Below are 72,089 nucleotides of genomic sequence, written 5' to 3' on the forward strand. Positions count from 1 at the left end.
ATAAATGTACCTTCTGCTCTTTTTTTCCTCTTTTGATAATGTTCTGCCTCCATAGCAAATTATATAAGTAGTAAACAAAGAGCAACATCATTATGAGCAGAACATAATGTAATGTCAACGTTTAATGCTCTGGTAAAAGCCTCTAATATGAATAGCAGCACCTTACAGTAAAAACTGTATAACTGATCTAAAGAAATCTTTCATTCTGCACACTAACCCATTAAAAACAAACAAACAAACAAAAAAACACTCCACCCTCACCACCTTCAAACAATGAATTGTATTGAAATAGAAAAATAGATGAGGCAGGACTGCCAAATTATTTATCTTTCATTAAAAGAGAAAATCACACATAATTATCTCTGCCATATGAGTACATTTGCTGAAAGTTGGCAAGGAAATGAGCAATAATAATCATAAAACTATACTACCCACAACCAAGTTGAATCTAACTAGCTGTTTTTAAGTAAATGTTAGAATAAGAATACAGAACAAGGAAAATATTCCACTAAAAGTAGTCATTCTGTATGTCCTTTTCTATAGTCTGAGTATAGTCAAAAAAGGGTTAGCAACTTTCTTCATAGCCGGAAAGAGCTACCCATAGTTTTGAAGTAAACTTTATATATATATATATATATATATATATATATCTATATATATATATATATATATATATGTATATATGCTAATCAGTGAACAGTTATAATATGTCTTTGTAGTGTGCCCATAAACAAATAACAATTGAGCTGCTTTTTAAATGAAAGGAATCTGATGTCTTGAAATTAAGCAGGAATGTGATGACTTGTGGTTTTATTCATACATTTTTGAAAGATTAAATAGTGTGTACAGGAGAAAAATACCAGATAAGGATTTGCATTTCAAAACACCCCATGCTTTCTGTTCTCAGTTTAAAAAAAATCTAGTCTATAGTTAGTCATAAATTAGAGCAGCATGGGGTGACATTCAGTGTCTTCCCCAAGCCTACAAATCTGTAATTTGGAGTATAGTCACCTTAAGAATTAGCCATTATATATAGTTAGTATATGGGGTTTCATTTTCTTCCCCATTATCACTCCATTGACATTTGTTGTAAGGCTATAAATATCTAAAAAGCTAGAGATGCTTTGCATAGTTTAAATAAATGAACAGTTGCTTCTTTCTCGCCTCTTTCAATGTGCTGGGCATGCTGTTGTGTGCTATTTCCCTATGCTGATGTGTGCTACTGGTGGCTTAACAGCTCAGTTTGGAAACTTTGTTGCACAATCCTTCCAAAACAGCAAATTATTAAGTTTTCCCTCTTCCCCCGCAAGATTTTTCTCCTCATTCATTTCAAAGTGAGGCCAAGGAAGCCATTAAAATCACATGACTATCCATCTACATATCAAGTAATAACAATAGCAAAATTCACTATTGTCCTGACATAAATTATGGAAAACTATTTCTGTTCCTGTTAGAACTCTAGGAATTGCCATAGCAAAAAAAACAGAACACTTCAATGATCCATTTAGCCCAAACACCTCTCTGCCAGTGACCTATCTTTGCCCTTGTCTCAACTACAAAATTAAGTCGACCTAAGTTAGGTCGACATACAACCACCACAGTAATTATTGTTTTTTCATGTCCACTCTAGGTCTTTCTGTCAGCAGTGCATTTCCTCACCAGGTGCACTTCCACCTATGTAACTGACAGTGTGGGGTACTGACACCTCGGAGACCCACCGACTGGGCCAGCAAGTGATGTAGGTAATGCAGAGTCTACACAGACACTGAATTGTCCTAACTACATTGCCCTGAGCGCTATGCCACTCACGGAGGAGGAGTTGTTAAGTCAATGGAGTGGGTGACTTACATCAGCGGAATCACCATTTTAGTGTAGTTACTTGCAGAGTTAGTTTGACGTTAGCTGCCTGATGTCAACCAACTCTGTAGCATAGATGAGGCCTTAGATTCTTCAGAGGAAGGTGTAAAACTTTCACAGAAGCAAAATTCATCATGAGCCAGGCTGGTGATCAGTTCTGCCTTAAGTCAATGGTTCTGCATCTTTTTAATGTAATTTCCTTACCACATTTATAATCAACGTTTATTTTTTTCCTTATTCAGGAAATCTCCCATTGAGGTAATTGGGTTTGACTTACAGTGTGTAAGAAACCAACGAAAAGCTATATATTATAGATATAATGTATATATTTCTAAAATGAGCTTTGAAGAGGAATTCCTTTATTTTTTCACAGGGTTTTGGTAATTTTTATTTCTTTGTTTATTATTTCTCTATGGCATTAGGTTAGAATTATAGTTGTTTGTGAATTTTTTGATGAAACTTTTTTTTGTCAAAAAATGCTGATTCAGCAAAAAGAAAATTTTTTACTGGAAAAGGTCAGTTTAGATTAATTGGTTGACTTGAAATTTTTTGAGGGAAAAAAAAATTCCAAATTGTTGAAATGTTTCAAATTTGACATTTTCTACATGGAAAAATTCTCATTTTCCAGTTTGAAATTATTTTTCGTGTAGAAATCTAAACAAATTATAGTAAAAAAAAACACAAATAAACAAAATTGAAATTGGAACTAAATATTTCCAAAATTATCAAAATGAAAGCTTTCAACTGACCTGAACCAAAATGTTTTTCAGATTTTCAGTCTGTGAAAATTTTCAGATTTCAACTTTTCGTCCTGATTCAGGATGGGAAAAGTTTTTGAAATCTCTGAATTTTTTGTGAAATGGGAGAACTGTTTCCCACCCAATTATGTGGCTTGGTTTTTTATTCTGATATATGTAACCCTCTTACATAGCGAAGTCATAATGATAAATTTATGACCTATTCATTTCCATGGCAACTGTGATGCCACGATTTTCAGAAGTGACTAGTGATTTTGGGTTCCTGAGTTTTTAAGATTCAGAATTGATCTTCAGAGAGTGCTCCAAAAAATCCTGCCCCTTTAAAGTGTCTCAAGTTGGACACTCAACATTTGAAATAGACAAAGTCACTTCTGAAAAAATTTCTGCAATAAAGGCAAAAAAAACCATGACTGGCCTGGTCATTTGTTTCTTGTATACATTTTTCTCTTTTTATCCTTATACGGGAGTTAGATTTTCTTTCATGTCCTTTTCTGTGTTCTCTACATCTCCAACCACATTATTAGGGTTCATTTATAGATAAATGAGTAAAATAACATAAATAATGTGGGGAGTTTAAAATGATCTTAGTGTATGGGAGTCATATATGGCAATGGCAATAAGCTCTTGAGGGTATGGATCATGTCTTCCTTTGTGCTTGTATAGTGGTTAATACAATGGATCCCTGGTCTTGATTGGGCTGTGGGTGCTAGCACAATTCAAATAAATAATATGTAAGCCTTGTCTGATCTCAGATCCACAAGTTAATAGCAACAAAGAGTAGAACATGCACATAGTGTATTTTATTCGTCCTCGTTGGTGCACAGGTTGAAATCTGCACTCCCAGCACCAAAAAAGCAACTGCATTGCAGGGGCAATAAGTCCCAGGAGAGGAATAGAACTACAGTTGTCCTCCATTGGGTTTCTTCTGAGCTTGGTTCTTCTTTAGGTTGTGGCTGGAGCTCCAGAGGAGCTCTCTGCAGAAGATTTGCTGAATCAGCCAGTCTCCTGAGGGTCTTTGCCATGATGACCCCTTTCCTAGGCCAGCCACAAATATTTTGGGAGCTGACCATTGGCAGAGTGAGGAATGTGGGTAGCTTGTGCCATTGCAGCTATTTTCCAGGAGAACGTTCCCCTGCTGATGGACAGCCTGGGTTCCTGTTGGCAGCAATTTTGGCATAGTATGTGTCTGAAAGAGAAGCAGCTGCCTCTGCTAACAAACATGGGTGCACCACTCCCTGAAGTCCTGGTAATTATTGCATTTTCCTGTTTACTTACATGTTGTGTGGATCAAATCCTGGAGCCAGTTAGTCACAGTGGAGTTTGCTGGTGCAGGGAGGTGCAATTTGCAGCTCCATATCTTCACCATCAGTGTGGTTGATTGTGGCCTTTCTATAGTGATCTCAGTTATCCTCAAGGTATACATGAGGTGGCATGTAATTCGGGTTGAAATCTTGTTCTCCGACACACCAAGGTGTTCCTGCAATGCTACCAGTTTCATTAACATGACTGTATATTTAAACCTGGCTACCTATACTTTAAATATCCAGTTCAAGAGCAAAGTCCTTGTTTTCATTTGGTATGAGACATTACCAAATTTCCTTTGAATTTATAGAACAATACAAGCCATTATCAGAAAATGAAATGAAATCTGTTAATCTTGACCTCTGCCACATATATTAAACATCAAAGGTAACTTTTATAGACCTTCTACAGAAGCAGCTGGAAGTCTTGCAGACATTTTTCATAAAATGTTGTGTACAGGCCAGATTTAGGGCAGATTTTTCATTACTCAACTGAATTTAGATGCAACTTATGTTTGAAAAGAGCTGCATAGATTTGTATAAGTTGAAATAGCATGTTACATTATTTTGGTTCTGAAGAGCTTGTCTTTTGATAAACTGTATTGTTTTAAAAAGAATGAATGGACAAATATCTAGCTATATTCATGTTTTGTACAACAGCTCCTTTGGAGAAGAAGAATAAACTTTAACGGATTAAAATGTTTCTCTAGTTATTGATGCTGTACATCATCTATACAAGAATAAGATTTCTATAGCAAAAGAAAGAAGCAAACAGAAATGTCATTTTTGCAAAGCAACTACCTCATTCTGATAACCTACAGTATATAATCAATATCCATCTGAACCAGTGGGATAACAGCAACAGCAGACTACAAGGTGTAAATTGTGTTCTCAACAACCTCTTTTTTTACTGTAAAAGATAAAGGTCCTATCCTGAAACCCTCACTCCCATGAGGAGTTTTTCTTGTGAGGGGTCCCATAAAAGTCAGTGGAAGTAATTTTAATGCAAGCAGAAAAATAATAGGTTCTCTCTTCTGTGCATGTGACTGTGTGGCACCAGTTCTGCCTCTAATGCTGTCTTGTTAAAATACAATAGCCATCTTTCAGCCAGTCTTTTCAGTGAACAAATTAAATTGGGCTCATACAAATAAACAAGCTGAGTTCACAGCAGTTTTGATTTTTAATATGAACCATTTGGAGCAGCTCTTATCAAAACAGAGTTGAAAAATATCTGTTTCCAGCAACCGCTGACTCGCGTAGAACGAGACCCCCTTCATAGTTATTTATCTTCTTAGGGCAAAATATCAAAGACTTACTGCAAGGATTTAGTTAATTTGAATCTGAATATACTTTAGGCTCAGAAAGTTTTAAAATGTGTATCACAGTGCAGTCAAATATAGCTTAGTTTGAACTGTTTGTATTTCATATGAAGACAGTTGTAAATTATTTTTTAAACTTCTTTAATATTTGATTTTACATGACATAGCTCTGGTTAATGTTTATCACAGAAATAAAGTCTCTTCTGAACAGTAACCACAATATCCTGTTTTTTTCTAAAATAAAATAAAATAAAATAAAATTGTAATGTAAAGCACATTTCTGGTACAGCTTACAGACAGCCATAAATTACACAGGACCAATCTACCTGAATGACCATCTGCTGCCTTATGTCCTACTGACACAATAGAGATTGACAGGACTGGAACTGCTAACTGTTGCATGATGTAACCTCAAGAGAATGAGAGGTAAGATATATTCTGCAGAGGGCCTGTGGTTTTGGAATGCTCCTTCCTCAGACAGCATATTCTAGTTACAGCCAAATCCCATTTGCCTTACTCACAAAAGTAGGCCATTAACTTCCCTGAGGCTCCTCAAATGAGTAAAAAGAGTTGTTTTTTTAAAAAATGCCTTTAGCAAGCAACATTCGTCTGGGAAAGGCTAGAGACACTTTTGTGTGTGTGTGTGTGTGTAGGCATGTGCTAGAATTTGTCTGAGTATTGGGGCACATTGCCATTTGGTTAATGATAGTTTTTAGATACCTCGTTATTTAGAAAGATAGTGATGTTTTGAGCAAGAAAGTCTAATAAATAAAAACATATTATTTTAGCGTATATAAAGGTAAAAAAGTACCTTTTAAAGTGTTACTACATTTGTGAGTTACAGCAACCCTGTTATTATTAAAATTATATTGTACCACTGGGTTACTCTGGAAGGGAGTGGATGGACATCTGTATTACTGCTATACAGGGTCCTCTAGCAAAATTGCAAAGGTACAATATTTTCTGCAATTTTATCTGTCACAAAAAGCATAGCTCTCAACAATCTGCTATTTCACTGTACTTTCCATGAGTCGCAGAGAAGACTAACTCACATGTGTCTGACGAAGTGGGTATTCACCCATGAAAGCTTACGCTCCAATACGTCTGTTAGTCTATAAGGTGCCACAGGACTCTTTCTCGCTTTTACAGATCCAGACTAGCACGGCTACCGCTCTGATACTTGAGAGAAGACTAAGAAAGACAGGCAATTTATTTTGTACAGATTTAACCAGAACAGTATATTACGATTACTTTATCAGTGGCTTGTTGTTGAGAAAGCATGAGGAGGCATGTGGTAGACAGAGTATGTGTGTAAAGGAGCTATGTTTGGTAGACTGATCAATTGACTGGTCAAATGTCAATTGATTGGTCAACTGACCACCTATTATTTGATCAAGGTCAAATATCAAATATTCCAGAAAGAATGCCCTGATGTAGGCAGTGGCCTACCTTTTTTATTTCATCATGTGTCATCTGTTAATAAACCCACTTAAAGGTCTTTATCACTCCCTTTACTTCATTCTAATGCTGTTGGGGGTAGAGGTGGAGGGGGGGAGAAAGGAGAACTAATTGATAGCTGAGGATCTTGATTGCCTGGAATTTTCTAGAAAAAACATTATATGTATATTTTTGTGTATATCAGTGTATATATGTTTGTGTATATTCCTTCAGTCTACATGGTGGTTTAGAAAGCTCAGTAAACAAATTAAGACATGGTTCCTGCCCCAAAGAGCTTACAACTAAACTGACTAGACAAACATACAGAAATTAACTCAGAAGTGAGTGGAGGAGGGTTTAAGGTCATTAAATCTAACACCGAAAGAAAAGATTCACAGCCAATAAGCTGCATGAAAAATTGGCCTGCTGCCTACTTAGCGTAAGAGTATTTACAAATGGCTTTTTTATTTTATAGTTGCTATGTTTATTTTATTTCTGTTCAATTTTATTTTTTCTTTTCTTTTGTAACTATTCAGACTTGAATAATGTTCATATTTGAATGCTAACTTAATACTGCTAAAAAGGTGGTGGTAATTATTCCATTTTTATAACATCATTATGTTTCACTTTTTTTAGTTAAAATAACTCAGTTAAGTAACTTGTTTATTGTAATTAGGTATAAATATCTATCTAAGGCTAAGCCTTCTGGAGACCATAAAGTCTTACTCTTTTGTTGTTACTGTTCTATTAAATTGTTGCTATAAAATATTGAACCATTTTTGACATTATTTGATAGGTCAATTGACTAACTATTTTTGGACTGGTCAAATACCCAGCCCTAAAAGGGGCCAACTTGCTTGTATCAAGTGAATACTACCATACATTCAGACATCAGTTGTTTAGGATGTGCAAAAGGAAGTCAAATCTGAATCAAAATGAAAGAATTTCAAAAGCACTCCAGCAGTCTCTTGGTCTGTTGGCATCTAATTGTGTAAGACTGAACTTCCTCAAAATCTCATATGAGGTCTATTGGTCTCTCTCTGCTCCAGTAAAGTGTAAATTACAAATCTGCTAAAGATTCTCTGGGAAAGTTACATGACCGAACAGAATATCAGTGTATTTTGTCTTTTCACAAATCTTTTTTCCCCCTTCCTCAGTCTTTCCTCACATTAACCACAAAAAGTGTTTCTAATCGGCACATGCTTTTCTTATAGATCTTCTTAAAATGTGGCTACAGGCAGACAAATGACTATGAAAAGGCACCTTGTTACTGCACAAATCTGCTCCCTATATGTGTCTTCTGAGTCACAATTTCTTAGATTATTGACAAAATCAAGTTTTTACTCATCTCAGCAGGGCAGAGGCTACAAAAGAGCATGTTTTGTTCTTTCCTGCCTCATGCAACATCAGCAAAATGGCTAAGTTCTGATTTCAGAAGCTTTTCTTATTAGTGATTATTGTGTGTATGAAGACAACCCTCTACCCTAATTATCAAGTATGATGTGCCAACATTGCTGGCAGTTAGAAAAATATCATTTTGATGGAAACTGAACCGATTTAATATGAAAGCCACTGAAAGTGGAAAACAAACAAAAACTAATTGCTCTAACCTGAAATTCGGAGACATATATTAGGTACACATGGGACCATTTTAACAAACTAAATCCCCACAGTTGCTACAACTAGTGTGTCTCCAGTGGTGTGAACAATAGTGAGAGAGTTGGTGTTTTAACCTCTGTGTTTTCTGTTCAAGACGATTGGTCTTATGGTGAACGCAGTTGAGTGCCACCATGCAGAACTGGAGTCTATCCATACCTCTGCACAGAGTTCCTGTGTGATGCTGGGGAAGTCACTTAAATCAAACTTTTCACAGATGGTCATTTAATTATGTCTATTTTATTTTCAACCTGAAGCACCTTGCGTCTGATTTGAAGAAGTTCTGAGCATTCACAATTAGAACTGAAGTCACTTGGAGCTATGCTTTGAGCATACAAATTGATAAAAAATGCTAGGGACTCTGAAAAATTGTCCCTAGACATCTTAAGTTGGGCACCCATATTTAGTTGACTCATGAGAATGTCCTCAATAGTATATGCCTGAGCTTCCCTTCAGTAAAATGGGGATAATACTATCATACCTCATGAGGTGTTGCAAAGATAAATTTATAAATATTTGTGAATCACTCTGATACTTTAGTGCTGCACAGCAGAAACAAAAATTCGGCTATGTTGAGTACAGCTGGTTGAAATTTTTTGCACAAAACTAATATTTCCTTAGACACTGTGGTTCTGCTCCTGTTTCTCCTGATTCTATCACCCCAACCTTTCCCGCTCCCCCAATGATCCCAGGATCTTGCTGATCTGCCTCCGCCTGCCTACTTTTCCTCCCACAGCCTGCACCTGTTCCCCCTCTGTTCCTCACCATTCAAGACAGGCTGCTTCCTGGGTGAAAGCAGGAAAAGCATTGATTGTACAGGGGAATCAGTCTACCTGCTCTGTCTGGTGCCAAGCACCACAGGGGCCCAAAGCAGCAAGAAAAGCAATTACAGGGAAAGTCTGGCTCAACTTTGCTCAGTATAGACAAACTTGTAAGAGAATTTTGTACCCAAATTCTAAGCCTCTACTGAGCATGCGAAAATGGTAATTCCAGACCATAGGCGCGGGAATTAGGGGTGCAGGGTGTGCAGCAGCACCTCTGGGCACCCAGCTTCCAGGCCCATGCGCCCAGGGGTTTGCTCCTGGCCTCAGCTCTGGGGGCGGGGCAATAAACAGGGGTAAAGGGGCTGGCTTTCAGCACCCCCACTATTAAAAATGTTCCAATGCCACGGTTCCAGACCCTAATAACTTGGCCAAATGTGGGTGGATTTGCACTGGGATGGTAAAAAGCAGGTCTCTGACCTGATGGTGACCCCTTCTGCCAAATTTGAAGTCCCTGCTCCAAAGCATGGGTGTGTTAAATCTTCCCAATGGCATAGATGTAAGAATTTTAACATTGTTTTAACATATTTTCCCCTAAGCCTCTTCTTGGAAAAAACTGAACTGCTTTTTGGCAAACTTTTCCAAAAAATTCAGCTTCAGGCAGGCACCTGTCATGGATATTTTCAGATTCATCAGTTACCTTTTGGCAATGTTATAAGCAATTGAAAACATGGCCTTTGGAAAGCAGTGGAAAATGTTAGGCTCCTTTAATATAAGCAGCATTGCCAGCTCCATCTATAATAAGGATTTGATTCAGGGAAGCATACTTATTAAGTAAAATGCTTAAGCAAGTGCTTAATATTAAATATGTGCATTAGTCTCACTAAAGTCAATGAGTCTTAAATACACTTAAGTATGTGCTTGAATGCTGTCATGAATAGGATAGTCTTAGACACATACTTAAGTGCTTTCCTCAATCAGGGCCATAAGCATGTAGCATTAGACAGACAATTACATATTAAGTGCACACAATGCTATTACAATGTTAGATCATCTGCCAACCATAATATTTTATAACTAACACATGTATATTTAACATAATGCTGCAGTTATATTTAATGTAAGAGAGAGCTGTGTCAAATTATTCATTAGCAAAAAGAAAATGCTAGAAATTTGCTTCTTTTCAAGGGTAGCATGTCTCTGAAAATGCAGTGTTTTTGCATGTAATAGGAAAAAAGACATAAAATTAATGTTATAAAAGAGCTTTTAAAAAATGTGAATAACATTATTAGTTCTCAGAGTAGCAGCCGTGTTAGTCTGTATCTGCAAAAAGAACAGGAGTACTTGTGGCACCTTAGAGACTAACAAATTTATTAGAGCATAAGCTTTCGTGGACTACAGCCCACTTCTTCGATGCATATAGAGTGAAACATATATTGAGGATATATATATACACACACATACAGAGAGCATGAACAGGTGGGAGTTGTCTTACCAACTCTGAGAAGCTAATTAAGTAAGAGAAAAAAACGTTTGAAGTGATAATCAAGCTAGCCCAGTACAGACACTTTGATAAGAAGTGTGAGAATACTTACAAGGGGAGATAGATTCAATGTTTGTAATGGCTCAGCCATTCCCAGTCCTTATTCAATCCTAAGTTGATTGTATCTAGTTTGCATATCAATTCCAGCTCAGCAGTCTCTCGTTGGAGTCTGTTTTTGAAGTTTTTCTGTTGTAAAATAGCCATCCGCAGGTCTGTCATTGAATGACCAGACAGGTTAAAGTGTTCTCCCACTGGTTTTTGAGTATTATGATTCCTGATGTCAGATTTGTGTCCATTAATTCTTTTGCGGAGAGACTGTCCGGTTTGGCCAATGTACATGGCAGAGGGACATTGCTGGCACATGATGGCATATATCACATTGGTAGATGTGCAGGTGAACGAGCCCCTGATGGTATGGCTGATGTGATTAGATCCTATGATGATGTCACTTGAATAGATATGTGGACAGAGTTGGCATCGGGCTTTGTTACAAGGATAGGTTCCTGGGTCAGTTCAGTTTTTGTTCAGTGATGTGTTGTTGCTGGTGAGTATTTGCTTTAGGTTGGGGGGTTGTCTGTAAGCAAGGACAGGTCTGTCTCCCAAGATCTGTGAGAGTAAAGGATCATCTTTGAGGATAGGTTGTAGATCTCTGATGATGCGCTGGAGAGGTTTTAGTTGGGGGCTGAAGTTAACAGTTAGTGGTGTTCTCGCTTATAGACAACCCCCCAACCTAAAGCAAATACTCACCTGCAACCACACATCACTGAACAAAACCACTGACACTGACCCAGGAACCTATCCTTGTAACAAATCCCGATGCCAACTCTGTCCACATATCTATTCAAGTGACATCATCATAGGACCTAATCAAATCAGCCATACCATCAGGGGCTCGTTCACCTGCACATCTACCAATGTGATATATGCCATCATGTGCCAGCAATGTCCCTCTGCCATGTACATTGGCCAAACCGGACAGTCTCTCCGCAAAAGAATTAATGGACACAAATCTGACATCAGGAATCATAATACTCAAAAGCGAGTGGGAGAACACTTTAACCTGTCTGGTCATTCTATGACAGACCTGCGGGTGGCTATTTTACAACAGAAAAACTTCAAAAACAGACTCCAACGAGAGACTGCTGAGCTGGAATTGATATGCAAACTAGATACAATCAACTCAGGATTGAATAAGGACTGGGAATGGCTGAGCCATTACAAACATTGAATCTATCTCCCCTTGTAAGTATTCTCACACTTCTTATCACACTGTCTGTACTGGGCTAGCTTGATTATCACTTCAAAAGTTTTTTTTTTCTCTTACTTAATTGGCCTCTCAGAGTTGGTAAGACAACTCCCACCTGTTTATGCTCTCTGTATGTGTGTGTGTATATATATCTCCTCAATATGTTTCACTCTATATGCATCCGAAGAAGTGGGCTGTAGTCCACAAAAGCTTATGCTTTAATAAATTTGTTAGTCTCTAAGGTGCCACAAGTATTCCTATTATTAGTTCTAAGGACCAATAAAAAATGTAAAGAAAATGAGGATTGAGAACATTTTGTTAACAAATTATATACAATAGACATTGGATTAGGGATAATGATGATAACTCAGTTAAGCAGAGAATATGTAATGTAAAAGGGAGGAATGTGGCAGAGAATTGATGTTTTTCTGTAGAATTAAGGAAATAATTCAAAACAAATACTTGATATGATTAATCTAGCTTTTGTCTGCTTTCACAACATAATTTAAATTTCCTCAAATGTATTTATTTTTCAAATAATTCAGGAAATGTGTTTTTTAGCCTATGGATTGATCACAAATCTTTGAAATTTTACTTGTTTTTCCTGGAAAGTGATTGTTCATTTAAGGCACATGTTAATAATTCTGTTCCCTAACTGGCCATGCATGCAACCCACTTCCAAATGAATAATATAACTAGGTGTACATTTAAAAAATTTGTTTCCCAGAATACTTGAATGACTTGAATACATGAATGACTTTGAAAGTTGCCTTCTGTGAACATTTATAGCAGTAAAGTTTGTTGAATGTTCATAGAAAACAAACAAAAAAGGAGTGAACACATGGCCAAAGCAAATTATATAGAGATTTTAAAGAATATTTAGGAAATTTTAAAAGTTATTTACCCTGTTTTTGTCTGTGTTTGAAGTCCAGACAACCTGGAATCTGATCCAAGCTTTACCACAGATATCCTGTGTGACCTTGGACCAGTCAAATTAGGCTATAGAAATAGTGCTGTGAAAATACAGTGCTTTATTATTAAACAGGGAAAGAAATAAAAAGGAAAATTTTAAATTGAAAAGATTGGGAATGGGAATTTTATAGTAGATAATGGTGTACTTAATGTATCAATCTTAGTTGTACTGAGTCCAATGGGGATCATATTTCCTTTCTTAGCAGCAGACAAACTCAAGAAATTGTTTTACTATTAGTTTGACACCACACGACTCTCCAGCTTTACAATAAAAATGTTTTCCCAATGTAAAAATTATAATGCAGTCTCCATGGATTTACATTAAAATCATTGGGGCATCTTCTTGACATCGTAAAATTGTCATCTTGGATGCGGATTGATATCATTTTCTCATCATAATTGGACTGTAAAATGGTCTCAAGACCCACATTAAGTTTTCAGTGTGTTTCCTTGGCGTTATATAATATCTATTCTTTGCCTTTGAATAGACAGCAGCATATAACAACGACAAGTCCTATGAGAGTGAATGGGGAATTGTCTCACAAAAGGTTCCAAGCAGGAACAGCTATAAATGCTCAGGCTACTAATTCTTTTTTGCCATTTATATCTTGTAGCCATTTCAAAAGGCAGTACTTCCAAATAAAAAGGAAACAGCTAGAGCCCTGAATCAGGACTCGGATTCCGCAGTTCCACAGGATCTGCTCCCACAATAGCAGGAGCGGGTAAAATATATTTTATTGCAGCTGGCATTGGGCAAAATAACAAACAGCGGTAAGTTGCAGGAAAACACTAAATCTCTCACAATTTTTACATGGTAAACTGATGAATGATTTCCATTTCTATAATATATTTAATCAACAGGGTTTTTTTTTGTTATTTTTTAGTAGCATGGGGAAATCTGTCTCTCTTGCAGGATCTAAGGTTTTTGTGGGTGGGAGCAGGATAAAAATGCATGAAAAAATGTGGGAGTGGGTACTGGGGGGCAGGATGGGAGCAGGATTAAAAAAATAGTCTGACACAGGGCTCTAGAAGCAACTGGTGTTAAGAATTAACTCACTTCCACATTGTATGTGTGATAGTTTTGCACTTTGCACCCAATTTTATGTAGTGTTTGAAATTGCATCCAAATTACATTATGTGCTTTGTTAAATGAAAAAGGCAGAACCTTTCCAAAAGCTTTTCCAAACTTCAACCCCCAAAACAAAAAACACCCGAGGCATCTGGCTGGCACACTGCTGTGATGTGATTAGAAATAGTTTAAGAAGTTAAGTGCTGAAGACAGAAGTATTTAGAACAGAAACACAAACTCAGCTTTACTAATGTATACATTCTACTACCATCTATAATAGTAGGGACATTTCTTCATTTATTATATCTGCGTGCCACCTTTAATTGAGAAAAAGAGAGAGATGGATATAGGTTTGGGCCCAATGAGAATAAACAGTGTGAAATTAGAGACCAGTTGAAATCCTGCCCAGCCATTCTGTTTATACAATATTTATTTAAATTGACTTTGTAGTCAAAGCACTTTTATTTTTAATCAAGCAGGGGTTGATTGTGGCAATAAGGCTGCTAGTTTCCAGTAATACTTCAACCCTTTGGAGGGCTGTTGAAGCTCTTGGGGAGGAAGAACACAGTAGGTTTGGAATCGAGTGCTCCTGTTAAAAATGTAACATTTCTTCTGTCTCAAGGCACAATCACAAAAGAGAAAGTTTACACAGCCCTTGTATTTCAGATGTGCACATGCCAGTCTCCCTTTCCTAGTAAAATACCAGTGCTCATGACAGTACCCTGAAAATGTTTTTTCCTGGGGGAGGAATAGCTCAGTGGTTTGAGCATTGGCCTCCTAAACCTAGGATTGTGAGTTCAGTCCTTGAGGGGGCCACTTAGAGATCTAGAGCAAAATCAGTACTTGGTCCTGCTAGTGAAGGCAGGGGGCTGGACTCCATGACCTTTCAAGGTCCCTTCCAGTTCTAGGAGATAGGTTATCTCCTGTTCTAACAGATCAAAAGTGAATGTGTTTGGTCTGAAAACCCCCCCCACATATTTTCCTCATTTGGAACTGATAATCCATCAGCGTTTTAGGTGTATTTTAAGGGAATAATAAGGAAGCCATGATGATTTGAGGGTGTTCCAGGGGTTAGGTCACTATCCTTGGACTTAGGAGTCCCAAGTTCAAATCCCTGCTCTAATACAGACATCCAGCATGACCCACTTAGCTTTTCTGTGCCTCAGTTCCTGAACTTGAAAAATGGGTATAATACTTCCTTATCTCACAGGAATGTTCTGTAGATAAATACATTAAAGACTGTGATGTTCTTTGAGATCCACTGATGAAAAGTGCTATATAAGAGCCAGATATTATTATTTAACTGACCATATGTTAGAGGGCTTTCCCTTCACCCTTTTTCCTGGTTCTTGTCATGCAGACAGAAAGCAGAAGTCCGAAGTGCAGGCAATGTGATGTTTATTGGAGTTAGTTTCTATGTATACCGTATAAACATGTATACCATAACTCTGATGCTGCAGAGCCTTGTTTCCCAGCGTCCCATTCCCACCTCTGATGCCTCAGAGCGTTTACCCCGTGTCTGCCCTTTCCAGCTCTGATGCTGCAGAGCCTTGCCTGTGTCCCCATTCCTATTTCCTACCTCCTCCTTCTTAGCAGGCCCAAATATACCTGCAATGCACGCCCTTGGTCCCACACCTTACAATTTATGGTCATGTTCCATTTTGGAGGGTTGTGAGTTTAGGGTCTTTGTTCTACCTTTTTTGTATTCCATGGGAGGGGTGAGGAGTGAGGTTGTGCTATGGTCAGGGACAGGCATTTTTTTGGCCATTTAGTGTTTTATATCTTCCCCCCGAGTCCCCCTTGCCCCTTCCAACTGGTTGCTTGACCTTGCCTTGAGAGAAGAGCCAGGCAGCCGTTCAGTGTATGCTCATGTATTACACTTTTACCATACCCTATAACACTTTAGTTTTATTTATTTTTTACCCCACATGCTTGTGGGCAGATGTAAAATGCAGTGTCTTTGTTTACACATACACCTCTACCTCAATATAACGCTGTCCTTGGGAGCCAAAAAATCTTACCGCATCATAGGTGAAACCGCATTATATCGAACTTGCTTTAATCCACCGGAGTGCGCAGGCCCACCCCCCCAGAGCACTGCTTTACCGTGTTATATCCAAATTTGTGTTATATCAGGTCGCGTTATATCGGGGTAGAGGTGTATTAGTATAAGATATAAGAGTATCAAATTGTTAAACCCAAAATTTTATTTTACGCTGAAAAACAGGCTTATATGCTAACGCCATATTTTATTTTTGTTTATTTCTAGGGGACAGTAGTTTTGCTTATAAGTCATAGTGCAGAAGCTGAATAAACTCAAAGAAAGTTAGACTCATATTCCTATGTGAACAGCAGAGGTATTAGAACTCAAAGCTTCAAGTCAAGCTTCTCTAGGAATGTATTGCTGAGTGTTTAACAAGATAATGCATCACAATATGGAATGATTGTCCATTGCACAAATACAGTCTAGTTTCCCAATGGAAAGTTTGGGTCAGGTACAGATAATCTGAAATAACAGTGGGTATGCATGTGTGACCATTAGATTATAAATTCTACTTGTATTGTATTTAATATAGATAATATAATTTAGTAAACCAGACGATTGTACCAGTTTCAAACCTGGAACTCTTCATCTACAGAAAATTTACAGGTATCAGAGTAGCAGCCGTGTTAGTCTGTATCCGCAAAAAGAAGTGGGCTGTAGTCCACGAAAGCTTATGCTCTAATAAATTTGTTAGTCTCTAAGGTGCCACAAGTACTCCTGTTCTTTTTGAGAAAATTTACACTGGCATTAAAAAAAACCCACTGGACACTTTTTTATTTTGGTCCCCACTTGGGATCTCATACTTTGCCAAATTTGATGTATGATTTGTGCTGATACTGCTCTTTGTGTTCGTAACAGCTGCACAACCAATGCAAATGTTTTTGTGTCAAATCTTCGGCACCTGTCAGGATTTTGAATTCCCAAAGCCCATTGAAGCCAATAGGAATCTTTCTTCTGACTTCAGCCTTTGGCCCTTTCAATATATGAGCTCTCTTACTTTGTGCCTGGGCCGATTCACACACACAGAAACAAACAACAACAATCCCTCCCCCCCACTTAAATGGATGTTGCTGGTTGAAACTACACAAATGAGCTAAATAAGAAAAGAAAGAGAAAGCTATATGTCTACAATATTTGACCCATCACTTCTGTTATTTCTTGCAATATGTCATATTAAACATGTGTACAAAATTTTAAATGTCTAAACTTGAACTAGGAACATTATGTGAAAGTTGAAATGGACAAAACAGGTTGAAAGAACCTAGTGCTCCCTGAAATTACCCATGACCCAGTTTTGTCAAATACATTTTGTTAATCTTTAATTTTTAAAGCACTAATAATATATGCAAATGTGTGGCAGAAAGCCCTTTCTCTCTCACTGCTTCACACATTGCCAGGCATTAAACAAATTAAAAAAAAAATACAGAACATACATTATTTATGTAGCATAAACATGAACATTTCAAGGAGCTGGGCTGAGAGCTGCAATCCTAGCTCAGTCAAAACTCTGATATTTGCTGTTATCGCTACACACGTTTACAAAGGTTGACATATGAAAAAGCCTGGAAATAATTTGAAGTTGCAGGCTATGAAACAAGCCTGCTTTGGAACTGAATCTGCCTGTCAATTCCCTTCATTGGGTTCATCTGACATTAAATAAAAGCACATAAAATAGGAAGTTTTTGCAAGCACTAAACGATGGGCACATCTGCAGGGCAAATGATTAGCTTAGTAGTGTTCCTTCAAGTCCAAAACTAGTCTTTTTTGTTCTTCAAATGTTTGTTTATGGGATTATATTAATTTTTTTTGGTTTGGGACTTTGAAGATACAGTAAATCTGTACATCCCAAAGGTGGTGAAGGAGATAAGTATTATAATGTAGGATTACAGGGCATAACCAGAATGTATTTCAATTGGGCACAAAATTTCAGTCTGAGATTTCCCTGTGGCTGTCATGAGGGAAGATTTAGCTAACACAATATACAAAGGACAAAATCAAGAGAGATAAGACAGCTTTCCTCAGTCCATGACTGCTCTGGGAAAATGAGGAGGAAATCCTGTACCAGGAATGTATCTTCCATGGACAGGATTTTAGTTCTATGTCTCACAAGAATAGTGTGTTCTCATATCGTGCAATATAGTTTACTTTATATGGTGTCCTTCAAATGAAGTTTCTTAAAAGTGTGTGTGTGTGTGTGTATTTTTGAGAGAAAGAGACCATCTGAACCTTACAGAGTTGGGTGTAGAGTCTTAGAAAAGGAAAAACGACATACAGAGATGGAATCTAGTAAAAGAAAACAAAGTTGGATCCTGATTTTCTGAATCTGCACAAAAAGTGAGCATGTTGGCTGAGGTAGCACCCAAAAATGTCCACAACTGGAAGGCACAGCCTGCTGTACATCCTTCTCCCTTGTTCTGGAAAAGCAGAATGAACAGAAGGTAGGAGGAGACATGATGACAGCGAGAAGCACACCTTATAAGGTCTCTCGGAGGCCAAGACACCACAAAACAGAAATACTAAGAAGATCACCACAGTAACTATGGTTATTATCAAGGGACAATGCTTTTTTTCTTAGCAGTGTTTTCCACTGGTCATTAATTGTACCTACCAAACTAATGCAGAGAGCGTGAATAGTATGGATTCATGTATCCACAATGTACTATAGAAATGGTTAGTGCTTCCTGTTTTCTCAGAACAAAACAAGGTTCCTATCCTAGACACTGGGCATCAATCTCATTGGAATATTATGCTCCTGTGGCATCTCTTGTATCAAGCTACCAGAACTATGTACAAATCTAAGAGCAGGATTCACAAACAAAATCATATCCAACAACACGGATTATTAAGTATTATCTTTGACAATGTTTAAAAGGAATAAACACACTCACAAATATATCCACTCTTCATTGTGTGCCCTCCAATTTTCAGTGCCTGTAAAAGGAAGAGGACATGTAGAATAAAATGACAGTTAATGGACTTACATTGGCAGCTTGTAGTTGTAGTTATCTTGCCCTTGCTTATGCTTGTTTATGGTCTGGCCAGCTGACTTTAGCTTGAGACGTAGCACACATGTCCTGATAGAGTGGAAAAGCAAGGTAGCAATTTAAGCTAGAGCCAGATGTCTGAGAACCAGGGCTATAGGAATAACTGATTTTTTGGTTCACTGTGTATGGGACTGTGGGCCTTGAACCCTGACCCACAGGCAGTGCTTAGGCCATGACCTCCATTCAGCAGCTCATCTGAGTAACAAGAGAAGGGAATCAGTGACGTGCTAGCTCATAGCTTTGTTTCCCCCAAAGCTCCCAATTGCAGGAAACATCCAGCACCCCCAATTTGCCTGAGGAGCGCTATATAAACCAGGAAGTAATGCTCACTGCTACTATGTACCTCTGCTGCTTATGTGACTTCTGAACCCTGCATTCCTGCCTGCTCCTGGTTCCTGTCCTCCTAACGCAGACTCCTGTCTGCTCCCCATTCCTGCCTTACGTTACTCCAGGTCTCTGCTCCTGTGCCTGGCACCTGATGCTGTCTCTGGCTCTGACTACTAGGCCTGACTCAGGCTCTGACCAATAGGCCTGACCACCCACTCCTAGTCATTGCACACTGGCCACAATGAAAAATCTAATAATTTCATTTTGGTGAACTGAAAAAGTCCAACAAATAGTTTTGAGTGGAACAAAACATTCTGTATGGCCTGAAATGTTTTGTTTCCTTGTTTTAACCTTTTTGAAAAATAAAATAGAAGTAAAATTCAAAATGAAACATTGGTCTGAATTGAGAAATCAAAACATTTCATTATGAAAAAAATCAAAATGAAATATTTCAATTTTTCTGGTTTTTGTGTGTGTGAGTGAGGATGGTACCGATAAGAATTTGCAAAATATTTTGGAGAACCTGAATCTGCATTTTTTGATGAAAAAAATTTTGTCCAAAAAATGTTGCCCAGCTCTCCTGTCAATCCTTGTCTAATGCAAAGAGAAATACAGCACTTTGAGGTCCTCTTCCAAGGCCTGTGTTTCCATATGCCCTGTCTACTAAGTCCCCAGGGCGAATACAGTGTGCACCACAGGCACTTCTCAACATCAGGGCTTAATGCTGTACAACATCCATTTGCTTAAAGATGTCACATTGTTACTTCAAATTCACTTAACTCTGACCTTGTGCATTGTGCAGCTGAGAGGAGGAGCTGAGTTAAAATAGAGTGCACCAGATAGTATGGTGATGAGCATGGTAAAAAATCTTACTTAAAACTGAAGCTGGATATATACTGTACAGACCTACACATTCATCCTATATAACACCTGTTGTTGGACCAGTGAAACAGACACCTACGGATTTTAGCAGAGTTGTTGAGTGCTTTGTATCAACTCTTCCTCTGGATGCTTCTCCCTCTTCTTTTCTTTGTTCTCTTCATCAGTTGTTTTGCTTACTCCACCTCTTCTTTCATTCAGCTTGGTTTTGGATGGTGGCAAAATTAGGAAGACAGAAGGAGGATAAAACAAACTTTTCCCTTGAGCGTTCATTTGTGTACAATATTGACAGGGGGTCTCTGCTCAGTGCTGCTTCTCAGGGAGGCAAGGGTTTTGTGTATCTATTACAATGCACTATACAGGGAAAGCAACATTTAGAAACAAATGTTTCCTCATCAGCTTTTACAACTGTTCAATTTGCTATTAAATGTCCTGCATGTAACTTTATTGGGGAGCGCCAGTAGCATTTTGGGGAAACATATGCTCAGATGGGGGGACTAATGGGGGATTTAAGTCTTAACATGATTATATTAGTGTCTCAAACAAGATTGCTACCTATGGAGAGAATTATGTTGTATATAGGATGCTTAGTAGATCAACTATTTGGCATGTCTACAAACACTTAATTTAGAGAGAGAAAGGAAGGCCATTAACATGCAAAATAAGTCTCCAAAGATAATAGGTAACTGGTCATGCGGAAGGGACAGGCAGCCAAGATACACTGGCTACCATTCTATTATAATACTTCTGTTTAAAATAGTCAGTGAGAATGACTAGCCTTGAGATCAACCTTTCATTACCATTCAATGTTTTTTTTTAAATAAAAAAGTATACATAAAATATGTCCATACATCTGTTTTTGACATGAATAATGTGATTGTACTTTATGGTCAGGGATGATCTACTAATCTGCATATTTTACAGTATGTGTTTTATTACATTATTCTGGAGGATTCTAGTCAGTTTAGATAATTGTGGGGGGACATTTTTCAAAAGCCCCTATAGGATTTAAGAGACAGGTCCCATTGAAAGACAAATCTCCCCCTATACCAAAAAGTGATTCTTGAGATTATCTAATTTAAACAATGTTTAGCAAGGAAACAGAATTCAGTTAAGGCCTGACTTCTTATTGGTCTTGGAGCAAGAGTGTACAAATCATCAGGTCCATGAGGCTGGACCCCATTCTGCACTGATCAGAGGGTGCTTTGTGATCCATGGTATGTAAACTGAACATTTAAGTGGATGGCTCTGTGCCAAGATTCAGTCACACTGAAAATACTGTGCTTTCAGTTCTCAACTGGAGAAAGCACCAAGAAAGAAAAGCAGTTTTTCATGTACACGGTACATATAATTTAGTTCACTAGAGCATACCTTTGAAAACTATACAATAAATAGGGGCCCTTATTGAGGAAAAAGAGGAAACATCTTTTAGTACTATTGGAATATCATAGAATTATAGAAGATTAGGGTTGGGAGAGACCTCAGGAGGTCATCTAGTCCAATCCCCTGCTCAAAGCAGGACCAACCCCAACTAAATCGTCCAAGCCAGGGCTTTGTCAAGCTGGGCCTTAAAAACCTTTAAGGATGGAGATTCCACCACCTCCCAAAGTAACCCATTCCAGTGCTTTGCCACCCTCCTAGTGAAATAGTTTTTCCTAATATCCCCCACTGCAACTTGAGACCATTGCTTCTTGTTCTGTCATCTGCCACAACTGAGAACAGCCTCGCATCCACTCCTTGTTTTGTTTTTATCCCCAGACAAAAATTCTGAACTTGAGATTGACAGTATACATCAACTATTTGAAAGTAAAACCAAAAACTCACAGGAAAATTATAAATACAAAACCCCAAACTCCATCACCACCACCACATACCATTCGAAATTCAGGATATTAAGGAGTTATGGTTGAAGGTGTGGAAGCAGAGAAAGAACTGTCATGCATTGCAATCCCCTTCCTGTTAGTTCTTTCTCTGCTTCCACAAAGGTAAAATAAACCCCAATATTTGAAATTATGAACAAGTAAGGCACTCAAATAATAATTTTGGCCCTGTAGTTGTGCCATCTTCCTATCATTTCTTCTTTTTTCCTTTCTTATTGACTTCACAAGGTGTGCATGTCAGGGAGCTTATATCACAGAGCTTTTAAAGACATTTTGAATTTAGAAAAGACACTGTATCAATAAAGTAACCCTGCCACCATCATCCTCCCATCTCCCCTTCAACAGTTTTTTTCATAACATGTGTGCAGTCAATGGTTGTGCTCATCGTAAATTCAGAAAGGACACTGTACTTGTACAGTATGTAGATGGAGTATTAAAAATGAGTATTGGGTGTTATATTTGGTTTTATGCATACATAGCTGATAGCAAGTGTGACTGTCACCACACTCAGCCGTGCTCATTTTAGGAAAGTGCTACAATATTATGAACTGTGCAAAGGATGCAAAGGAGGTTGTCATATGTACATGCACTTGGCATGTGCTCATACTGATGGCACATGGATTCAAAGGGTAGAATGGCTCCAGTCTTTAGCGCTGGCACCAGGCTCTTCTTCACACCATTAAATCACTATATTGGGGCGTGGGAGGGTTATGCCTGCTAAATAGTTGCACAGGGAGTGCTTCCCATTCTCCTGTGTGCCAGTGCAAAAGGCCACATTGGGGATGTGTTGGAAGGATGCTAAAAAGGAGCTGTGGTTTCACATTTACATGGATCCAGTGGCCTCAATAGCCATGCAACTTGTGCAGAGGGCTACAGCCACTATTCTAATTCACAGGCTGAAATATTATCAGTAGAGGGAAAAAGAGAGAAGCAGAGGGAGAGGGGGTTATATAGTATTCCAGAACCTTAGTTCTCAGTCAACGAAAATGGATTTTACTGCTTCAACCATCCCACACTCTACCAGAAGTGAACATGAATACTCTGGATTTCATCCTTAATGAAGAGTGGGGAAAAGCTGTTCTCTGAATGCTCTTTGTCTAATCAGGAATTTATAAAGTACATTTTTTATATGGATGGTGTAAACACAGCTGGAATCAGCACCGTAATTGTATCATGAGGAGTTAGACATTCTAAGTTCTCTGGTCACTTCCAAGATTAAGTTGTTTGTTAAGGATGGTTATGGTTGTCTCAGAGTTTCTGTGTTTTCTCAGTACATTACTACAAGGAAAAGTTAAGGTTATTAGGATGCTTTAACTGAATGTCCTATTACTGCCTGGATTTCCCCTTCAGGTGAATGCCTCCTGAGACTCAGCTTCCCTTTGTGCTATGAGGGCAGAGCAAGCTTAATTTTTTCAGGATTGAGATTCAAGGGCACCAATGTTTTATGGGCATAATGTTTTATTTAATGCTTTACTGGGCTCTATAAGGTAGTGCTTCTCAGAAGCCAAACTAACAGGTGCCATTTATAGTGTGCCATTTACTGCAGACCTGTATTGAAGTTAACATGATAGGGGTGGGAAGGGATGGGGTGGGGACGGGGAAAGGGGTGTAATGTGGGCGGGGCCTGGGGCTGAGTGGGGGTTGAGCATTCCCATGGAAAGTTGGAAGCCAGCGTGTAGTGGGGTGGTTACCCTGTTCCGGTTTGAAAGGGGTTAAAGCCAGTTCTGGGAAAGGGCTGTCCCAAGGAGCCAATCAGGGGAAGGCAGGTAGCAGCCAATCTGGGCCTGGTATAAAGAGGGCTGTAAGCTAGGAAGCAGGCAGTATCACTCCAGCCTTGGGGTGGGAAGGACTGGGCTGCCTGGGAGCACAGGGTAACTTCAACAGTGCAGTGCTGGGGAAGGGACAAGCTGAGCTGGGGAGCTCAGGCTTGGTGACCTCCCAGGCTGAGGCCTGACAGGAAAGACTAAGGAGGTACTGTAGCTGCAGGGAAAGGCAGCAGGTTCAACCCCCTAGCCAATGATGAGTGGCCATTGCAGACTGCGGTTTGCCCCTGAGTAAAGGGGCTAGATGAGGACTGGCAGTGGGTCACTGAGGTGAGGTGGACTCAGGGGAGTGGGGTTCCCTGGGTGAGGGGCAGCACCCCAAGGTAAGGGGCACTGTGGTCCGGGAGGGATGTGGGGCCTATACATGGTGGAGATAAAGGGAGTGTAGAGGGGTAGGTAACAGAGGGCAAGACACCGGCACATAGAGGGCACTCCAGGGCTGAGAGAGCTAATTCCCCAATGACCAGCAGGAGTTGCCGGTGAGTCAGCAGATCTGCTACACAGTGCCTGTGTTCAGTATTGCTCAGTGTTGTGAACTCTAGTAACTGTGTACTTGTTATTGTTTGTAAATTACAATGGAAATCGACTTATACTATAACTACATATGTTATAGACATTACTTTGTGGTAATTGCTCAATTAAATTGTGCTAACTCATGGTACAACCCACAATAGGAAGTAACTGGGGAGGAAATCTCCTTGACAGTCTCCTCATTTTGTTTCCCTTCACATTGTCCTGTAGGGGAGCAGGGTCTGTTCCCTACAAAAGAGAATCTGTGTGATTTATTGGATAAGGGCACTGTAGTTAGGAGCTCTATTCCTGGCTTTGCCAGTGACCTGCTGTGGGACCTTGGGCTAGTAATTTCACCCTTCTGTGTTTGTTTCCCCTCCCACACACATGCTTTTTATCAGTCTTGTCTATTCAGATTGTAAACTCTTCAGTACAAGGATTGACTCTTTGGACAAGTTACTGTGCGGCAAGAGAGTGTATGAATCTACAGCATGCTAGTGCACTGTAGCTTGACACCCTAGCTAGCTGCACGGTATCTTGCCATTTAGACATGTCCCTAAATATGTGTTTGAGCAGTGCCTAGCACAATAGGGCTCTAGTCTTGTTTGAGGACTATAGGTGCTAATGCAATACAATAAAAAAATAAATAATGCAAGGCTTCCAAACTAGCACATTCTCAAGAATGCACAGAAAGCCAGGAGCATCTGCATGGAAGCACAGTGCCTACATACTGGCAGCTCCCCTTCACAGAATAGCTCCAACACAGCCATGGTAGCAGGTCATCTGACTTCAAGATGCCCTTGGGTAGATGCCTGGGGTTGTATTACTTTTTCCTGGGAATGTCTTTAGGAGAGGTGGGGAGAGGACGTGTTCTTCTAGGCACCTACCGCCTACTCCCCTCCCTAAATTCAGACACTATAGCCACTGAGAGATCTCTGCGCAGGGCCTGGAGAAAAGAAAATGGTGCTATCAAAGGACTGGTAGATGAGAAATCTGTGCAGGTAGGGTCATCTCTGTGTATGGCTTTGTTGGGGTATGATCTGAGTCACTGCATTTTTGCAAACTAAGATGTTATTGTCGGTTACCCTTTACATCATGCAGTATCAAGTGCCCACAGACTATTAATTAATCCCTTCATAAAAACAACAGTACTTTTAAGTTATAGGATCTTAAAAGTTCAATCTCTTTTAACCAATTATACTTTATGAAAAGAGATTTGTATCCAGACAGAAATCTTCAATACAGAGGTTTGTATGGAGAAAATTTGCAACCAGGAGTTACAATACTGTAGTTTCAAAATAAAGCTTTATAACAGTCAGCCTGACAAGCCCTTAACTACAGCACAGTGGTGCTGCCAAGTGCAGCTAAGATGCATTGTTACTTTCCTGTGGCAATAAAACTGAAGCTTTAAATGAGTGCTGCAACAGGATTTCTCCGCTAATTGCAGAAATAGATAACATGTGGCTTGAGTAGCTATTATTCATTCTACAGTAATTTTTTCTTAAATTGTAAGTGGCATTCTGTTTCAACAGAGCTACAGAGTCTGACATTCCCACAAGAAATGTTAAAATGGTTCCATCAATAAAACCTCTGCCTTGTTGATTCTAGCTTCCACAAGTGGAATTACCTGAGGGCTTTTTTAAAAACAATGTGTTGCATTTGCAGAGGCAAATGTGTGAGTTTACAGTCTCATCTGATCTTCCGATTCTTAAGATGCTACAGACAAAACCAATTCTCATGTACAATAATTAATATAATTAACATAAATGAGAATTCATTAAACTGTCTTCAGAACAACTCGAGGGAGATTTAAAACTGTTTAGAGATAACTTTAAATAGTGATGCCCTGAAATGATGCATTTTAGCTCTTAAAAGAAAATCCCACTAATAGGAAAATGTAATCCCAGATTTTCCATAGTAATATCTCCAGGATTAAAATAAGATGAATTAAGTGATGATTAATTACTTACGAGAGCCACAGGTAATAGAAATAATCAAATGTGTTCATAGTGTCAGATAAAATGAATAGTTCAAGTTATAGTGTATGTTGGAACAAATAAAGTCAGTTAATTTGTAATGTTTAATTAAGAAGATGGAAAATGCTACATGAAGTAGAAAAACATCTGAAACAAGCTTAATTTGAAATAGCATGTTATAAAAGAAAACTAGCTGATTAAAGATCTAGTCATATTTGTGCTGCATGCTTGAGAATGCACAGACAAAATAATCCAAGGTAATAAATTTGAGAGACAATGTGGGTGAGGTAATATATTTTATTGGACCAACTTCTGCAGGTAAGAAAGACAAGCTTTTGAGCCACATAAATCTCTTCTTCAGGTCTGAGAAAAGGTACTCCGAGCATCATACCTAAATGCAAGGTGGAACAGATTGTTTAGCATAGTTAGCACATATGATAAGGAACTATTCAAGGTAGAGTGGCCCGTTTACATCTCTGCAGTCATAGGCAGGGCCGACTCCAGGCACCAGCGCAGCAAGGAGGTGCTTGGGGTGGCCAACAGGAAGGGGCGGCATGTTCAGCTCTTCAGCAGCAATTCGGCGGAAAGGACCTGCTGCCAAAGTGCTGCCGAAGAAAGCGGCGCGGTGGGGAGGTTGTTGGAAGCCCAGAAATGGGGATTCAGGAAAGATTTCTTTCAGGATAGGGTCCCCATCAAATATGGGGTGTAGTTGTTTGATGATACCCCATATGGGTTACAGTGTGGGGTGCTAGATGACAATTAGGGGTGTGTGGTCAGAAAGGGTTTTATTTCTTTATTGAATCTGGTTCTCTTGGGGTATTTGAGTGGCCCGTTCCATGATGTGAAAACAGTTTTGAGTGTGTTAAGGTGTATATCTCTGACTTTCTCCTCGGAGTATATTCTGTGGTATCTGAGTGCCTGGTGGTAGATAACAGATTTCTTGGTGTGTTTGGATTAGTTACTGGATCTGTGAAGGTAGGTGTGGTGGTCTGTCAGTTTTTTTGTATATGGTTGTCTGTAGGGTTACATTGTTGAAGCTGATTGTGATGTCTAGGAAGTTGATGCTCATGTGGGAGTGTTCCAGAGAGAGATTAATGGACAGGTAGTGGTGGTTGAATTTGTGGTGGAAATCTGAGAGAGTTTAAGATGTCTGTCCAGAGGATGAAAATATCATTGATGTATCTCAGGTATATCTTTGGTTTTGTGGTGCATTTGTCCAGAATTTCTTTTTCAAGAAAAAGGTTGGCATATTGGGGAGCCGTACTAGTACCCATGGCTGTTCCCACGGTTTGGACAAAGTGTTTGTTGTTGAATATAAAATTGTTATGGGTGAGGGAAGCAGGCAGGCACGAACAGCTCTGGTCCCACTTCTGACAGCTGAAGTAAAAGTCATGGAGGTCTGGTAAAGTGATGGAATCTGTGACCTCGATGACTAAATTGTATCTTTAATTATATGGTATACTGCATTACATAAGAAAGGCGATACTGGGTCAGACCAATGGTCCATCTAGTCCAGTATCCTGTCTTCTGACAGTGGCCAATGCCAGATGCTGCCGAGGGAATGAACAGAACCAGTAAACATCAAGTGATCCGTTTCCAGCTTCTGGCAAACAGAGGCTAGGGACTTCAGAGCATGGTTTTGCATCCCAGCTCATCCTGGCTAATAGCCAGATAGACCTATCCTCCATGAATTTATCTTGTTCTTTCTTGAACCCTTATATAGACTTGGCCTTCTGATCCATGAGAGGACCTTCATTACATAGAATCATAGAAATGTAGGGCTGGAAGGGACCTCAAGGGGTTTTCCAGGTCATTCCCCTGTGCTTAGGCAGGATTAAGTATACCTAGACTATCCCTGATGGGTGTTTGTCTAACTCAGTGGTGGGCATTCTGCGGCCCATGGGCCGCATGCAGCCTGTCAGGGTAATCCGCTGGTAGGCCATTAGACTGTTTGTTTACATTGACCATCTACAGGCACTGCCACCTGCAGCTCCCAGTGGCCACGGTTTGCCATTCCCAGCCAATGGGAGCTGTGGGAAGTGGTGACCAGCACGTCCCTGCAGCCTGTGCCACTTCCTGCAGCTCCCATGGGCCGGGAACGATGAACCGTGGCCACTGGGAGCTGCCGGTGGCCGTGCCTGCAGCTGGTCAATGTAAACAAACTGTCTTGTGGCCTGCCAGCAGATTACCCTGATGGGCTGCAGGTTGCCCACCAGTGGTCTAACCTGTTCTTAAAAACCTCCACAATCTCTCTAGGTAACTTGTTCCAGTGTTTAACTACCATTATAGTTAGAAATATTTTCCTAATATCCAACATAAATCTCCCTTGCTGCAGACTAAGCTGATTATTTCATATACTACTCTCAATGGACACTGAGAACAATCCGTCACTGTTCTCTTTATGAAGTATTGGGAGCATAAGCTTTTGTGGGTAAGAACCTCACTTCTTCAGATGCAAGTAATGGAAATTTCCAGAGGCAGGTATAAATCAGTATGGAGATAACGAGGTTAATTCAATCAGGGAGGGTGAGGTGCTCTGCTAGCAGTTGAGGTGTGAACACCAAGGGAGGAGAAACTGCTTCTGTAGTTGGATAGCCATTCATAGTCTTTGTTTAATCCTGATCTGATGGTGTCAAATTTGCAAATGAACTGGAACTCAGCAGGTTCTCTTTGGAGTCTGGTCCTGAAGTTTTTTTTGCTGTAAGATGGCTACCTTTACTTCTGCTATTGTGTGGCCAGGGAGGTTGAAGTGTTCTCCTACAGGTTTTTGTATATTGCCATTCCTGATATCTGACTTGTGTCCATTTATCCTCTTGCGTAGTGACTGTCCAGTTTGGCCAATGTACATAGCAGAGGGGCACTGCTGGCACATGATGACATATATAACATTGGTGGACATGCAGGTGAATGAGCCGGTGATGTTGTAGCTGATCTGGTTAGGTCCTGTGATGGTGTTGCTGGTGTAGATATGTGGGCAGAGTTGGCATCGAGGTTTGTTGCATGGGTTGGTTCCTGAGTTAGAGTTGTTATGGTGCGGTGCGTGGTTGCTGGTGAGAATATGCTTAAGGTTGGCGGGTTGTCTGTGGGCGAGGACTGGCCTGCCTCCCAAGGTCTGTGAAAGTGAGGGATCATTGTCCAGGATGGGTTGTAGATCACTGAGGATGCGTTGGAGAGGTTTAAGCTGAGGACTGTAGGTGATGGCCAGTGGAGTTCTGTTGGTTTCTTTTTTGGGCCTGTCTTGTAGCAGGTTTCTGGGTACATGTCTGGCTTTGTTGATTTTGTTTCTTTATTTCCTTGTGTGGGTATCGTAGTTTTGAGAATGCTTGGTGAAGATCTTGTAGGTGTTGGTCTCTGTCTGAGGGGTTGGAGCAGATGCGGTTGTACCTCAGTGCTTGGCTGTAGACGATGGATCGTGTGGTGTGTCCGGGGTGGAAGCTGGAGGCATGAAGGTAGGCGTAGCAGTCGGTGGGTTTTCGGTATAGGGTGATGTTAACGTGTCCATCGCTTATTTGTACTGTGGTGTCTAGGAAGTGGACCTCCCGTGTAGATTGGTCCAGGCTGAGGTTGATGGTGGGGTGGAAGCTGTTGAAATCATGGTGGAATTCTTCCAGGGTCTCCTTCCCATGGGTCCAGATGATGAAGATGTCATCAATGTAGCATAGGTAGAGAAGGGGCGTGAGTGGACGAGAGCTGAGGAAGCGTTGTTCCAGGTCAGCCATAAAAATGTTGGCATATTGTGGGGCCATCCAGGTAGCCCATAGCGGTGCCACTGGTCTGGAGGTATATATTGTCACCAAATTTGAAATAATTGTGCGTGAGATAAAGTCACAGAGCTCAGCAATAAGTTGTGCTGTGTCATCATCAGGGATACTGTTCCTGACAGCTTGTATTCCATCTGTGTGTGGGATGTTTGTGTAGAGAGCTTCTACATCCATGGTGGCTAGGATGGTGTTTTCTGGGAGGTCACCAATACATTGTAGTTTTCTCAGGAAATCAGTGGTATCATGGAGATAGCTGGGAGTGCTGGTGGTGTAGGGTCTGAGTAGGTAGTCCACATATCCAGACAGTCCTTCAGTGAGAGTGCCAATGCCTGAGATGATGGGATGTCCAGGATTTCCAGGTTTGTGGATCTTGGGTAGTAGATAGAATAATCCCGGTCGGGGCTCTAAGGGTGTGTTGATTTGTTCCTGTGTTAGTGTAGGGAGTGTCCTGAGTAGATGGTGCAGTTTCTTAGTGTATTCCTCAGTGGGATCTGAGGAAAGCGGCCTGTAGAATTGGGTATTGGAGAGTTGTCTGGCAGCCTCCTTCTGGTAGTCAGACCTGTTCATGATGACAACAGCACCTCCTTTATCAGCCTCTTTGATGATAATGTCAGGGTGGTTTCTGAGGCTTTGAATAGCATTGCGTTCTGCACGACTTAGGTTATGAGGCAAGCGATGTTGTTTTTCCACAATTTCTGCCTGTGCACGTTGGCGGAAGCATTCTATGTATAGGTCCAGACTGTCATTTCGACCCTCAGGAGGAGTCCATGTGGAGTTCTTCTTCCTGTGTTGTTGGTGGGAGGGTATCTGTGTATCAGTGCGCTGTTCAGTGTTATCCTGAAAGTATTCTTTGAGTTGGAGGCGGCGAAAGTAGGCTTCCAGATCACCGCAGAACTGTATCATGTTCGTGGGGGTGCTGGGGCAAAAAGAGAGTCCCCGGGATAGGACAGACTCTTCTGCTGGGTTGAGTGTGTAGCTGGATAAACTTACGATATTGCTGGGTGAGTTAGGGGTACCCCTGTTGGGGCCCCATGTGGCAGGTAGGATTTTAGACAGCTTACGGTCCTTTTTCCTTTGTAGAGAGGTGAAGTGTGTAATGTAGATCTCCTGTCTTATTTTAGTAAAGTCCATTTGTGTGGAGGGTTGGTTATTTATGAAAGTCTCCAGGTTGGAGAGCTCTTTCTTGATGTTTTTCTGTTTGCTGTATAGGATGCTGATCAGGTGGTTCCTCAGTTTCTTTGATAGTGTATGGCATAATCTCTCACTGTGGTCTGTGCAGTATGTAGATAGCAATGGATTTTTCACCTTCAGTCCATTTGGTATGATGTCCATCCGTTTGCATTTGGAAAGGAAGATGATATCTGTCTGTATTTGTGCAAGTTTCTTCATGAGGTTGATCAGATCAGGATTAAACAAAGACTGGGAATGGCTATCCAACTACAGAAGCAGTTTCTCCTCCCTTGGTGTTCACACCTCAACTGCTAGCAGAGCACCTCACCCTCCCTGATTGAACTAACCTCGTTATCTCCATACTGATTTATACCTGCCTCTGGAAATTTCCATTACTTGCATCTGAATAAGTGTGGTTCTTACCCACGAAAGCTTATGCTCCCAATACTTCTGTTAGTCTTAAGGGTGCCACAGGACCCTCTGTTGCTTTTTACAGATTCAGACTAACACGGCTACCCCTCTGATACTTGTTCTCTTTATAATAACCTTTGATATATTTGACGACTGTTATCGGGTCCTCCCTCAGTCTTCATCCTCAAGACTAAATATATCCAGTTTTTTTTTTACCTTTCCTCATAGGTCTGATTTTATGAACCTTTTATCATTTTTGGTGCTCTCCTCTGGATTTTTCTCCAATTTGTTCACATCTTTCCTAAAGTGTGGCACCCACAATTGGCCTCATCAGTGCCATGTAGTCTGGGACAATTGCCTCCTGTGTCTTACATGTAACACTCCTATCAATATACCCCACTTTAGCCTTTTTGGCAGCTGCGTCACATTGTTGACCCATATTCAATTTGTGATCCACTAAAATTCTCTGATCCTTTTCAGCAGTATGACTACCTTGCCAATTATTCCCCAATCTGTAGTTGTGCATTTGATTTTTCTTTCCTAATTAAGTTCTTTGAACTTGTCTTTATTAAATTTCATCTTGTTTCATCAGACCCGTTCTCCAATTTATCGAGATCATTATGTCCTCTAAAGTGCTTGTAACCCCTCCCAGCTTTGTGTAATCTGCAAATATTATAAGTATTCACTCCACACCATCACTGAGTCATTAATGAAAATAGTGAATAGTATTGGACCGAGGACAGATCTTTGGGGGTCACCATTAAATACATCCTCCCAGTTTGACAGTGACCCATTGATAAATCTTCTTTGAGAATGCTCTTCCAACAAGATTTGCATCACCTTATAGTAATTTTGTCTAGACCATGTTTCCCTAGCTTATGAGAATCTCATGTGATACTATCAAAAGCCTTACTAAATTCCAGATATATCACATCTAATGCTTTCCCCATCCACTCCTCTGGTTACCCTGTTAAAGAAGGAAATTATATTGAGTTGACATGATGAGAAGGAAAATGGTCCAGTGGCTAGGACACTAGACAAAGACCTGGATTCAGTTCCCAGCTCTACTACAGACTACCTGTGTGACTTTGGGCAAGACCAGAGGTGAAAGTAATCCGGTACGCCATGCTGGACTGGACCGGCTTCCACGGCGGTGATTTAAAGGGCCCAGGGCTCCAGCCCTTGTGGGGAGACCTGGGCCTTTTAAATCCCTGCTGGAGCACCAGCAGCCGGGTTCGGGCGGGGATTTAAAGGACCCGGTGCTCCGGCCGCTGCAGGGAGCCCCGGGCCCTTTAAATTCCCACCGGAGCTCCAGCAGCTGGGCTCCCACAGTGATTTAAAGGGCCTGGAGCTCCGCCCTTTAATTCGCCATGAGCTCCCAGCCGCCTCTGCAGCTGGTAGCTCCGGGGTGATTTAAAGACCCTGGGGCTCCCAGCCATAGCCAGAGCCCCAGAGCCTTTAAATCTTGAAAGGCCCCGCTTCTTCCGGTTGAGGCCATGCCCCCGCTTAGGACTCCGGCATACCGGTAAGTCCTTTAAGTTGCTTTCACCCCTGGGCAAGACACTCAATCTCTCTGTGTTTTAGTTCCCTGTTTGTAAAATGGGGAAAATACTTCTCCTCCTCACAAGTGGGTTGTGAGGATAAATATATTAAATCATTAGGCACTGAGATATTATAGTAATTGGGGTCATATAATTAATTAACCAAGATAGACATTTAAAACTACAAGACAAAATCACCTTAGATTTATAGAAGTCTAGTCATTATTTAAAATAATTCAAAAAGGTAAATTTTAAAATACAGTTATTTTAGTATAAACCACTTTCTCTATAAAAATTACTGGATAGACTAAATGTAACAATAAGAGGACCAATTATCTATGACTATTTCCAAACTACTGTATATTGCAGTCATTCAGTAATATACATTCTTTTTTCTTTTATTGACATTTATGACTAATTATACATAATTTCATTCAATTACATAAAATAGCATTTGTCATAATTAAAACTATATGCTACTCTTGTTATTCTGTGCACATGCTTTCCATCGAGTCCTTTTTTGTTTTATATTTATTAAAGCCAATACATTAAAAACTGTTAAAAATGAGGAAGTTTTATATTCTAATCAACTGGTGGTTTTATCATCATATACAGCTACATTTGGTATGCTCATTTCCATAGATCTCTCATGGACTCTGTCTTTTGAAGACACCAGCATGAGGTTAACATGTTCATGGTTGGTGTCTGTTGGATAGATCATTCTAATGCATAATACTGTTTTTGTTATGCTTAATGCACTTTAACCTATCTCTCTCTAAAAATGAAACAAAAATAATTTAAACTTTGAGATCCATCTGTCAGGTGTCCTGCATGCTAACAGCATACACAAGCCTTAATTTTGATTAAATATGACTTATGAACTTCAGTACTTCTATTATTCTTAGTGAGGCAGCTCCCACCTGCACTTTACTGAATGACACCAGCATGTGTGCATTAAAGTTTTAGCTTGCTTTAGTTCCCTTCCAGACAGGGAGCCACTCTCCAACTGGAGATTAGGAATCTGTTTATGTATAATATTGAATTCATTCCTTTGATTTATCCCCACAGCCCCTGCAGTGAGAGAGCATTCATTTTTAATGCAAAGAACCAGAGAATGGGAGCAAGAAGCATGCCCCTGGCATTATCTTTTGAATAAATAGCTAAATGTAATTCTCCCTTCAAATGTATGTATCTCCATTTTGGACGGACCATAGTTTAAGGAGACAAACATTTTATAACAGATTAGTTTTTACTCCTAAAATCTGGGATTTCAGATTATTTTTTTCAAAAGTTCCAGTGCAATTTGAAAGCTTAAGGACAAGTACAGAATAGTTTAGTTTATAGTTATTGATTTACAAATTGAGCATCCAATCTTAACAACACAGTGCTGACACCAATCCTTCTTGTGAGCGTACTTGCCTGGTAATGAGGCCCTCTAAGGAAGAAAATGTAGAATTTCCATCATAATCATCCAGTTATGCAGGCATTCCAATTCCAAAGCAAACCAACAGTTCAATGGAAGAAAAATACTAAAAGACACCATATGTGCCTCTTTGCTATGCACTGCAGAGATGAACACAATGTGTCAGAAAAGATCCCAAAGAGATGGAAAGGCAAGAGCAAAGGCTCTCCTGTGTATTATATCCTACAGGCCTCTCTGCTCTGATCCAACTGCATGTGACTAAGGTTCTGCCATGGTCATGAGGACTAGTGGACAAGGGCAACTGCTCCTTCTGCTATGCTGCAGGTGGGCCTGCATGTATTTCCACAGTAAATCCAGTTGGAAGTTACAGATGGTAGAATCAGCGGTATCTCTGTATTCTTTGTGCTCTCTCCTTCCCCGGCCCTTTGGAGGCATACAAGTCCAGGTTAATCAAAGGTATATGGCTCATCTGAAGAAATGTTTATAGTGGGCATGGCAGCACTAGAAGTTGAGTTGCTGAAAAGGAAGTCACTCTACAGGGATGCCCTCTTAATTCCTGTACGTGCTCTCTTTTAAAGCTTCCTTCCTTTTCATGATAACCCAAATTCTTCCTCTTGGGACATTATATCACATAATGAGCACTGAGTGTGAGTGATCTTTATAGCATCAAAACCCCAATATTCAGTGGACATTTTACCTGCCATATATACCTACTACATATAGTTGAAATGCTGAATTTCTGTTCCTTGGGAATTTCCAACATTTTAAAATTTCTTTTCACTGTGATTTGGAGCAAAACAAACAAAATAATTTAAATGTCTCATTAAACGTATTTTAATTTTGGGGGGGAAAAACCCGCATTTCTGGTCAATTGAAATGTTTTGTTTTGATGAATGAGACATTTCAATTTTAAGCTTGACTTTTTTTATTTTATATTATAGTATTAAATCATTCCATTATGACAAGGTTAAAATAGAATATTCAACCTTATCAAAACACTTGGTTTCATTTTACTAAACAAAAATTTAATCCAAATGAAAACATTCCCATAGAGAGTTTCAATTTGGAAAGAACTATTCCATTGGAAACTTGTTCCATCAGAAAAATGTCAACCAGTTCTAATATCTTTTACATGAAGCATAATGGTATAATAAAAATTATCTAATATTGAAATGATTTTCTATACATAAAATTCTGCTCCTAGAGTAAGTTTTCACTTTTTGAAATGAGAAGACCAATTGTCAAACATTTCTACTACAGAGGTCAAAAACTGTCTGCAACCCAAGTTTCTCACTTCCCTTTCTTTGTTATATTGCATATTTTTTTCATTATAACAGAAGTAGGAAGCATGCTTTCACTTCCATAGTTTGTGCAGGGGAATCATAATTCAATCAGATTATAGCACAGAAGTCAAAGCAATCAGAATGTTCATTTGTTATTATATATTTATGATTTTGATCATATTGTTTTCATGTAGGAGTTGGTCAGTAGGACCCTTGATCAGTTCATACAATATTATATCCTTCTTTATCATTAATATATTTTATGATGAATTATAATAAATCAGGCACGATTTGTATAATGCATAAAATGTATGAAAGAAAAATGCACACAATCAAACTTATATTATTCAAACTAAGTGTATTTTGTCTCCCTTTTGGACAAATCTTTTTCATCTTACTCACATGAGTAGTCCCATTGCCTTTGATGGAGCCATTCATTTGAATAACTGAAGCAGGATTTGGCTTAACCTTAAAATGGAACAACCCAACAGTTAAAATGAAGCAATCTCAGAATGATTAGTGTAACAGCATGAAACATCCACATTGCAAAAAAAATATATAGGTTAAGACACATTGAAAGAATCCAGTCATCTGGTTGGCTGAATTTGTGTTTAGAGTTAAAATATTATTATGTGCACGAATAAACAATTTGTAACATCTGTTGAAAGACTATTTTACAAAATAGAAGCTTTGGTTACATTAAGATAGTATAGGTTTTCTTACTTAAGAGTTAGACAACATTAAAAATATGTTGCTGTTAAGCAACTTGTCCTCCAGGCACCTGTTACTTAATGATGCATATCACATTAAGGTGCAATATATATTCTTAAAGGATGAAGGAATCCTTCAATTAGCAAGTTATCAAAATGCACGGTATTAGCTTTATATGCACTATGTATTACAATACACAGCTGTATTGTGGATTAGGGCTCTCTGCAAAATACATCAGAAATGATCACCTTATTGTTTTTAAGTTCTCTTTTAACATTGTTGTAAAACCGTTTAATTATCTCTCTTTTTTTAATGAGTCTCATTTAAATCACATCAAGCTCTGTCCTTGTTTTCAAATCTGATTTATGATTATACTCAGTGGAAACAATCAGTAACCTACAGATCAGTGTTCCTCAGGGCACCAAGGTGGGGGGTAGCTGCAACTGGTGAAACAAATTACCAGCAGGGACTCCCCTGTTACATTGCAGGTTAGGATAATTGTCCTGTTATTATAATGCTATAAGAACCACATTAAATGCTCAGAAAGTCATTATTAGATGCTCTTAGCGAATGTACAAATGCTGTAATTTCGAGGCATCTTCTACACAGAAGTTTAGGAGATCACTGATGCTGACACACTTATGACTGGGAAGTAAATAAAATGGGTCATTCTTTCTTCAATTTTTCCTTTCTTCTTAAAAAAAAACAACTTTTCTTCAGAATAAGTTTCACGGATTTGTAAGTTGCTAATGCTTCTGCCTTTCTTGCCTAGGCTTTGGAGATGTGCCTTGTCAAAACTTTCAGAATTATTTAGTGTCTTCAACAATTTTTTTTCTTCACTCTTTACCTTGTGCCTCTTCATCATCGTCATCATCATCATCAGTTTGTTTATTATCCATGCACACATTCTCCATCTAAACTAATGGAAACCTCCTGGCATCACCAACTTTAAGGTCTTCTTCAGTCAGTCTTTTTCTTCAGCTCACTTCATTCTTAGACACTGCATGGACAACAAACTAATTCAGGCCTCTAAGCCTCATGCAATGTCCAGTGACATTAATAGGAGTTTTTCTGGGACTGGATCAGGCCCTTTAACAGTATCTCAGCAACTTCATCCTATTTCTTTAATTTTTACAACAAATGAAAGAACAACACTGATTTATAACAGGAAACAGGAAGAACTACCAATTATAATAATATATTTAAAAAAAAGAAGAATAAAAACTTCTTTAGGTATAAGTTCTCTATGTGAGACAGATTTGACTATACCAAAATGTTTTGGGAATTTTTTGGTTTCATTGGATTTTTTGTGTGAAAAAATAATTTTTTTAAAAAGTTGAAATGTTTTTTCTTATGTCCTTTAAAAATGTTTTTATTATTTTGGTTCAAAACGTCTTTTCATTTTGAAATTGCCTTCAATTTATTTTAAATGCTCAGAATTGAAATGACATTTTGTTTTGGGCCAAAACATTTTTTCAACACTGATTTGCCAAAAATTTAAAAAAATCATTTTCTGTTTGCCTCAGAATGATTCTTTTCCAATGCTTTTGAAGTACCAGCAAATAAAAAAAAAAAAAGGTTATTTGCACAGCTATACTCCTACTAAGTGGTCCCCTGAGGAGCCAAATGTGTGGGGAATGGCAACTTCACATTCTCTGAAAGTCCAGTGGAAATGATGGAGGAAGCTGTCTTACCCTCTAAATATAATAAAAAGGAGGGGAGGTGTCCTGGGTCAATGGACTTTAGGTGTTCCTAATGGAGGCTCAAGTTAACCCACAGGGCTTGATTCGCTGCCACTCCCTATCAACCAAACTTCAGTGTTCAGTTCATGTGATCCAAGTTCTGCAGAATTGAAACAGAGTTGAATGGAATCAAAAGTGGATGGGTTGACGTAGTGAAAACCATGATGTAGGAAAACACAAGTTACCTTCAGACACAGCTGAGGGGAGAAGCAGGGAAAAAGTATACCAGTTTCCTTGTCAGTTTCTTCTCAGGGAGTGAAGGAAACTGCATCTGAGAGAAATGAGTGACAGAAAGGACTTTTTTTCTTCCCTGAAGTTTACCTCACTAAACTTATACACATGTTTAACTTTGGGCAAGTGTGTAATCTCAATGAAGTCAATGGGACTAGTCATACTTAATCACATGCATAAGTTTTTTATAGTGCTAGAGTCATAATGTGTAGAGATGGAAATAAACTGAATTAACACCAAAATGGGCCCCAACCTAGAATGCACAAAAGGGACGGATTCTGATATCTACACTGGTATAAAATATACATCTGGAGTATACTCAGAATTCAGAACCTAGCCTAATATGCACACAATAAAATAGGGGCTGGAGATCTCTCCATTTCAGTTCTGGTTGCTAAGGTGGGGCCTCCGGTCAGCATTCTCTCAGCCCACCCCAAGAGAATTGCAAATCTTATGTAAAGAGAGGGTTAACATTTGCATCACCCACAAATAATCCATGAATAGTGGATCCTAGACTCATCTATTAATGAGTCTAGCCTCACAAAAGCACCATTTTATGCACAAAACAACCCAAAGCCCCAGAAATTAATTCGCAATATACAGACTAGCTAGTCAGCAAATGAAGATAATACCAGAGGCTTAACCACAGTGCACAGTGTAATGAAGAAGGCTTACTTGGAGTTGTTAATTAAATCATACACTGTGGTAAGGTTGAGTATTAAAGAATAAGTCGGTTTATTGGATATGTTCAATATTAAAGTGTTCTGTTATGCAATGGTTTTCATGTGGAACCCATAGTAAATATTTCAGGGGTTGTCTCTACTTCAGCGGTTCCAAAGTCCTGGTGCAGAACAAGGAAAGGATTTTTCCAGAAAAATTACACCCAGTAAAAGACAAAAACCTGCACAAACCCAGAGTATGTCCTGTTTTTAATAGCCACTTACCCTAGATCCCTTTTTTAGCATGCTAAGGAAAAGCAGCCCCCACTCGCTCATGTTGCTGGGTATTGTATTTTCATACTGATTTATCATCTCTATGGTTAGTCAACATGAGGTATTAAACCTCTTTAAAAAATTGTGCACAGGTGTTTATCTCCTACACACAATGTGCTAATATTCTAATTGGCATCACTTGAAAATAATACTTGGAAGGCTTCTAAATGACTCATGTCTGAAAAAAGCAGATGGCTCCATTATGTTCATCAGATGCATTTTCTGCTTCAGGTCTAGTTTTCACATCTTTACCTTAAAGCTTATGGAAAAGCCCTACCTATGAGTCAGCATTTATTTCTTCTTTTACACCCTCCTTTTATATCCTATAATTAGCTAATTTTCTCCTTATTATTCCTTCTCTCATGCTTGACTTCGTGCCTTTATTTACATCAATCCCTAAGTCTAGTACACTCTCCCTCTTGCCTTCACTCTTCTCCTTCAACTCTCTGTATAACACTCATTTCTTTCTTAGGCAGCCAAAGCTTCCTGTTCAAAATCCTCAGTATTTTCATTTTAACATTATGCTCCAAGCCCTTTGTGACAGAGACCTTGGCTTCTCAAGCATTTGTATTTGTGAGTTGTGTACAAGTAAATAAATAATTACTTATAGTAATGAGGTGCAACAGGTTTTTTCAGAAAAATTATGGCGCTAAGTGGTCTGAAGCGCTAGTTTTGTCAACCGTTATGGTGTAGATTATAATATTGTGATTCTGTTCAAGATCTCATGTAGGAGATCTAATAGTCAAGATCTTGTGTAGTGGAAATAAAGTACAGATTTTTTTATCGGAGTTCGTTGATTTCATACTTGATGCTAACAACTGTTCAGAGATATTTTATATTTGAATTCAGGCAATTTTAAAGAATATGAATTTCAGGGATTTTTGAAATCTGGATTTAAAATAGTTTGGTAAACATGATGGGTGGGGTTGGGTGATCAAGTACTGAATATGGAAAGCAAAAATGAACCTGCCATGACTGAAACAGTTATTTGATTATTAAAAGGTTAGTGGTGCCTAAACGGCTTCATAACATATTTGAGTTCCTTGGTCTTATAGATAGCAAAGAAACAAAGTTAAAGTGAAGTTTAAATAAACATGCTTTTGTCCATTAATTATGCATATTTTATGAGAGCAATGGCCTCCTTTGACTAACAAAAATTAGTGGCAGCAGTCCAGACCCATGTTAAATAGATGCAAGGGCAAAAGTGGCCCTATAATTGCATGGACAAATTAGGCAACTGTACACTGATGGTTAATTAGTAACTCTGCGACTCAGTCAGAGCCCATGGAGATACATAGACCCACAATCATTTCAATGAGCTTAGGATAAGGTCCTTGGGGAAAAAAAACCTGGGTTTAATTTTATGCATATGAATAACCCTATTAACTCCAATGAGACAACATAAGTGCTTAAGTGCTTTTCTGGGTTGGGATCTCGTATGGTGTTTGGAAGCTAATGTGAAGGTACATGGAAAACCAGGGATGCACTTTTGTATGTACTTTAAAAAAAAATTGGCCCTAACTAATCAGACTAGATCAGCATATAAACACACGGAACATATGCCAATATCTGACATATAAGAGTGTAATGAGGCTACACATAATAATCAGAATTCCTTTTTAAATGTTTGTGCGTTCATCCAGTGCCTGGTCCAAAGCCCATTGAAATCAATGGGAGTCCTTCCATTGTCTCCAACAGACTTTGTATCAACCACTAAAAGACCAGTCAACACTAGTATTTAGTACTAGCATTTGACTCAAGTGCCACTCTTTACTTTTCTAAAAAAGAGAGAGTTAGGGTCTCTATTTTCCCAATACTGACCTAATGAAAATTTAGTAATTGGGGGCTCCCTGGGTGTTCCTGACTCCAAGCCAAGATTAAGTCCCTTTCTTATATCTGAGTATATCCCATGCACCTCCAGACTCCTTTCTAGCAGCAGTTCAAGGTGGACAGGGTTGACAAGTATAGTAGCTGCCACTGTGGGGTAGAGGTAGAGTCTCTTGAAGGCAACCTCAAGCCCTGCATTAATGTGGGGGAATGGGAAGGCAGGCTGGAGAAGAACCCCCTCTGAGGTACTTAGCAGAGAAAGGGGAGGTTTGGGAGGCAAGGAGGGAGCAATATCTATCCCTGATGGAGCAATGGGGGTGGGGGGCTTGGATCTCTCACAAAAAAGAGCTACTGTTCAGGGAGTGGGCATTATGGATGGAGGAAGAAGGGTGAGCCATGGTCAAACCAGCTGTCTGGGCTTTGATCTCTCACTCCGGCTATAGTCAGATTCTGCTCTTTCCCCACTGTTTCCATGCAGCAGAAGAGCTCCTTTAGAAACATGACAGGAAGGGAATGGAGTTGAATTCTGTGAATGTCCAGCCTCCCCTCCAAGCCCTTCTCAGAGTATGATTTCTCCCCCCACATCTATGAACGGGGGGGGGGGAGGAAGTGGGTGCCCTATATTTAGTGTATTCTTTTTTCAATAGTTATTCCCTTGTATCTCAGTAATAATCATATCATGGCACCCCACCCCGATACCATAGAACAATTTTTTTTGCAATCTAAGTTACCTATATTTCTTGGTTTTGATCTATATAGGACACTGACTTCTTCAGTGAGTCAAGTCATTGCATTCCACTTGTTGTACATTTTTCTTGTTTTCTTTTATGCAGTTATCTGTCATCTAAGTTGGAGGAGGGAGAGAGTGCAGAGCTCAAAGGCAGCAGTGGGGATGGGGGGTCCTTAATGATCCTCATATCCATTCACTTATCTGCCCCTGGGAAATGTATAGTTGTTTCACAGCCCCAAGCTTATGTTTTTCAATGTTTGTCAAGTTTTTAACCCTTCTGAGGCGTACAGACCAACACGAACCCCTAGGGAACCATAGAATCTGACTTCTGACCCTAGTTTGTTCTTGACCTTGCTATTTGGTTGCTGTCTGTAACCCAGTGCCTGACCCTAATCTACTGGTAACCTGGCCTTCCCTGCCTTCTGATGACTCATTCTTGGTTTGACCTCTGGCTTGTCTTGGACTCTGACCTCTTGGCATTAGACCTAGCCTGACTTCTGGTCTGACCACTATGTCAGACTGCCTATGTCCTAGGCATGACACTTGGGTAGGGTTATACCACAGCTCCTGAGCCTGCTTGACTGTTTGACAATGTTTCTATGTAAAAGGAGAAATTGCTATATCAAAGAACCTATGCTAAATACGTGGGAAATATGTTGACTGCTGTTTTTTCATTAGACTATTGGATCATCAGAATACCGCAATACTGATGATTCTTTAGTCAAATTTCAGCTTGGATTTAATATATCTTGATACCTTTAGATACTTTTAAACACCTTCAAAATAAAATAAAAAAAACTACCTGTCAAAGGACAACATCGAACAACTGGGAAGCAATAAAACCTGCAGAAGGCAATTCTATTACAAAATCCCTGAAGCAGTGAGTTTTGGGGAAAGGATCGGCATGTTGCTTCTCGGCTGTCTATGAGCTGAGGGGTGAAAACATTATCTACTTTCTAACACTGATGAACAACCTAGTAGTATCTTCTGGTAAATCAGGGAGATGTTCAAGTTTCTGAAAGCCATAATTTGTGGACATACATGAAGAGAGCCAAATTTCTTCACTCTTGTCTAATCTGAGTATGATATATTATGATAATGCTAGCATAAATTCAGGGTTTCCAATAGTAAGTGAGTAGGGTCATCAAACAAAGGGAATGTCCTATTGCTTATCAAATAGATTGGTTTCAGAATAACTCTTAATTGAACCCCATAGAGTAAAATACTCTTGTTTCCGGGACAAAGTTAATATGTGGCATGCTTTTATTGTCTTTAATAGTATGATCTAAAAAAAACATGTGAAAACTTGCAAGGTTATGTCTACATGTTATATCTGAACAAGAAAAAGGAAAAAAAATTAACTATTTAAAGATGGAAAGTAAATATGGGTAATTTAGGTTTTGAAGGTTTGGTTTTGGAAAATAAACAGAAGATGAAGTTCAGGTCATAATGAAGTATATCACCATTTCAAGATACTGTAGGTGAAACAGAGGTCATGTCCTGTAAAATCATTAAATTTCATTTCTTGCTGTTTGAAATTCAGTGGTGGGAAACCCAACCTGAAATAAACTAATGAGCTTTTAAAGTTTCTCTAAAGGCTTAATGAACTCAAGGAGAGAAAGGGCATTTCACAAATTCTTATAGCTTAAACATTAATGTTTATATTTAATACATTTATCCTTTTAGCCAGAAAGTCAAATATGGAGTCCCAATTGTAGTTGTAATTTTCTTATATAAATAGCTTCAAAATGTTTATCATTTGGATGATAAATGGGTTGGTCTACTGGAGCACCCGTATATTTGTAGTAATATTACGTGGTTATAGTTTTGTTTTTTCTTTTTATTTTAGGCAAAGTTACAATAAAATTACATGTTCAGGTTAATAGTCAACGAACCAGGCTAAAGATTCAGGTTTGCTGGCTAGGAGACCTCCCCCTTTTAGTACTCTAAAAAGGGTGACAAAATTTCTAAATACCTATCCTATTTTTAGAGGGAAAAGGTGGGTAAAATAATATATTTTACTGGATCAACTTCTGCTGGTGAAAGAGACAAGCTTTTGAGCTATGAAGAATTTTTCAGGCCTAGGAAAGGTATTCAGACTGCTACAGGTAAATAAAAGGTGGAACAGATTGTTTATCATAAGTAGTTAACATATATTCTAAGGGGCCATTCAAGGTAAAGTGGCCTATTAGCACCCCTACAATCATAGGACAAAAAAGAGGGTTAGTGGGTTACACATTGTTGTAATAAGCTAAATGTCCAGTGTCTTTATTTGGACTAAGATTTTTTGGTTTTAGGCAAATTATGAACTTAAGCTCCCAGGCACATCTTTGAAGGTGTTTGTGCAGGTTTTCTTTGAGGATGAGAACTGAGAGGTCAGATATAGAGTGATTGTTTTGTGAAAAGTGTTCACTCACAGGTGATATGGTGTTTTTGTCTTATCATTTTTCTTTGTGAATACTCTCAGGGTATTTGAGTATCCTGTTCCATCATGTGATCTGATCTATTTCTCTGGTGGAGTGTCCTTGTTTGGTGAATCCAGTTTTAAGTGTGTTAAGGTGTGTATCCCAGACTTTCTCCTTGGAGCATACTGTGCTACCTGAGGGCCAGGCTGTAGATAACAAGTTTTTTAGTGTATTTGGGGTGGTTACTGGATCTGTGAAGGTAGGTGTGGTGATCTATGGGTTTCTTTTGTGTATAGTTGTCTGTAGAGTGGCTGGTGAAGTTATGGTGGAAATCTGCTAGGGAATTTAGGTCGTCCAATCTGTTCCGTCTTGTACTTAGCTGTGAAACTCTGAGTACCTGAAGAAGAACTCTGTGTAGCTCGAAAGTTTGTCTCTTTCACCAACAGGAGTTGGTCCAATAAAAGATAATGTATCACCAGGACCGGCTCTGGCTTTTCTGCCACCCCAAGCAAAAAAAAAAACCTGCGGGGTGGCCGGAGCCAGGGTGCAGGAGGACTCCCTGCGCTGCAGACGTGCCCCGGTTAGCGGGGGAGGGGGAGGTAGTAGGGGGAGAGAGAGAAGGTGGCCAGCCAGGGCTTCAGCAGGGCGCTCACCACGTGGCTCCGACCGCCGCGCCACCTGCTGGGAGGGCTCCGCACCGCTCTGGTTGGCGGGGAGGGAAGGACGCGGGCTGCCCTGCCAGACTTGCTATAGACCTGGCACCGGCTGGGGCAGACGGAGCACGCAGCCCGCTCCCAGCAGGGCACTCCCCTCCTCCGCGCTGCCGACCCCTACAGGGCAGCCAGATTGGCGAACAAAACAAAAAACAAAACAAAACAAAAGTGGCAGTGCTGCCCTAGGATTGGGCGGAATGCTGCCCCGTAGCATCTGCCGCCCCAAGCACGAGCTTGCTCGGCTGGTGCCTGGAGCCGGCCCTGTGTATCACCCATGTCTTTCTAATATCCTGGGACCAACATGGCTACAACAACACTGAAAACAACTATGGAAGATATCCTATTTGTGGCAGTTCTCTTTTGTAAGTACTTGGTGTGAAAGCTTTTCTATTACAAGGACAGTTCATATTTTACTGCACCTCAAGTCTATAGGAGGAGAAGTCACATTTTTCCAATAATGTGCAATACAAAGTTTATAAGAACTTCCCCCCTTTGTGCCTGATCCAAAGTAATTGAAGTCACTTGAAAGACTCCCATTGACTTCAATGGGCTTTGGATCAGGCTCTTGATGAGGGTTTTTGTTTGTTTTTTTGTTTGGGGCTTAGTTTGCTTACTACTGTGTCACCTTTTTCTTAAGTCTTCATGCTGATTCAGTATATGACTGTTAGTAGAGATTGGGCATATTATTGGCTGCCCTCTGTAATGATATATGTCAGCCTTGGTCCTTCTGGTTTCTTTTACATATGATATGCTCTTGTTGCAAATATGCACTTGTTGAATTACTGCTAGTAATTCAAGTTATATGTAACTTAAGATAAGTATTATTACTATCACTGCTGAGATAGAGATAACTACTTGGAAGACTAATTAGCAGTGCCCAAGGTGAAAATACGTTTTCTTCAGACACTTTGTTCTGCACTAATGTCTTTTCAGCAACAGCAGCAGTAAGTCATGAACAAACAGCTTTCTCAATTTCTTTCCAGAGTTGCAGTAGGAGCCCTTATGTAATTTCTGGCCTTGCCCATTGGCTTACAAATTCAGGTCCTTATCAAGTCTAGGCTAGGCACTTTGACCTACAATAGCTAATACTTGTAGGTGTTAATGCAGAGGCTCAGGCTGACTTCAGACTCTATGGAGTTGATCAGTGATCATTCCATAAGTAAACAGAAGCTACTAATAAACTGAATAAGTGATTTATCTGCTGTAGCTGAAAAATCAGGACAAAAGATGATACTGGAGACTGGCTGACAGGTGGATTTTTGGAATGATTTTATTGATCAAAAAGCAGGAAAGTTCTCTCATGGTTCCTCTAGCTATAGTTAGTAGGGGAAAGAGGAGATGTACTATGTACTAGAGCTTATGTCACGGCTGATACTTTTGGCATGACTGATGCATTTCCCTCTGCCTCTATTGCTGTTCCTGTTCTTGCTGCGATGGCAGTATCTGCCCGTGCCCCGACTGATGCTCTACGTGGCTCCTGTCTGTGTTTTCCCTAGCAGGACTGAACCATTAGCTATGCTGTGAGTGCAGTAACTGTCATTACCTATTCTGCTGCTTCTACCATGATTACAGCATTTGCTTTGGCCTCTTCTGTTCCTTTGCCATATCTCTGATACTAATGCTCTAATGGCAGCCTGTGTTCTGGCCTCTTCTGCTATTACCCTTTACTTATGCCATGACCATGCCATTCCTACTTGCCCTTTCCCATGATTCTTAAACAGACAGCAATTGTTGAAACTTAGATGACTCCAGGAGGCAGGTGACAAGGAAGCTCTTTCCTTGTGCCCTGTGTTTTGATGGCTCTTCCTCTGCTTTCCTTTCCCTTTAATTTGTGTGCTATCAAGCCAGTATTAAGAACTAATGTAAGCATCATATTATATTTTAAAGGGGAAAATATGCTTGCATTTCTAGCTGGTAGGGAATCTATTCCCCCCCCCCCATTATAAAAATCTTGACAAAAACAAAATACATATGTTCCTCTATATTTTTCTTTTAAATTGTTCAGTTTTTAATAGGGGGAAAATTAAAACTGAACATTCTCAGTCTTTTATTACAAAAACAGAAATGTCAGCAATTTTGAATCATTTTGATGAAAATGGATGTTTTTTGCAAAAAGTTAGTCAACATCTTCAGGTAGACCTGAAGAAGAGCTCTGCGTGGCTCGAAAGCTCATCTCATTCACCAACAGACATTGGTCCAATAAAAGATATTACCTCAGCCAGCTGGTCTCTAATATTCTGGGACTAACACAGCTACAACAACACTGCAAACCACATTAGTCAGAAATTCTGACAAACTTTTCCACCAGCTCTAGTTGTGATTGTTTCTTTAATTCCTGCTGGCACATTCTACTCTTATTTTCAACTGTGTTGCCCCAGGGGAATTAATGGAACTGCACCAGTGTAAATGAGAGCAGAATTTGGCCCAATATGTTTAATCGGAATAAAGATGGCAAGTTTAAATAAATTAATAAAGCATATTGAGCCAATTCTGCTCTCACTTACATCAGACTGCCCCATTGGAACTAGTACAGTTACTTAGATGGGAACAGAACTGGCTCAATGTATTTAATTATAAATTGTCATCTTTTTCCCAAACACCTGTTGTGAAGTTGAGAGGTATGAACTAAATGAAAAGAGCACTCAAGAGCACTCAATAGGTCTGTAGCAAACAGGAACCATATGTATTCTTTGTGGTAACTTTATATCTTATGGAAGAGGAAAAGCATGAATTCGCTGTGTTCAAACCAGTGTCCATAATGCAACAGAAGTGCTAACACTGAAAAATCTTCAGCGACAGGTTTGTGTCAGAACCCATGAAGATATTGTCCATGAACACAGTTCATGCATAAAAACATATACAAAGAAGCTTATGATTTCATCAGAATTGAAGGTAATAGAATATGAGAAGTGCCAGACTCCACAATTTATAGGCAGGACCAAACACTTAGGGCTTTTCAAGATAAAAGTCCACTTGAAGTCCACCAGAATTAACTCAGTTTATTTTACATGCTGTACAAAAGACATGGAAAGGAGAACATGCTTCTGTCAGTCACTGACTTTCATATTTTATATCTATCCATCGCATTCCATTCTAATACAACATAGCTGTCTTCTTCATAAGGAATGTGTTGTGAGTGAGAACTCGATTTAATTAATATCATATCGGAACCGGAGATGGGTGAACAAAAAAGTAAGTTTTTAAAACACCCATAATATCCTTTTCTGAATCTTATGGGTCTGTAAAATAAGGCTGTCTTGCCAGGCTTTTGGAGTCCTATTCACCCCCAAGTCAATGGCAATTATTCATATATAGTGAAGTGGGAGGCAGAGTGGAGGGAGAATAGAGTCAATTGGACTAGTTCAGTGAGAATTGCTTTTCTCGTATTAATGAACTTCTTCCCACCTCAATGAGGACAAGGAGAGGTATCTGAAAGTAAAAATAATTTTTTTGTTATTTTTAACTAAACTTTTACAAAACTGCTGAAAAAGTTGACTTTGTATTTTTAACAAAGGTTCAGGCCAGTTCCTCTTTTATCTGGATCAGTTCAGCCAATCCAAGCCACTCACCTATTTTCTTCCACCTGCTGGCTACAAGAAATGGGGGGATAGGAGAGTTATTTAATTTAAAGGGAATTATCATACTATAGCTTAGAGACTGATGATGGATGGTTAGGGTTTATAGGATTGGACCTGTGTGTGTGTGTGTGTGTGTATGTATGTATTGCTATGCTTCACTATAATCAAAGTATATTTTACAATAATAGGGTCTTCAGTACATCAAACATTTTTGCTACAAATTATAGTTCTAAAATGTGGAACAGAAAGATAATTGCACTTTCCCTTTGCCATTAGGGAAATTGACAGGCAACTGTCTAATTAATTCAATCTCTTGGTGTAAGGCGGGGTGTTCCATTTTCCTTCTTTTATTTAATTTAAAAACATTGGAAACATGTACTGTAGATTAGCAGACCAAATGTCAATGGCATGACATCTCAATTTTAAAATTCAGTGTTACACACTCATCAGTTCACTTCTTGTGATTCAATACATTCTCACACTCTTGGACAGACTGGTCCAGGATGTTTGGGATTCTAGAAGCATCTGGTAAATGCTCTGTATTTTGCCTGGTCTAAGGGACAGTGACTTTTTTTAAGGTAAGATATATTGTAAATTACTATATTTCAAAGACAGTGGAAAAACAACACTTGAAAGTATTTTTTCTAGCTCCAGTGCTTCACAAAATATCAGAACTTCTCATAATTCACAAGTCACATAATTCTGATTTACAGTCTTGCCTTTCTTCATTTTTAGTTATCTAATTTTAGCAGAGACTAACTCAAGTTTGCGGAGAGCAACTTAAATACAGTTTCTTCCTTACAGATGTAAATTGCTCACATTCATGTACTCATAGGTTGGGGACTGGAACCAATACCATGTTTGTTAAACCATATGACCCACTGGGAAAGTACCCTGAAAAATTCCACAGATCCCACAAACAGAAAGAACATTGTGGTCTACTTCAGCAAAATGTTTGTGTGTGTAAGTGCAAGAGACTAGATTTTTGTGGAAGGACATAGATTCAGAAAGGGGCATATTCTGTGCGGTTTTATTTTTGAGACTAAGGTTTCAACTTCTACTATATGCTAGCAATGTGGCACTAGTGTCTTCTGCTACTTGTGTGAGAAATGCAAAATGTGAGATCACCAAATTTCTCATCATTCATGACCTGATGCTTCGTGAAATTCTTGCCCTTGCCTATGTTATTGAAACCTGGCTGAATGACTCAGCTAGACTTGTGCTTGCACAGCTATTCCTGACTGTTTACTCAGTGCTACATGAGCCTAGAGGAGGCAGTGGAAGAAAACTGGCATATATTTTGAATCTGACCTCGTATATAATAGAAGCCCATTCCCAGAAAAAAAAATCAAGTGCATCCATTTACCATGAGATTCCCTGGTGAAAGCCAATGCAGAACTCATGGTGGTATACAGATTACATCAGAGTTTGTCAAGGGCTGTCAGAGCTAGAGGGAATTCCTAAATTGAATGTATAGTGTTTGGGGACTTTTATACCCAGGCATAGTATAGTTTCTGCTAAATTCTATGGTGACTGTCAGATTCTCCCATGTATCCTATGGAGGAACTTGACAGCTGGACATATATTTGACCTATTCTTAGGGGCTTTAACCTGACATACCACAATGCTTAATCCTGTCAACATTATTTTTTAACATCTATGAGAGACCACTAATGAAGACACTAAGATGCCATGTGCAATCTCAAAGCTGATTCACTAAAAGGTGGTGAGTGGAACCCCTTGGAATCTGACCCTTCTATATGCTGCATGGGAGGGAGAGAGGAGAGCGCCTCTTCTGTAGGGGCATTCCATTTTTTTGTAAGATGCTCAGATACTAATATGTTTGTGTTTAAAAAGGTTTTTGTACATAAAATAATAAATAAAATTTTGGAATAAATGCCTTTAAAACTGTTACAGGTTTTCTAGGAATCTGCTTTTCAGAAAACATCAATAATTAATTATCATTGCCAATTATCTGTATTATACGACTTCTAGTATATTACCCAGAAGGCTAAAGAAATAAGGGTGGCATCAGTGACTTTACCCTGGGCATATCATGCATTTGTTTTTTCAAGTCCCTCTGCAAAAGTTTACTTAGAAATGTTCTTGGATTGGGGGATCTTGATGATTAATGGCTACAGTCTGCACCTACAGTTAACCCTCTCACTGATGAAAGGGCATGCATGCTGCACTTTTAAATGGAATGTTCCTTCAAGCACCAGGGTGGTTAAAATGTATAGCTTATACTGTTCAAATGTGGAATTGGACATTCCTGGTATGCTAGGAGACTGTATTTAATTAAACTAAGAACAAATTGTGGGCCTAAATTACTTGTCAGTGCTCCTGTAAGTAATACATGGAATTTTCCATTCATATTGGTTGTAAATTATGTTTCATGAGCATCACTGCATTTATTTTCCCTCTGTCTTCTTTTAGTGTTTGACTGTCACAGGGTATCTGGTCCCTGTGAGTAAACCAGGCCCAGCACCCTTGTGTCAGAGCTGGTGGTCCCAATTAGTCAATTATGGGGCAGAGGGAGCATTACACGAGGGGGGGTTTATAAACATCTGTCAGACAGCAGGTAGAGGAGCATTGATTGGGAGCAAGCTGTATATAGGGAAAGGACCCACAGTGGACTGATGTTAACTTCTGTAGAACAAGGGGCCAGGTGCTCAGGAAGATTGCTGTGGATTGGCTGTTCCAGAAGATCTCCAGAGCTGGTGGAGAGCAAAGCTGGCTGAATAAGGGCTGGGTGAGCTGAGGAATGTTCATTTTGCTTATGTTTGGATTTAAACTTCTTTGAAGGAGACTGGGTGGGGCAGTGTATGCTTAGAAGCTGGGGAGAAACTGTGCCTTGTGACACTGACATTCTTCAATTACAAACAGTCCTTAAATTTAAGAGAAAATCAGAACCTTGTTTCTAAACCTCTACAAATACCAGTGTGAGGGAGCAGTTAGCGCTTGCCCCATGGTTCTGGTTTCAGGACACATTTGAAATTGGCCTTTCTGTTATTGTACAGATGCAGCCAAAATCTTGCAACTCTAAATATTTAGCATTTGTTTCTCTTTTTGTACAAAGAGCACTACCACCATTCTCCGTTGCTAAAATAGAATTTTCTCAGTCACTGAGATGCTTGGGGGGGAGGGATAGCTCAGTGGTTTGAGCATTGGCCTGCTAAACCCAGGGTTGTGAGTTCAATCCTTGAGGGGGCCACTTGGGAATCTGGGGCAAAATCAGTACTTGGTCCTGCTACTGAAGGCAGGGGGCTGGACTCAATGACCTTCCAGTTCTAGGAGATGGGATATCTCCATTATTTATTTATTTTTTTAAAAAGGGACCGCTGGAATGCTATTTGAGGGGGGGTGTCAGATCATGTTCCCTTTTGTTTTTGTTGGCTAGTCAGTCCCTTAAAACTCACTCTAAAATCCTATTAGGAGTCTGATTCTGAGTGTGACAGTGATGCATTTAATTTACTGTCCCTTTCAGCAATTACACTGCCCCAGCTTTGTAGGTGAATACAGGAAGGAGCTCTACTAACACCTTGCTACATGAGCACAAGGTACACTCATTTGCTCTAAAGCTTCTTAGGAAAGGGCTGGAAGAAAAGGGCAAATTCAGCACACTCCCACTTTTATTACATTCAGCACTATCAGCCACCAATCTTCCAGCATAGCCCTAGGAAGAGGGAGAAGCATTGCTTGCAACACACGCATCTCTATCTACCATCTCCTCCATTTCATATATATTCAGATCATCTGTTTTGCTCATGAGGGAGATAATTATAGCCTGGCTCACAGAACAATTCTGCGGAGCCCATTGGCCAGAGTTCAAATTTCTAGGGTTTACAGTTCATTGTGGCTATACTTTAAAATCCTTCTAAATTACAGATAGGAGAATGAAATCAAGAAAGGTACTAAATTCATCTTTCTTAATTTCTAAACTGATTCGCCTCACCTGAAGTATTCAGATGAATTAGTGGACTATTGAGTCCTAAACCTCTAGTAAATGGAGGTGACCTCCTTTAAATCACTATGTATAAAATATGCTTTGTCAGGCAGTCCAATAATCCAAATCCTTTAAACTGCAGTAAGCTTAGGTTATTTTAGATGCATGAATGAAAAAAGTAAAATTGATTTTGTTTTCTCTAGACACTAGCATTAAGGGAAATCAAAGAATGAAATTTGTTTGATATTCAAATGAATAACAATTAAACATTGAATTTAATCTTTTTTTTTATAAAAGCCCTTTTACATGGAAAAATGAATTTAGAACAAGCTGGTAAGTCCCAGAGGATACAATAAATTATTGCTTTCTGTACAGTTTTGGAAGTTGTATCATACTTCATTGCCTCCCATATACAAAACTCATAATAAAAAAAAATCCCTAATACGTTAGAATCTCTATTTCTATACCAAAAAGTATTAAACATTGTACCCTACATGGAAATCAAAAGGAAACATTTTTTAAAAATTGTCTTCCTGTGTTAGAAAAAGAACAAAGGCTAGCCATAATAATTCATGGAAATGTCCTTTCAAAGCACAGATGTCTTTTAGCCATCCAAAATGGATGCTGAGATCAAAAGGTGGGTTTCATGCATTATGGGCAGATGTTATGTAGGCAGCTCTCATTTGGTCTAACAAAGATGTATTCATGAGCAGGGAGTGAAAAGGCCACTTTGCACAGGATTCCAATCACTGGTGACTGAGAGTTCTTCCCCTCATAAATAAGGACCTCTCTTCAGGCTATATTGCAAACAACTGGACCTGAACCAAAAAAGTTCATGAAAACTCAAACATTATCTTGATTGAAGGTTTGTGGTGTATTTTCACTTTCTTCCTCTTCTCTCTGTATAAATGGCTAGACCAGGATTCTCTTTCACTGAATTTCTCTGAGCTGATCAACCATGAATTTATATGTAGTAGCAACCAATGAAAGCTCATGTAGGTAAAGAAGGGATGAATCAGTTTGATTTAAGGATTCATCAAGAACTTTCCCTAAACTCAAACTTTCTGAGGGCTGAAAAAATACAGCTTTCTTCCCACTCCATTCCATTCCACAACTATGTTTTATTTCATAATTGTGCACCTCTACACTTCCTACTTCCAGCAGGGTTTGAAAGTGCTGAAACTAGATACTTGTTATCCCAACTAGGTCAGGGCCCCATTTTGCTAGCCACTGTATAAACATAGTAAGTGACAGCTCACACCCTGGAGATTTTACGATCTAAAAGAAATGTTAGAAGAATGGCCCTCTAAATACAGTTTGTGTGCCAACTCAAAGCACCCTATTTTAAAAGACAGGGAAAGAAAAATATTACCAAATCTAATACACTTTCTGAGCACCCAATGTAATTTACATGGTAAATATATTTTTCTAGTAAAGTTGATGACTTTGATCACAACTGAACTAATGGAGATAAGTCTTCACTGAGAATTTTAAACCTTTCCCCCACCATTGGTCTAGTACCAGCACAGCTCCACTGCTGAGAGCACTAGTCAAGACTGGCTACAGGCGTTTTTATGACCATTTCATCTAAAGCTGCTCTGAGCTGCTGAAAGGGACAGTAAATAGCATTAAAAGCGATCATATCCAGGATCTCACTTTGAATAGGATTCTAGGGTGTTTGTGTGTTTGACAGAGAACAGAGAAGGAATGTGAACTGATCCTCAAATTATAATAAAGTGTCCCCTTTCATGCTTCCCAGTAATGGATTGGGATTGATAAAGATACTTATAAATTAACTTCCTGTATTTTAATGTGTGCATAATTCTATTCTGATCAGGTCTTAAAAACATGGTGTTAAATAGAGCCGGATGAAATATTTTTGACCATAACATTATTTAACTGAAAAATGCAGATTTGGGTTAACCAAAGTATTTAATGAATTTGTATCGTTTGGAAAATTATTTGTCAAAATGTAAAAAGGAAAAACGTAGAGACCAATGGCTGAGGTAAAACCTTTTTATTGGGCCAACTTCTGTTGGTGAAAGCGACAAGTTTTTGAGCTACACCCAGCTCTTCTTCAGATTCCAGACCCTTTGACAGTGCGCTCCCTCTCCCACCATCTACTTTGACAAATCATAAGAATATTTTTTGTGATTGAAAATTATGCAGTAAAAGTAGGTTTCATTTAACACTAACCATCTTTGAGGTAAAAATTACTCACCTGCTATGTATAATGTTTTCAATTTCTAATGTTTTTTCTGCTACTAAGATGCACAAGGTTATTGAATAAACAAATTATGTTTCTGCTTCACCTCTTGTTGGTTGTGGTGAAGTGGAAACTAATAGTGGTTCATTGTAATGACGTGGACAAATTGTATATCTTCCATGCTCTTGATGATGCAGAGGAACAGTAGTAAATGGCTGAACTTCAAAAGGTTTGGGAGTTGAGATCAGTTCAGCTGTAGCTAGATCTCAAGGTACTCCCCAGATGTGGCTAAGCATTCCTGTCTGTATTTCAGAGGATAAGTGACTTACTCGTACTCTCTGGACAAGGTATTTCCACTAAAATTTCTTGCCCGTTTCTCTGAAGTATTTTGGTAATAGGATTTATTTATTTATCTATTTATCTCCTAGAATTGGAAGGTCATTGTTGTTATCAATAGTTATTATCAGGGACAGCACTGGACTAGATGGGTCACTGGTCTAATCCTGTAGGTTAATTCTTATGTTGAATCATATCTATCTACAGCATTGAGGTAGGACTGGAAGGTATGTGCATTGTCCATTTCTGTAGCTTATGCACAACTACTTCAGCCATCCCTTGCCCCTTCTCCCATATGTACATTGGGGGAGGGATAGCTCAGTGGTTTGAGCATTGGCCTGCTCAACCCAAGGTTATGAGTTCAATCCTTGAGGGCATTTAGGGATCTGGGCCAAAAATTGGGGATTGGTTCTGCTTTGAGCAGGGGGTTGAACTAGATGACCTCCTGAGGTCCCTTCCAACCCTGATATTCTATGATTTGTAAAACAAGCCAGAGTCTTTCATGGCATGGCCTCCTCAATTCAGTGGAAGCATTTCAAGCTCTGCACATCTGTGGAGAACAGGATGAGGATAGGGAGTTGGATGGGCAGGAATAGCTCAATTTCTTTAGACCTGGTTTGAAACATGGAAAGCATGTACAGAAAACAAATATTTGGGGGAGGAGGGAGAAGAGGGGGGAAATTTGCAGCATCTTCACAAAAGAACCTTTGAGGGTTCAATACTGGTAGCTAGGAACTGATCTATTCCTTGCTTATTTAGCCATTTTTTTTTTTTTGTAAACTTGATAAACTGCTGGTGACATACTCAGGAGGCAACAAAGAATAACAATAAGCAAATTTGATTAGAAATGAGCTCATAGTGCACTAGCTTCCTGTATCTTCCAACAGCTAGAAAATAGATTCCTAAAGTCAGTGTGATTCTTAAAAGAATAGGGTACCAGATTTTAAAATTTTCAGGTATGTGCTACTTCTGTGGATTTATTAGCACAGGGGTCGGCAACGTTCGGCACGCGACTCACCAGGGTAAGCACCCTGGCGGGCTGGGCCAGTTTTATTTACCTGCTGATGTGGCAGGTTCGGCCGATCGCGGCCCCCACTGGCTGCGGTTCGCTGTCCTGGGCCAATGGGGGCAGCAAGAAGCGGCGCGGGCAAGCGATGTGCTGGCCGCGGCTTCTCGCCACTCCCATTGGCCCGGGACGGCAAACCGCAGCCAGTGGGGACCGCGATCGGCCGAACCTGCCGTGTCAGCAGATAAATAAAACTGGCCCGGCCCGCCAGGGTCCTTACCCTGGTGAGCCGTGTGCCGAACGTTGCTGACCCCTGTATTAGCATGTGGATATGCCTCCAGCAGGCTTCTTGGTTTTTGAAAATCAACTGGAAATCTGACCTTAAAAATGAGGCGGTGAGGAGTGCTGCCTTAAATCAGGTTCAAAAATGGTCAACAGAGCTTTCTAAATCACATACTAAGCTCCAAATAGATACAAGTCCTATGGTACATCATTTTGTAGATTGGAAATATAAAAGCCCAAGCAAGACAGCTCACCTTATTGAACTGAATTAATAGCACTTTAAAAAATACCTTAATTTTGTATGGAGTTAGACTAGATACAGTAGTCGTTCATCTAGACTACTGTTAGTAGCTCCTTCTGGATAACAACCAGAAAAACTCAACTGAAATATTGGCTTAATGAACTGGTTATCCACTCCCAGTTCCAAATGCGTGGGTGGTTTTTTTTTTTGTTTTGTTTCATTCAGGAACTTGAAGTGTATGCCAAATCATGGATAAACACTATCTTCATTTCCCTAATAGCTAACAAAACGACTTGCTATGGTCCTGCTGGCTCCATTATCAGGTTTGAAATTCCCTTCCAGCACAGGGTGAGGCTTATGATAGAAACACTGTTGCCTTTAAACCTGGTTTTGGTTTCTTTTTTTAAAGGAATTTGCTCCCCCTTTTGTATCAAAATGACAAGAAATTTCTTACAGTAGCATGGAAGGACTGGAAGGAACCTCGAGAGGTCATCTAGTCCAGTCCCCTGCACTCACAGCAGGACCTGTGGATCTAGACCTATTCTCTAGACCTGTGAATAGCAGGGGTGGTGGTTATGTGAACCGAAGTCTTCCCACAGGGCAATATAGAGCTCTGACTAGGTCAGTAGACCAGTTGTGCTTAAATTTAAGCACACAGTTTGTGGCTAAGTTGTGAGACCTTAAACACCTTTTCAACCCACGTGAATTTCAGGGCTGTTACAATCCCCTGCAAAACAGGTTTGATAAGGGAAACATAAATGCTGACACAACTTTAACTCTAATGGTATGAACTTCCCTGCTAACAGACTGTTTTATTTCATCCTTCACCAAGCCATTTCAATTAAGTGTTATCTGATATATAAATTAGAGATAACACTATGATTTTATTCTTATTTGGCTGTAGTGCCTGCAGCTGGGGGATAAAAAATCCAAACATAAGTAATACCAGAGTACTGAACACTTCATTCATTGAGGCATTAAATGTTGAGTGACCTTCAAAGCTTTCTCATATGGGAAAATTACACTTTGGTTTCTGTGCACATACATCAAGGGGAAATTAGTTGCTTATCTGGACTTCCTGATATATTTGGCTATGTTTCTTTGGATGATGGCTGTCTTCCTCTTACTGCAATACAGTAGAAATATATATATGACAGAAACAAAGAGCATCATCTTAGCTGCTGTAAATTGGTGTAGCAGCATTCAGTGACATAAATGCCGATGCATTGCTTCACACCGGCTGAGAATCTGGCTCAAGAGCCTGAGGAAGGAAGGAACTGGTTTTTGCAGTCCGAGATCAACTGTATCGCCTCTTTCTGCTTTATCACTGGTATCGAGCATCGGTACCTCAATGTCAATAGTTTTGCTACATTCTATGGAGCAAAAATAAGTTTTTTGTTTTTTAACAAGGAATTTACGGGGTGCAGATTCATCTATCTAAATATTATAATACACACATTTTTCACTGACTGGAAAATAGACAGAATGACTACACCTGTCTGCAGTCATACTCAATTGTAAAGAGTATTGGCTTCCAAGGCTTAGATATTGAGCCATACTGATGTATTCACATCCATGCAGAAAATTATTCTCCACTATTTCTGTATCTTGCATGGCCAATGGTATAGTCAGCAAATGTGCTCATTGCAGCTTCTGTGGGGTGAGTACTTGACTGATTTGCTGGAGGAAAAGGGGGTCCTTGCATCTTTTAGGGCAACCCCACTTCACCACATAATATGGGGGGGGAGATGTACAGTGATAAGCTAAGAATGGGCTTCCTGATTTAATAGGACTGGCACCAACAGTTGCAGCAGGAGGAGCCTGAGCAAAAGCAAAGTCCAGGAGGAGACCCTAGATGCCATTATTATTCACCTTGGTTAACACAATGCGGGAAGGTGTAAGGGGGTCAAACTGATGGTCCAAGCTAAGTGGGATTTAGGGTTGATCCAGGAATTATTCCTTGGGGAACAATTATTTGGTCTGATACATAGCAGTGTAGGGTAGGCAGGGGGGCTGTGAAGCCTCAAAGGGGTAATCTGACCAAGAGGCCTGTAAATAGGTGGCTAAATTCATACCTACCTGTCAAGTTCAGGGCAACTGCACCTGTATTTCCCCTTAGTGGTCCAGCAAGAGTATCTATTCTCAGGCTTCCTTTTCCCTAGCCATTGTCTGTCTTGAATGGACAAGCCAGAATCTTTCTTCTGACTAGGGTATTTCCAGGCTAAGTACTTTGGCTTCCCTGTGTTTGTTCTTAGCAGAGGCAGGTTGCCCAAGAATCCCTACTTTCTTTTTAGAGGCTGATAACAGAGTGATTACAAATTTAACTTAAAAAAAAAAAAAAGCACTACAGAGAACCTCAAAAACAATAAGAATCTACACACACATGCTAATCTTCCCAGAGATTAACCCAACCCTAAATTGGGCTCTGGCTGGAACAGTCCTTCCAAACCCCACCCAAGAAACCAACGGGTTTCTTTTGTGATTACTAGTTCATCTCTGCTTCAGCACAAAATAAGTACACTCATCACATGTGGTTTTTTTTGTTCTCCTCCCCCCCCCCCTTTTCTGCTGTTCATGGTTCTTCGATCTGGAGTTTCCAGGAGCAGGTAATTAGTACATCATGTCTTTCCTCCCCCGGGCATAGCTTCAAAAGGATGGAGTCAAAGTGGGTCATTTGTATTCTCCCTACCTTCAAGTACTTCCCAGGAAATTCTCTTCAAAGGGCTTTCTGGAATAATACCTGGGAAGTTCCTAATACCTTCCGCAGATTGTAAATTCTCTAGGAAGCTGACTAGTGCATATATACAATTCCATAATAACAACTGCAATTTTACTATAATTGACCCCAAGGTCTTAATTCAATAAGTTTGTTAGGATATAGAGTGTCTGTCATAGTACCCAAGGGAGTTTGATTCTCCATCAGGGCATATCTTATTCAACATCAGAGTTACTCAGGGAGAATGGGGTATACCTGACAAGGCTCAGGGAGCAGATATAACTTTGTCTGTTCAGGAAGGAATCCGTGAATATCTGGGAACTCTGTCAGGGGGTGGGGGGGATGAAGGGGAAGCTAGCCAAGCCTAATTATGGGTGCCTACTTGTTACAGGTGTCTTATGGAAAGGATGCAGTTATTGGATACAATGGATTGGAAAGGGATTTGAAAGAAAGTGTCCCATAAGGGAGCTGATCAAGAAAGTTTTGGGGGTCTTACAGCTGTTACAGCAGGGAGCTGACTGCTTTTTTTGGGGGGGGTCCTAGCCTGCCCCCTCCCCCCCCCTTATGGGATCTGAGGAAGTGGGTTTTGGGCTTCTCTATCTGGAACAGTGGGGAGCCAACCCCACTCCTTTTATAGCCCTCATTTGCCTTATGTAAAGGGAGGCCAGTGGGGGTCCCAGCAGCAGGATAGCTGGGACCAGTTTGGAGAATATGTGAAAATGATTAAGGAAGATGATGACCTGCACTGTGCAACTTATTGCTGGGTACTCTAGGTGAATAAAGTTGCAGCCTAATTGAACCACATTCATTGCCTCCTGTCTAGCTTCTCGCATAGCCAGACAAATGAGATACACTCGTAGTTCATCAGTGAAATCATATTTCCTACCAGTATCTGGATAAGCAGTCAAACAGATTGTTTAAAGTTTGTCTTGTATATTAGCAAAATACTCACCCCTTTGCATATATTTCTCACACTGCTTCAGAATGTTGATCAACATTTTGGTCACTGCAACCATAAGAAAAGACACTGACAGTGCATGTGCATTCACACGTGAGCAGTTCAAGTAACACCTTGTCTAAAAAAACAAACAAAAAAAACCATTGAGAACATTCAAAGTCAGCAGTAAGGTCTGGTTAATGTTTGGATCACTTCAGAGCTTCCCTCATGTGTGGCCTCTTCAATGTGGACAATAGCAGCAGCGTAATAAGAGCACAGAGGGAGTATTAGTCTCCATTAGTATATTGCTTCAGACCCTGTATTAATTTGATCCGGTGTGGTCTTTGTGACAATATCCATAAGGTGGTGACAATATTAGCTGCATAATTCAGGCTTTGCACCCATTTTTACCACTTGATGAAAGGTCTCACTAGAGTCCAAAAAAGAGGAAAGAACTTCCACGTCACCAGTTTTGTCAGGATTTACAAACCATCTGTATTTTTGTCGTGCTTATTCTTGATTCAGAAAGTAAAATGTCTTGTGTGTCCCACTGGATATGTGTGTCATGTGGGGTGGGAGACACATACTCCAGTGGGTGGAATGAGGAACTGTAGTGGAAGAACTGTTTTCTGCTATACTTTGAACCTATTTTCTTTCTCTCACACGCGCGTACACACACACACACACACACACTGAGAGAAACTATCAAACCTGAGGTTAAGTTCAGACCTCCATCATGTTCATGCAGCAGAAGTAACATTTATTACTATTTTTACCACTAATGTAGTTCTGCTGTGTCAGGGTGAGGGGAGCAGTGTGGACTGTCCAGTCAGGTCAATCCATACTCCTTACCTGCCATGGAGCTCTAGTCAGTGAGTGGACGATCCACCCCAATGTGGGGTGTTTGGCGATTGTTTCCAAAGTGCAGGGCCAGCTTTAAGCTGATTCGACAGATTCCCCGGAATGGGGCCCCGTGCCTAAGAGGGCCCTGCAACATCCGGGGCTGCCGGCGGAGTGGGGGGAAAAAAGCTGCATCCTGCTTCTCCCCGTTCCCTCCAGCTCTTGCGCCACCATATGGCTGATCAGTGCAAGCCTGGGAGGGAGGGGTGAGGAGGAGGAATGCAGCGTGCTTGGGGAAGACGTGGGGCCCGGGCGGGGATTTGGGGAGGGATCCAATGGGGCAGTGAGGGGGCTGGGGGCGGGGCCAGGGCAGGGCCAGGGCAGGGAGGGGGTAGAGTTGGGGGAGGAAGACACGAGACAATTTGCGTCCCGGCGTGGGGCACCTGCTAAAGCTGGCCCTGCCAAAGCGTACAGGACAGGAAGCTGACCTAGTAGCTGTGGAATGGCTTTGTGGTTGCTCTTTCCTCTCAGAGGGAGGACTTCATTCCCTGGAATATCTGCAAAACCTCTCTTTACACAACCCATTACAAGATAAAGATTCAACAGGATTTAACACTATGTAAACAATAACCCATTCCAGATCTCTCAATGTGTCTCAGAGGAAACTGCTGGGTGTTGAGCTCTTCTGAAAGTCTAGCCTTTATTTATGTGCCTAAATGGGAGCTGAGGTCTTCTGAAAATCTGATCTCAATGATGGGTGCTGGCCTTCAGTTCTTTTGAAAATCTGATCGGAATATATACCTCATGTCTGTGACACAGCGGAGAAGAGCTGATTGACACAATGGTGGGAGTGAATTATTGCACACAGTGTTTGTTCTTATATATAGTATGTGTAAAATCATAAACCATATAGCTATTTGTATTCATTTTAATGTTCATCAGCCATGATGTCTTCCCCTGGGATGGATGTAAAGTGTGTTGGGGACTAAGCTGCTATACTGGTTCTATACCTTTCAGGAGTTCCTGGATGGCTGGCTTGCTATCCTTATCCACCACTGGAGCAGTGTATGGGGGTTGGATTGGAGCTGAGAATCTGGTCCACTACTGTAGTGGCAAAACAATGGTATCCCAAGCAACATAGACCTTCCATAACTTTTGTCCACAACTAATATGTACTTGTGACTACCAGTATACACTGTTTTAAAGTCTGATATATTTTTTTTTTGTTCCATTTGGTTCATATGCTAAAATCACAAGCAGCTTTACTAAAAGGCTGAAAAGATAATTATAGGAATTTAGAGTTAGAAGGTACCTCGATCATCTAGTCTCTTTTCCCCTTAGCACCCCCAATGCTGATACAGAATTATACCTAGACAAATGCCTGTAAGATCATTTAACCTGTTCTTAAACCTTTAATGAAGGGAATTTCAGAGCTTCCCTGGTAACCTGTTCTATTAACTATTCTTACAGCTAGAATTTTCTTCTTACTGCAAATTACTATTTGTTCTACCCTCAGTGGACATGGAGAACAATTGATCACTACTTCTTAGACACTATAAGTCTTCAGATATGTAAAAGGTTGTCAATCTGATTTATCTTCTCTCTAAACAGAACCATTGATAACCACTCTTTTTGAGTATGATTTTTTCAGCCAGTTGTGCACCCACTCCTAATCAGTTAAGCACCCATAATGGGACAAAAGTATCTTGTTACTAGCCATATCTCTTCAAAGGACTGTCGACAAGTATTTAAATCACACATTTATTATAGGTCTCTTAAGGTTGCCTAATACTTCCCATTATAAGAACCTGTCTTCGGTTGCTTATAACTGCCAAACGTTAGCTGATTGTGCATGTAAAATATCAGCCTAATTTCTGCATCAGGTTCAATAATTTTGGTTTGACCACTTCTGAGAATGAGGATAGTGACTAATACATTGTATGGCCAAAATTAAAATTCTGGTGACCTTTTCTTTGAGATGCTCTAGAAGCCCCATGCTTTGGAGCAGGGAGTCAAAATTTGGCAGGGGGATGGTCTTTGTCAGGGATGTGCCTTTTACCCCCCTCTGTGCAAATCCACCTAAAATTGACTCTGTTATGAGCCTTTGAAAAATCACAGGTTGCACTTACTCAATATAGACTTGCTTGAGCTTCTTAGCTAAAATCCCTGAAAATTGCATTGGCACTAAATATGCTCCCACCTGTGGCAGAGCAAAGCTTTCCTTGTAGCTACAGCTCTGGGCTGCTTTAGGCTCTGCCAGGGCTATGTTCCAGAACTGAGAGCAGGGTGGCTTCCTTTCCTCTTGTCAGGGTATGCGTCAAGGCTGATTTCCCCACTCTGGCACCTCAAGTACAGAAGGTGGGGGCCCACACGGATTCTAAAAATGAATACTGGCCACTCCAGGCTTGCATTAAACTTCCAAGGTTACAGCATCTCTGACCTTTGATGGGTAGATGCTGCTGCTGCCACCATCCAAGTGCAAAAAACCACCTTTTGATCCAGGAAGGTGCACTTGGGAATTCCTCCCTGTAGGGTACCCTCAAGCCCTTTCACCCTCTTTCTCCCCCACCCTGGGGAAGAGCTGAGTGAGAAAACAAAGGAAATCAGCTGTTGCCACCAGCTAATTAAACAACATATGCACAAACCTCTTAGACACACACACACAAAAATCCTGTTTTTAAAAAAGGTAAATTTTATTAAACAAAAAGAAAAATACATCTGGAACTTAGGCTATTGTTAGGTTTAAAAAGAGCAAATATAATTAAGCATCAAGAATGGTTTCCTTGAGGCCCAGTTTAAAGGTTACAAGCAAAACAAAAGCACCTGGGGTTAGCACAGAGGAGTCCTCAAGCCATAAAGAAATAAAAGAGAAACCTAATTGCATCTTCCTAGACATTCCCTGATCTGCTTACATATCTTGAGGTTTCAAATAAGTAGTTTCTAGGTATGATCTGATGGGGTTTTATACTTGGTTTAAAGCTTCTTACAGCATAGTTGAGGCCTGTTCCTGCTCTGCGTCTCCTCTCTCCAGAGAACAGCAACAGACAAAGGGCAAGTGTTTCCCAATTTTAAAAATATCTAGCCCTTCCATTGGCTCTTTTAGTCACATGCCCACTCCTCCTGTCCTTTTTACCTATGGGCTTTTTAACCCTTTACAGGTAAAGCAAGTAGAGAATATCTACTAACAGGGATTTTTATAGCTAGCTGTCTGGCTGGGTGTCCATAAAAGGTAGCTACCCCCCAGTTCATTTATCACAGTATGTCTATGCTGCAACCCCCTCCTTCTTCCCCTCCTCCCCCCCCACCACCCTCAATCCTTCCCCCCCTCTCCCCGCAATGGGTCTCAGAGCCCAGGTCAACTGACTTAGGCTTGTGCTATGAGGTTAAAAATAGCATGCAAGGTTCCCACTTGGGCTATGTCCTGAGCTCTGAGACCCTCCCTTACCGGGTTTCATAGCCCGGTTCAAGGCCAAGCAGGACTGTCTACATGGCTATTTTTAGCCCCATTGTGTGCATCAGTCAGTTAACCTGGGCTCTGAGGCTCACTGTCTTCTCACCCAAACCCCTTCAGTGTGAACATACCCTCAATGTCCTTCCTGCTGGTGCTCAAGCACACGCTGCATCATTTGAATGCAGGCTGGAGAGTAAAACTTGGGGTGTGGGTGGGAATAGACTGACAAGAAGCTAGGAGGACACAACTGGAACTGAAGGCTGTAAGGGTAGAGGGAAGTTTGGAGTGGGAGTAGAGAGAAAGGGACACTGGGCCTTGAAGGGTGGATTCATGTGTTATGTGGTGTGGGGGGTTGTTTTTTTTTTTGTGTGGTTTTTTTTTTTTTTTTTAAGACCAGAAGGGACATCAAATTGTCTAGTTTGACCTCAGAAGTGAATGGGATTGATTAGGTGAGGAGACTTGGATTAGGAATGGGTGGGTGGGGAAGAGGAGGTGGTGGTGGTGAGGGAAGGGAGACAGATGTGGTGATGAGGAGCCTGGTTGCAGGGAGACAACTGGAACTGGTAGGGCAAAGTTACTGGGAGAAAGACCCCAGGCAGGGGAGGCGGTGGGAAGAGATTGGGCAAGGAGCCCAGGAAGGGAGACTTGGGAGGGCAGGGGCATTTTTAGGCCTTGGAGGACAGAGTGGATGAGAAGCAATGGGGAACTTGGAATGACAGTTGGGTGGAGGGGCAGGATTGACAAATTGGAGGCAATCAGGGAGAAGGGGTTACTCTTTGGGTGGGAATAGGCAGAAGAGGCTGTACCCTACCTCATTTTTTTTTTGCAAAAATTTAAAGACGTGTAGTGAATAAGGCAAGGGATTTCAGAAAGAGAAGAGCCTCATACTTAAGGCAGTTCAATGATGCCCTAGGAAATCGAATTCCATCCCTGCCTCAGCCACATAGTTCCTTTATGCTGTGTTCTTGTAACCCTTTGGTCCCAGGATATTAGAGACAAGGTGGGTGAGGTAATATCTTTTATTGGACCAACTTCTGTTGGAGAGAGAGCGCTTCAGGTCTGGGAAACAAAGGCTATGTCTACATTAGTACTCTTGTCGGTGAAAGTTGTCTGTCAGGAGGTATGTTTTTTTCACACCCCTGAGGCCTTGGCTATACTCGGGACTTCACAGCGCTATGAAGCGTGAGTGTAGTCATGCCGCCAGCGCTGCGAGAAAGGTACTCCATCTCTCTGAGGGGAATAGCTTGCAGCACTGCGAGCGTGCAGCGCTGCAGGCTCTGATTACACTGGTGCTTTACAGCGCTGTACTTGCTGCACTCTGGGGGGGGGGGGGGGGCAGCATTTTCACACCCCTGAGCGCAGCAAGTTTCAGCGCTGTACAGCGACAGTGTAGCCAAGGCCTGACGGACAGAAGTTTCACTAACAAAAGCACCAGTGTGGACAGCACTATGTTGGTGGGAGATGCTACTGCTGCTCGTTGGGGGCAGAAGAGCTCTCCCCTGTCCGCATAGAACAGCTACATGGGAGATATTACAGCAGCGCAGCTGCAGCCATACAGCTGTGCTGCAGTAGGGTCTGTAGTGTAGACATAGCCTAACTACAGGTTTCAGAGTAGCAGCCATGTTAGTCTGTATCCGCAAAAAGAACAGGAGTACTTGTGGCACCTTAGAGACAACAAATTTATTAGAGCATAAGCTTTCGTGGACTACAGCCCACTTCTTCAGATGCATATAGAATGGAACATATGAAGAAGTGGGCTGTAGTCCACGAAAGCTTATGCTCTAATAAATTTGTTAGTCTCTAAGGTGCCACAAGTACTCCTGTTCTTATAGCCTAACTAGTGTCACTCCTAAATACAATTTTGAACAGATTGTTTAACGTGAGTCATTAACACATATTTCAGGGGACCATTCAAGGTGAAGTGGCCCATTAACACCCCTCCAGTCATAAGGAGGAAAGAAGGGTGGCATGGAAAGCAGCTGGGGGAGTTGTAAATGGGTTACTAATTATGGTTTATTACAATGAATCCAGTGCCTCTCTTCAGTCCATGATTTTTAGTGTCTTGAAAAGTTATGAATTTAAGCTCCCGGGCTTGTCTTTTGAGGTTTCCTTTGTGCAGGTTTCCTTTGAGAGTGAGGATTGATTGTTTTGTGAAAAATGTTCACTCACAGGTGGCTTTTTTGTCTTATTTTTCCTGTGTGAATTCATTAGCAAGCATAGTGATTGCCTGGTTTCACTCACATAGTTGCTATTGGGGCATTTAGCGCAATGGATGAGATATACCACATGTTAGTCACGTGTAGGACCCATGGATCTTGAATAGTGTGTGTGTGTGTGGGGGGGGGGGGGGGGTTGATCATTGTAGCACTGCAGTTTTTGTATCGGTTGTTCTGGCAGGATCTGGTGCTGCTTTGAGTTGGTGTCCTGGTCCATGGGAAGCTTGCTTCTGATGTTGAGCTGGGGTGTCTTTTTTTTTTTTTTTTTTTTTTTTTTTTTGGAAGGCCAGAAGTGAGGGTTTAGAAAAGATTTCTTTTAGGATGGGGTCCCCATTGAGTATGGCTTGAATAGGGTTATCATACTTAACAAATAAAAAAAGGACCCTCCCCCCCCCCCCCCACGGGGCCCTGGCCCTGCCCCAACTCCACCCCTTCCCCACCACAACCCCTCCTCCCTCCCACTCCCAGCCACGTGAAAAGGGCTGCCCGAGCGCTACCAGCTTCACGGTTTGCTGGGCAGCCCCCAGACCCTGCGCCCCCGGCCAGCGCTTCCCCAGCGCAGCTGGAGCCCGGAAGGGGAAGCGCCCAGCTGGGGGTGCAGGGTCTGGAGGCTGCCTGGCAAACCATGAAGCCAGTAGTGCTTGGGCTTCGGGCAGCCCCTATGCCTCTGGACCCTGCGCCCCTCGCCGGGCACTTCCCCTCCTGGGCTCTGGCGGCGCAGGGTCCAGAGGTATGGGGGCTGCCCAAAGCCTGTAGCGCTCAGCTCTTAAACAGAGCCGAAGAGTCAGGGGAGGAGCAGAGCAGCCGCGGGAAGGGAAGTGCCCGGCAGGCATTTTCCCGGACATGTTTGGCTGTTTGGCAATTCCCCCCTGGACGGGGGTTTGATTGCCGAAAAACCGGACGTATGGTAACCCTAGGCTTGAAGTTTTTTGGGGATCCAGTGTGGGGTGGTAGGTGACAACTGTTGAAATGTGTTAACTACTTATGCTGAACAATATATAATATATGGAAATATATCTCTCTCATAGAGCTAGAAGGGACCTTGAAAGGTCATAGGTCCTGCTAGTGAAGGCAGAGGACTGGACAGATTTTTTTTCTTTTTTCCCAGATCCCTAAATGTCCCCCTCAATAATTGAACTCACAACCCTGGGTTTAGCAGGCCAATGCTCAAACCACTGAGCTATCTTCCCCCCCAATCTGTTCAAATCTTGTATTTAGCAGTAACGCTTTGTTAGTTTTCCAGGCCTGAAGAAGAGTTTGGTTGAAACTCAAAATCCTGTTTGTCTCTCACCAACAGAAGTTATACAAAAGCATGGGGTTGCATCCCTGACCATCTTGGCCTCTGTCTCTATGACTTTAATTCTTATTTGAACCACGCTATAGTTTTGGCCTTCACAAAATCCCCTGGCAACAAGTTCCACAGGCTGACGACTCTTATGGGAGGAAATACTTCCTTTTAGTTGTATTCAAGATGTGGGCATACCATGCTTGTCTAATGCCAAGCAAATCATTTAAACCCATTTTTTGTAGGTGGTCACTAATTGTGTGCTCTTCATTTTCTGGGTGCCTGCCTTGAGATCCTGAGGCTTGAACTACAGAAATACTGAGTGCTCACAGCTGCAAGTGCAGTCAGGGGGAGTGATACTTTGAACATAAGCAATGCTATATAAGGGTAAGTAACTTGAAAAAATCCAGTCAGCCATCTCAATCAGGCACTCAAAATTACTGGAAACTTTTGACCCTAATATCTGTGCCTCAATTCCCCTCCTGTAAAATTAGGAGGATGATAACCCATCTCAGAGGAGTGCTTTGAAAATAAGTTCATTGACTTATGAAGAACTCAAATAGTAGAGTGAGAGACCTAGAAAAGCCATGAAAAAATTAATAAGTGTCTTCAGAGCAGGGTTTGAATAGTGTGCGGCAAACAAGGCATAGGGCCACACATTGAACAATAAGAAAACACAATATTGAATAGCTGTTCATTAATTGAGCACTGAAGGAGGCAGGTATTCTGTTGGGGGGGAAAAAAAAGTATGTGATTAACGACTATCGTAATGCATATGCGCAAAAGGACTAAATTAAAATTGCACAGGCAACCTTAATTCTGACATTTCCTAACTTGAGTGCTTGACTTCACAACCTTAATGTTCTTTTAACATAATTTTGTGGGTGTGTATAATTTTGGACAGATTGTTATATTTTCTGCTGTAGTTTACTGCCAAACTGTTCTTGCATATTTTACATCTGGTTTTTATACCTATATGATAGACTTGGACATGGAAAATTAACACTGACATTTTCTTCTATACAGGTACAAAATCTTGCGGGCGGGGGTGGGGGACAAAGTTACTGCATCACCTACACTTCCAAGCAAAGAAACACGGAAGCTGATGGTGGAGACAATGACACACACATTCACAGCCCTGAGGTAGTAAGTTACTGTGCTTTGCTTTCACCTATTGGTATCAATCACACATTAGCGATAAATGGCCAGTACCAACCAGCTGGCAAAACATCTGTGAGATGGACATCAATTTCAATAGAACTGAAGATGTAAATCAGTCCTGTAGCTTAACTTTTTTTATGCCTTTCAGACCAGCTGGGATGCTTCTTGTGATGTTGCACACTAGCATATTTTCATAAAATCATATATAATGTAACTGGAATATGCTTCATGTAAGAGGTCTCTTGTAAAGTATCATTACAAAGCTTATAATCTGAGTGTGATCATCCTATTTGTATAAATGTACCACTCTTGTATCTGAAACTAGAAATATGAAATATAACTCTGAGGGCCTATTGTAATTATGCAAAGTGTGGGCCATTAATGCTGGTTTGGAATCCTGATAACTCCCATTAACCAGGACAATTGACTGCAGTTGGCTGTGTTTTACCCGTAAGTCTTCCTGTATGTGTGTGCTGGCAAGTGGGTAATGAAGTCTTGCAGTGACATGTGATCATGTCACCTGAATGGAATCCATCTTCAACCTGGTGTCTTTCCATTGAGAAGGAAGGGGTGAGAACCCACAGAGGGACAAAGGATTCCCACCTTATGCAAAAGATATATAAATGGGTGGAACAGAACAAAGCAGAACCATCATGAGGAATCCCCTAGCTACCACCTGAGCTGGAACAAGGGCTGTACCAGGGGAAAGGATTGTGCTCTGACTAGGAAGGCATCCAGTCTGTGAAAGAAACATATGGAAACATCTTTCAAGGGGAGATATTATCTGTATTAGGCTTAGATTTGCATGTTTTATTTTATTTTGCTTGGTAACTCACTCTGTTCTGTCTGTTACTACTTGGAACCACTTAAGTCCTACTTTCTGTATTTAATAAAATCACTTTTCACTTATTAATTAGCCCAGAGTATGTATTAATAGTTGGGGGAGGGGGGGACAGCTGTGCATATCTCTGTGTGTTGTAGAGGGCGAACAATTTATGAGCTTACCTTGTATAAGCTTTATACAGGGTAAAACAGATTTATTTGGGTTTTAGATGCCCAACTCCCAATGTGGTCTGAGTGTTAAAGATAAGAACACTTCTGTTAGCTGCTTTTCAGTCAAGTCTGCAGCTTTGGGGCAAGTAATTCAGACCCTAGGTCTGTGTTGGAGCAGCTGGGTGTGTCTAACCCATCACACTTCTTATAAAGCACTGTATTCTATTCATGATATCACCTATTGAATCAAAGTCTAATCCATTTAAAAGAAGCTCTTTGCCTTTGCTTGGATTATCAAAGAGGCCCACACTGTGCAGATGTGGCATATAAAGATTTTTGCTTTTTCTCAGCAATGAGTGAATAGGTCAACATGTTGGGTCTTACTACAGAGAACCCCTTATTCAATTCCTCTTTATTTCAGGCCAATAATGTTAGTTTGCCAAAAGAAAAGGTGCAGAGATCTGCTTACTAAATTTAGAAAGTGCTTTAAATATAGAATGGAGCTGACATTGGATCACACAGCATTAGGTGTCCACAGAGCTGAAAGGACTAATAGTGCTTTTGCTGTATGTATGTTACTTCATTGAATGCAACTTGGATCTATAACACATAAAAAAAAAATGGATATCCTGCATACCATACATGCATGATCAAGGAAAGTACGGTAAGATTTAGTGAAAATCAGTGCTCTGCCTAGTAACGTGAGAACATGACAGACTCTGCAAGCAGTAGAATATGCATTCAGTTTACGTAATTGCTCCTTGTAGGTGATTATTTAATAGGCATTGCGTGTTTGTGGTTTTTTTTTTTTTTTTTTTTTTTTTTTTTTTTTTTCCCCTGTACAACATGGCAACATGAGAACTTAATGAGATCAAGTTAGCTTAACTTGATTTGTGGACAGCAAGTCTAAAATTAATGAGGAGTCCTTGTGGCACCTTAGATACTAACAGATTTATTTGGGCATAAGCTTTCGTGGGCTAAAACCCACTTCATCAGATGCATGGAGTGAAAAATATAGGTGCGCGCGCACACACACACACACACACACACACATATATATATATATATCGTGCACATGAAAAGATGGGAGTTGCCTCACCAAGTGGGCTATCAGTGCTAATGAGGCCAATTCAATCAAGGTGAAAGTGGCCGATTCTCAACAGTTGACAAGAATGGGTGAATATCAACAGAAGGAAAATTTACTTTACTTTTTGTAGTGACCCAGCCATGCTATCTTTATTCAGGCCTAATTTGATGGTGTCCAGTTGGCAAACTGTTACACCTGACTGACTACCTTGCCAGCTGAAACTCGGCAAACTTGCTTGCTGCAATTACTTTGAGCATTCCCAATTTGTATACTGACATGCTGATTTCCTAATGGCTGATGGATCCCAACAATCTGAGTTAATGACAGTTGAATAACCAGTATTTTAAGGGGAATTCAGGTTGAAATTTCATTTTCATCCCATATCTAATAGATTAGGAACACAACTTGCTTTGGCCTTGGGTGGGGTCAGGGACAAAGATCATGGGGATTATGAGAATATTTTCAC

Source organism: Malaclemys terrapin, chromosome 6 (genome assembly GCF_027887155.1).
Source record: "Malaclemys terrapin pileata isolate rMalTer1 chromosome 6, rMalTer1.hap1, whole genome shotgun sequence".
Lineage (NCBI taxonomy): Eukaryota > Metazoa > Chordata > Testudines > Emydidae > Malaclemys > Malaclemys terrapin.